Source organism: Gossypium hirsutum, chromosome D11, assembly GCF_007990345.1.
Source record: "Gossypium hirsutum isolate 1008001.06 chromosome D11, Gossypium_hirsutum_v2.1, whole genome shotgun sequence".
Taxonomy (NCBI): domain Eukaryota; kingdom Viridiplantae; phylum Streptophyta; class Magnoliopsida; order Malvales; family Malvaceae; genus Gossypium; species Gossypium hirsutum.
Genome location: NC_053447.1, coordinates 8,647,191 through 8,719,279, shown reverse-complemented (window position 1 = coordinate 8,719,279; position 72,089 = coordinate 8,647,191). Strand labels below are relative to the sequence as shown.

Sequence of the window (72,089 nt, the reverse complement as noted above, 5' to 3'; positions counted from 1 at the left end):
CTAAAGATCGTTAAGTGTTAAACACTGTTAGGATCAACGCAGCTGCCTTCACCGGATATCTTTGGGAAATCAATCTACACCTTTTATATTGGTCAGAATGATTTTACTTCAAATTTGAAAGCCATTGGTATCGAGGGAGTGAAGCAATATCTTCTTCAGGTGGTTTCCCAAATTGCTGCCACTGTCAAGGTAGGGAACTGAGAATGATAGTGATAGTTTTACAAACTCAAATTTTTTAATTTGGGATTGAATTTCGTGGCTGGATTTTCCAGGAGCTATTTGGTCTAGGGGGACGTACATTTTTTGTTCTAAATCTTGCACCAGTTGGTTGTTATCCAGCGTTATTAGTGCAGCTGCCTCACGAAACCTCGGACTTAGACAAATTTGGTTGCCTTATCTCTTACAACAAGGCTGTGGTCGATTATAATAACATGTTAAAGGAGGCACTAAGCCAAACCAGACGAGAACTTCCCAATGCTTCTTTAATATATGTGGACACTCATGCTGTACTTTTGCAGCTTTTCCAGGATCCCACATCCCATGGTAATTTACATTCTTCGAATAAAGTGAATTTCCACATTGCAAAGTTGGGTTTTATAGTATTTTAGTTCAATATATACATTGGATGAACCCCTTTTGTCTTTTTTTCCTGAAACAGGTCTTAGATATGGTACTAAAGCTTGTTGTGGATATGGTGGTGGCAACTATAATTTTCACCCAGAGGTTTATTGTGGGAATACGAAGGTGATGAATGGAACCAAGGTGACAGCATCGGCATGTAAAGACCCCAACAACTATGTTAGCTGGGACGGGATACATGCTACTGAAGCAGCCAACAAACTTACTACATTGGCCATTCTTAATGGCTCTTACTTTGATCCTCCATTTCCACTTCACAAGCTCTGTTATCTACACCCTGTAGGTTGACAGTAGTCCTCTCTGTTCATGAATAATCATCATGATCAACTTCAATTGCTTACTTGGATTATCAAAAAACCAATGAACTTCAACGACCAGTTTCGGATTCTCATTCCTGTTGAGAGCATAACTCGTGAATGTAAAAATATAGCAGCTTTCATGCTTGTTTGAAGCCTTTTTCTTCATTGAACATAATGATGATTAATGAGTATTGCAGCATTAGCCTAAGTTGATGATGACTTATCTATTGATAGTATAAGCAAGAGGAGTTGCTCTTTCAATCTTCATTAAGAGAGATTCTTTGTAAAAGAAATGTGTTAGTCAAAAAGGTCGTACCAATTAGATGTATAGAAGCAGAGGAATCAAATGAATGCAGTTCATTAAATAAAACAGACTTTTCACCAATTAGTGTTTAGTTGGATTATCAAAAAAATGCTTAGCTAAATCCTGATACTAAGACAAGTCTTTTTAACGTGGTACTAAATAAAAAAAATCTAAGCTATGGTCCAATATTAATCAAATTGCAAGATCTAAGCATTCACCTTATCTAGTGATCAATGGTAGTACAGTCAACTTCCTGGACCAACAAATTCGCCTTACACAGATCAAGTAGGTTAATTATTAGACAATTAATCCCATGCATCCAGTTTCTGCTCCTTTAAACCCTATCCATCCATTCCACATCAACAATTTAATACTATTTTTTTTATAATTACTTTTATTAAATTTTGATTTGGTGTTATTTGATAAATTATAATATTAAGAATTGAATTTAAGTTATAAAATATGTTTGATTTTTTAAAAAATTATAAAATACTTTAAGGATCATATTAAAAGAAATAAAAAATTTTAAGGTTAAGGTTAATATTTCAAGGATAATGTTAAAATTTAAGTTAAAATATGCTAAATTTATTCAGTTTACTTTTCAAAGTTTATAATTTATTTATAATTTAAGGTGAATTATTAACACTATTATTTTTTTTTGTTGATTTTGCTAACATAATATTGTGAAATTAAAAAAAATACTCACTTAATAGCCATGTAACAAAAAATGACGTCATAGTGAACCTAAAATTAAAAAAAAATAATAACAATTGTATTTTTAAATTTAAAAAGTAAATGGACAAAACTTTTTGAAATAAAAAGGGACTAAATTCTAAAAATATAAAAAGAATAGAGGGACTTGCCATGTGGAATGGTGTTACGTGTGGGATATTTATAGGTGGGGTCTCGTATGGAATGGTGTTAACGTGTTGAAATTGCCATCTGCACATCATTACGGAACGCGTGAAATGGATATCTTTAATGGGATGAGAGTATCTGTGATGGGACAAATCATGTCATTTATTCTGACTTGATGGTATATAGAAGTTGAACTCATATGGTGTTTGGTGACAAACGACATCAGATTCCTAATGACGACATCACATTCCTAATGGTGCTTGTCCAAATGATTGTGCCAGAAAGTAAGACTTGTGAATGACTTCTCAATTTGTTGCCGATTGGCTTGCTGCTTAGGTGTCCTTCCAACTTGCCACTTGTCATTATACAGAAGGGGTTATAACATGTAGCATGTTTTACTTCTTTTTTTTTTGGTGAATTAGAAGAGTAGGATAAAGCCCTGACAGCGATTAGTGCGACTCAAATCTAGACCACACCTGACGCGACGAACTTCTTAACTATCATGCCAGCACATGAGGTTCTACTTTTTTTAAATATACATAAAAATCACTAAAATTATTGAGCTTTTAGTCAAATAATATTGTTTATGTATGTATGTAGAATGATATCAGGTTAATATATATGGAAGTATTTGAACTTGACAAATTATACCTACTTGATACTTAAATTTTTTTCTTGAGCCTAACTAGTATCTAAACATGAAAACCTTAAAGCCAATTTGGTACTTCTTGCAGGTACTTGTTTAATATCGTAAATAAATGTTGATGTGGCACTATTGACTAATATAATAGTAACACGTGATAATCTCAAATGTACAGTTAACACGTTTCATTGTCAATGCCATATAAGTATCACATCAATACATTTTAAAGATGTTAATCAGTTATCTAAAAGAAATACTAAATTAACTTACAATTTTTAAGTTTAAGTATTAGGTTAAAAAGATTTAATACTAAATAGGTATATATATATACCAATAATACATGGAGATTTAAAAATATACATACGAAAAGGAAACAAGTAACAAAAGTAGAATACAATTTGGGGGCAACAGAGAAAAGCGAAATGACGAAACAAGACAGCATCAGCATGTGGGAGTTCGTTTGATTTTTGGCCTTTTTTTTTTCTTAAAAAAAAGAAAGAAAGAAAGCAGAAATGAGTGAAGAGAGAGACCTCAAGCGTAGATTTGCAGATAGAGAACCAACCACTCATAATCCTAATCTTATCCACGTGTCCTTCTCCTTAATCACTGTTTCTAAGTTAGCAAACTCCAGTCCTTTTCTTTTCCCAATTTCAAAATTAATTTGTAAAACAATAAAAAAAAAAGAAGAATCTTTGAAGAGAGCCTCAATAAATTGTAAAACAAGGCCGCTAAAGTATAGGATTTGTAGCGTTTGGAGCGGCCACATATCAGAAACTGCGAAAATTCATTGAGAAATGGCGACAGCTGCATCCTCTTCATCCTCCATGGTAGCCACCGCCGTTTTGATTCCTCGTTTTCCGGCAGCCTCCGTTAGAACTACCGGCTGCAGTGCCTTGCCGCCTCTCCCTCCTCGTGTTTCAACCGCTTCCTTGTCTTTTTCCTCTTCCGTTAAGCTAATCCCAGGTAATCTGCTATTAGGTTCCCTTTTACCACTCACTTCACTTGCATAATGTGCATTCATTTCAATACTTATGAGTTGACTTTCTCTTGTGTTCTTCTACCCATATTTGAAATGGATATGCTATCCGAATTTAACACGGTGATGCAGTGGGTGAGGCCAACTACTTTATTTGTTTTTACGTCTCCTGGCATTGAAATTGGAGTTGAGATTTCAATATATGAAATAGAGCAAAGATTGGGATAGAATTTGAGTACAAGTTTCAAAAAAATCTATTTTTCTTTTCTTTCCTTTTTCACTTTTAAACTTGGAGGGAGCCATGTAAAATGCATATTCAGTAATTGCTTATGGAGAGAACTTCAGATAAAATGTTTTAATTGTTCTTTCTTCCTAATGCATTCAGCATAAATAAGCCCAACAAATTGTTTTCGTTTGGGTTGTCGCATTCTTTCTTTCTTTTTTTTCTTTTATATGCTGAGATTCTGTGCATTTCATAAAAGTCTCTGGGATATGTATGCCTTGGCTTATTACTTTAATCCCTGTCCACTTTTTTTATTTCAAAAACAGAATCCAAGAGGTTTTCTCTGCTGCAGACAAAAGCCTCAGAAGAGACCTCTGTTGATGCTGGTGATCTTTTCGCTGACTTGAAGGAAAAGGTGAGAGAACATGTCCTTTTTACTGTACTACTAACAATTCCAGTCTTTATATCTTCTATATAATCAATTTTTGGAATCAAGTGTTTAATCCAACTGGTTCATGCAACACCCTTAAATGATTGCATCTTATACATCTAAGATTCGGATTCCAATATCTGTAACCCCTTCAATATGCTCAACCCCAGTCTATGGCCACGTTTGTTAAAGGAATAAAATGGTTTATTGCTTTAAAAGCTTCTTAGGCTGAACTGACTTGGCTTCTTTCCAATGTTTACTAGTGGGATAAAGTTGAGGACAAGACCACAGTTGTTCTTTATGGTGGTGGGGCATTAGTTGCTGTTTGGCTATCATCAATTCTTATTAGTGCCATTAACTCGGTCCCTTTGGTAAATGAACTCTTAACGCTACACTTCACTACTTAGCCATGAATTTGCTGCAACCTGTCTTCCCTTTCGATTAGGCTACTCATCCAATCTGAAACAATTTTCTGTGTTAACCAGCTTCCGAAGATAATGGAGTTGGTAGGAGTTGGATACACAGGATGGTTTATCTACAGATACCTTCTCTTCAAGGTAAGATTCGCTAATGAATCTTAGTACCTGATAACCTTGTTCTTTTTGGGTCAGCCATCCTGCGTTAATCATCATTCAAATACAGGCAAACTGTTAAATTGGCATTCTAAGCAAGAACTCTGGGGAGATTTACATGTGCATGAAGAGATAATGATGTATTTGAACCAAATATTCACGAGACCTTTAAATCTTAAAAATTGGCTTATGTTTGAGACATGTATATAATTACTAAAAACCATGTGCTAACAACATCCTAATTTCCTCAGTCAAGCAGGAAAGAACTAGCGACGGATATCGAGGCACTGAAGAATAAGATTACTGGAACTGAATAGATGCCCAACAATGTCATGTTCATTTATTTGCTATCATTATCTTTTTACTCCTTTTTTGTAACCTGTAAAAGACACATCAATATCCTGTAATTGTAGGATTGCTGTGCATGAAATATTGTTTTATTTGGCCTGTTAATGAGATGATACTTGTCAATTTGCTGTGTACGACTATAGCTTCCATCTTATACATATGTATATATATCATGTTAATGTGGAGAAAGTAACCCGTTTCTTCCATTCAAATGTATATTGAATCTGATATGTTTACTTATTCCCTTGGCACAATGCCTATGAATCAAATTCAAGCCGCACAGATAATAAGTAACAAATTCGAGCGTGCATAAGCTTTCTTGATATCTCTCCGTAAATCTGCGGGTCTGCCTAAACTTAAGTTGAACAGTTTTCTCCAAGGAAGGTGGAATCATGACTCTTTTTCCTATATATATGGAGTCCAACAGCGTGAATGTCTCTACTTTCCCTACGGCTAAAGGTACAAGTCTTGGAGAAAACAATAACACGCGTTGTTAAAGCTAAAACTTGTTAAATATTAGAATGTACCTAACCATATGAAAGGGAAAAAGAAAACTTTTTAGAGCTTATCTACATCCTCAAAATCAATATAATTATTGGCAGTGCCATCGTCTTCCCCTTCATTCTCATTCAACTTTGCTTTCTTACGGATTTCGCCCCCGAGCCCCATCAGCCTTGTCATATTGATAATCCCCGAGTCAAGGCTTACAAAGATGTTACATCGCCGGCAGCGATCCAGGCCATCTAACAAAACCTTTTGATAACAGAGACCACCGCAATACTGAGGTAGCGGCTTCCAATACAAATAAAAATCATCTTAAAGTAATTTGCTTAAATACATATAAATAAGTTAACATAGACGTTAATCCACCTCCATAGCCAAACAAACCCATCAACACGATCCTTGAAGAAACAAAAACAAAAGTTTATCCATTTACTTTTACATTGCCTTTGGCTCATTATCTGAGCAGAGCAACAACAAAAGGGGAGTTAGAAGGCAGAAATTCGATGGATCAAACAGGAGTTGGTTAGTGCCTGATGGTTAACTCAGCTCGAAGATGGAGTATACCATTTATGAAGTAAAGACTGTCTTCAGCCATGAAAGATGTCCAGGGTATAGCGAATAAATTCCGGTAGCCAACAGCCTTGCCGCCGGTGAATGTGTAGTTGCCTTTGTATTTGCTAACAAACTCCTCTGTTGGCTTTGACCTTGCTGCAAATTCATAGTCCACTGCAAAACTAACAGAACCCTTTTCCTGCATTCCTAAAAACAACCCGAAGCAATGGAAAGAGCTCTGCTGGTCCATGTTGCAATGGGCTGAGAGGAAGAAACCTTGTCCACCCAGATGGAATGCCTGAGAATAAACTCGTCCAGAAGGGAATAAATTTGCACACTCCTCCCTCTTCAAGTCCAGGTACACAACACATTGCTGACGGGGAAGTTCAAATTCCACCACCTTAACAGGCCGATACTTGTAAGCTCGCTCAATAAAGCGACGGTTCAAGCTGGCAGACTCCTCTGCAGCCAAACTTCGTTGTCTATGTGGAGCTTCAGCCTTGAAAAAAAGGGCCTCAAGCACAAGTTTCGATGAAACCTCATGATCAAAATCATTACTTGTTAACACTTTCTTAAGCTTCCGGCAGGTCATATAAGGGAAGCGAATAAAGCGAGCAAGGCGTGAACCAACCACTTCCCTACGCTCTTCCAGTTTTGGGTACTGAGCCCTTGCCCACTTTAACACGAAGTCATACACAGCATCTTCAGATGCGATTTGCAGATCATCACTGGACAATATTGCCTCAATCCCAGCTAGTGGCAAAGCCATTACCTCTTCTTGGTACCTGGTAAAATGTGCTCCAAAAGCATAAATAAGCATCTACATATGCATGATTTCTACTTTGACTATGCCCAAAACAAGAAGAGGGAGAGAAAGAAAAAGGACAACTAAATTCGCTGCTTGGTCTCTTCTACTGCCATTAACATTAGCTTTCAACTCATCCTTAAGTTTTCCAAGACTATCACAATTAAATCTTTGTAATTTTTCTTTTCGAAAAAGAACATTAAAGCTAGTTGTCCAAGTTAAGAATGCAATTTTTCAGAACATATAGATCCAAGGAGCTCAAAAGAATACTTCTAGGACATGTAAAGATGGAGACTTGAAACTTATTAAGCATCTCAGATTTTTGTCTCACTGGCAGTTCAAACTAGATAAGGTACGTAATCACATCACAAGACTAACAAAACTATCAATGTCATGTCAAAAAGAAAAGGGAGGTCTTGCAGAAGAGCTTACTTGGTAATGTCTTTGTAACGGGCAGCGAGATACTGCTTTGCAGCATCAGTCAATGGTTGGACAGCTTCGGCCATTAATACACTCGAGGGAAGATCCAAATAAAGCAAAGCTGACTCTGGTGTCATAGGCAAATTGCGCAATAGCCGGCTGCAGTATCTCATACAAGAGGCAACCTCAAATTTGTCAGCGGCCATCAGCACATCAAGCAATTCAGGAGCTGTGGTGACAGATAAGTTGTTGCTATACATAAAATTCAAAAGCTCCATGAGAGCAGCTTCCTCTGTATGTCAATACCGTAGAAGTTGTCATTTAACTTAGCCTGCTCACACTTGTTTGAATAAGTAACATAACCAAGAACCATATATTGAAGTTTATGCATACCAGAGGCATTGATTCTTAAGGTTACATGCCGTTGCTCCGACTCCCTCATCCCATTTGAGAAAAGCTACAATTTGTCAATAAACAAGTAAAAGAAACTAATTATCAATAAGAAGAGAGGCGACAAACATTCTTGCAAACTATATTTCAATTCCAGAAACATGACGTCTCTTTTAGTATTTTCTCATGAAAAACTTTTAAAGAGAAACAATCTCTTACCTTGTAGAAGAAGGGACTTTTTGCTGCTAAAATGGGAGAACTGATATGCAATGTTTTAACTCTCAGAACTGTAGAACAATCCATGCTCCAGCTTGATTCATTGCTATTCGCATCCTCATCACCTTCAAAAGATACAAGAAAGATCAGAATGTGTACCATGGAAAATGGTAGTAAATGAACCAAATTGTATGATGTCTAAACAAAATCAAAACCTGATTGTATTTCTTCAACCATTGCCACTGGCTCCTCGTCTTGATTCTCAAAGCCTCCACCATCGTCCATATCAGGCTGGATGTCATTTAACATCTGCTCCTCAGGACATAAACTAAGATCCAAAACTGGAAAAGAAAATCAAAAGCGTTAAAAACCAGGCCACATTACGCAATAGACTACGTTCCTGTACAAGACATATGTAGTCGCAAAGATTCACAGACAGCACAGGGTTAAAAAAAAGAACGTCAGTCAAACACAAAAGCTTATTAACATGTTCATATGTCCAAGTGAGAAAATCTCAACTCTTTAAAATCTACGCCCTAACAACATCGTATCAGGCTCCCATTGACCCCTTTTAAGTTCTATGCACTTAATGTCTTTGTGCATGGAGAGAGGCCGCGGAAGGGGGGGGGGGGACTTAATTTAGGACAAAAACAATTCAGCGCAATCTTTTATTTATAAAATATCAAACAAGTAAATTTAATAACTTGATTATGAATTTGTTCACTTTAACAAAAGTCCACAAAGAACCGATTTTAGAAATTGAAATTAGTAGGTTTGAAATTTAAAATTTTCTTTGATTTTTTCAGCTAACCAAACAGAAGGTATGAGAGAGTTCTAAGAAAAAAAGGAGAAATGAGAAAAAGGGTTTCATAAACAAACCGGTTTCCTTCTTGATATCCTCTCGACGCCTTTTGCGGTGGCGAGCCCAGTCGGCGATGCTGGTGCAACCCTCTCCATCGGGGCGGCACTGAGGGGGCCCACCCATAATCTCAATCCGAAGAAGTCTATCGGAGAAATTACTATCGTTGAAAGCGAAACCGAAATCACCATCGGAGCTAGACGCCCCTCGCGAAAAATCTGGGACCATCTCAGTTCTCGGGTCAAACAGATCCGAATTCAATTGATCTCTCATTGATTCCAATCCCCGCCTAAATCCAAAAAAAGCCGAGGAAATGAGATGGCAAAGAAACGAAACCCTAGAAATTATGAAGTAGAGATTCTTTTCCTAAACTAAAAGGAGGAGGGAGGAGGTGGATTTAGTTTAGGCACCACAATTGCAAACACCCATAATTAAACTGAAGAAAGCTTTGCATTTGCTGCCATTTTGTAGTAAGAATCTGTTTTGAGCTTTCTCGTTTTTCTGTTTCATTTCTTTGGTTTTTTGGTGTTTTCGCACTTTTCTGATATCCGTAAGCGGTTGTTTTACCAACACATTCAGTAAAATTAGAAGAAGGCTGAATCCATTTGGGTGAAAATATATAGATTTTATATTTAAACAACATTTTTATGTAAATCATATTTTGAGAAATAATAATGTTTTTTTCTTAATTTTTTTAAAAAATATCTAATCTAATATATATATATTTATTTATAGCTAGGTTTTTTTACAAAATAGAAAATTTTAGTTACATGGCATAATTGGTTATCCAACATTTGGCAGCATAATACAATGCCACGTGCCATTACAATCTACACAATCAAAATTCCACCCATTTTTATATTCGATAAAAAATACATTAAATGCTGAATATAATAGAAAATTTTATATGAATATTCCAAATAAAGTAAGAAATAAGCTAACATAAAAAATACAGTACAGTGTGAAAAGTCAATTTCCACTGATTTTTCATACTAAAAAAATGCAATTTTATATTACATTAAAAAAAATACATCTTAATGCTGAATATAAAGGCAATTTTTATATCAGTATTCAAAATAAGGTAAAAAAATAAGGTAACATTAAAAATGTACAGTGTGAACAGATAATTTCCACTGATATACTCAAAATAAATTATTTTTAAATATTATAAATATTGGTAATTAATAATAACATCTAAATATTATTTTGATATTAATAATGATGATGTGTCAAAAATTAGAGTATCCACTTGTCACAATCTTAGACCTCCACATAGGATTATTTCCTTAAATATTGTGTACCTTCTAATATAATATACAAATATGATATGGTATATACTAAAAATAAATTAAATTAAATTATTGTTAAATATTATAAATACTAGTAATTAATAATAATATTAATAGCGGTGATGTGTCAAAAATTAGGGCATCCACTAACATAGTTTTAGACCCCTCCATAAAATTATTTCCTTAAATATTGTGTAGATAGTAATATATAATACTAATTTTCTATCTCGTGTGAGTTGTTCATGTGTTTTATAAATTTATTATTTAAATAATAATATATTAACTAAAATTATTGATGAAACAATATTTAAAAGATATAAACAACTTAAATGTATATTAAGTTTTTCTTTTTAGTTGTTGTATGGGTTGAGGAGGGGTTATGGGTAGTTTTAGGCATTGTGTTAATATGATCAAAACCTATAATAAGATTGTTTAAGATAATTATGAGGAAGGAATTTAAAGATAAAATTGTTATAATATGTATATATAATTAGTGATTTAAAATATTAAAAATATATATTATAAGTAAGTTAAGAAATAAATTTTAAAATATTTTTTATTTTTTATTTTAGGAACAAAGTTTTAAATAATATTAAATTTTAGAAAAAAGTTTTAATGATTTTAGAAATAATATATATAATAAATTTTAATTTTAGAAATAAAGTTTTAAATAATTTATTTTTGAATAAAATAAAGTTTGAAATAATGTAAAAGTATAAATTTGATTTATGAAAAAATTAAATAAATAGCTCACTAATTTTTGTTTGTGGTATGGATAATGTTGTAGATAGAAGTGAAATATTTAAAAATTATTACAGCTAAATTGCATAAATATTTTTAAAAATATTTTAAAATCAAATTTAAAGGAAAAATAATTTGACTATCATTAAAATTATTTTCTATTAAACATAATTTAATGCAATATAGTAAATAAGATTTATGAACTTACATTTTTTTTTTGAAATTTTCGACTGGGTTAAAATTAAATTTGAAACAAAACAATCCCTCGGGCTTCAGCCCAACAATCTGAATCCTAAGAAAAAAAACCACAAGAAACAGGCTAATAAACAGTTTAGCCCAATTAAGAAAAAAAACAAGAAAAAGAAAATTCAAAAAACCCCCAGCCGAACGGTACAGTTGTCCTCATAAATTCTACTGACTTTTCTCTGCCCAAGACAACTGAAAAGTAAAAGCAAATCCCCTCAAATCTTTTGCTTTCTGAATGCTTTTACTACGGCATTAACTCTTTCATTTCAATCTTCTTTCCAAATGCCGAACCCCATCGTCTTATCCCTTTTCTTCTACTCTGAAAAACCAAGGCGATTTGGCTCTGATTCATCACAGATCAATCTTGAAGTCTCTCTCACCAGGTACTGCTCCTCTCCTTTATGTAGTGATCTTTTTGCTAATCTATGCGCCTCCACATTTTCAGATCTTGGGATGAAATAGAATCTGGCTTTCTGAAAGAACTCTTTTAAGCTTTGAATGTCACTGATTATTGCTCCAATTTATGATCTGTCTTGACTTCCACTTTGACATTTTGTTATCACTGTTCTTGAGTCTCCTATAATGTCAATAATATGATATCCCAACTGGACCCCTAACCTTGTTGCTTGAAATCCTGCATGTGCTTCCGCTGCAAACGGAGATGCAACATTGTCATGAAGGATCGACTTTGCTTCTATGATCCTACCTTTCTCATTCTTAACAATAAGACCTGATGCAGATCTGTGGTTCTGTGAGTCAAAAGCCGCGTCAAAAAAGATGGACTTATTTGCCCTTCGTACCCTCTGTCTGGGCCTTGCGCTGACTTCTAAGGTGATTATCCTTTCCTTGGTACCTTCCAATTCTGAAATGTAACTTTTAATTTGTTTTGATATATCCCAACTGGTGCTATATTTATCTTCATATATTAGCTTATTCCTACTTGTCCAGATTCCCCACAGCTCTCAACAAAATCCCAAGCACTGTTCATTCGTCCCTACGCTGAAGATCCAGGAAAGCCAACTCCATAAATCAAAATGGTTATTGTTAAGTACCCAGGGGAAATTTAACTAACTCCAAATTTCTTTCACTATAAGGCATCTTTGGAAAACGTGGAAGCTGTCTTCTACTTCCTGACCGCATCTCGGACAACGGTCTTCAGTCATAACTCTTTTCAGCTTAAGAGTAATTCCATAGTGTAATTTTAATTTTTGAAGGCATCTGTAGATTCCATAGTTTCCTGTAAAAGTTTTTAGAATCTGCCTCTAAATAATCATTAGGATCCAGTGTAGACTCCTGTAATAGTTTATAGGCGCTTCTTACTGAAAAAATCCCAGTTGCCTCTCCTCTCCATACTTGGATGTCTTCGTGAATAGTCATTGAGAGCGGGATCTGCAGTATCTTTCTTGCAATATCCGTATTAAAGGTATTGATAATCAAATCTCTGTTCCATGTTCTACTTTCTTCATTTATTCCATCAGAAATTTTTTTGTTGACCAAATACTCCAGGTAAGTGAAGCTAGTTACTTAACGAAGCATTCATGAAGTTCGTTCTCGGAAAATATTTAGCTTTTAAAACTCGGGCTAACAAAGAACTCGGATAATTAATAAGATGCCAACCTTGCTTAGCTAATAATGCTATATTGAACTTATCTAAACGTCTAAAACCTAAACCACCCGATTCTTTTGCTAAGCACATATCCTTCCATGCGCACCAATGTATTCCTTTTTCCCCTTTTTTTTCTGCCACCAAAATTTTGCAATAATACTCTCTAATTCCTTACAAAACGATTTAGGGAGTAAAAAACAAGACATAGCATATGTTGGTAATATAGAGAAAGTAATCATTTAATAATTACGATTATAAAATTATTTTATGATAAATAATATTTATTAACCGAGTTATGGTTGTATTTATTATAAAACATAAGTTGTCATTTTTTTTTCACATCTATTAATAATATATAAATAATCAAAATTATTTTAATATTTTCTCATTATATCTTGATATTAAATAAAATGATTAAAATGTCACTCACACGCTAAAAAAACAAGTGGAGATTGAGTATTGGTACGTCTGAATTTGAATGTTGGATATCACATTTTTATCTAACTACACTTTTGCTTATGGTTGTAAAATCTTGACCCTAATCTTCTCTTTATTGCATATATTATATTATTTGTAACAACAAATTATATGTTTTATTACATGAATATGTAATTTTCACACTCTGTGTTACTAGTATGAATAAAAATCAAAGTTGGAGGTGAATAAAAATCTAATTTATGGGTAACAAAATATAATATCCTGAAAATTATTATTGTAATATTTCGAAAATTACTACAGTAAGAAAGTAGGTATCCTTAATATAGTAAAATAAGGAAATAAAGTGACAAAAAGGGAAATTTTGAGTTATGGCAACATTGAGAAGTATATTACGATATATTAATTCAAGAAAGGATTAAATCGCAAAAGTGAAAAAAGTTTTGTTGATTAAGAGTAAATACTCAAAATTTGAGGGGTAAAGTGTAAATATGAAAAAGTTGAAGGACTAATGGTGAAAATATTTTAAGGGTGGAATAATTTAGAAACTAAGGAAAATGGATGAATTAGGATTAAATTGAAAAGGTGAAGAATTTTGAGGGACTAAATTATAATTTTATCAAATTAAGTGATGACTCAAGGATGAAATTTTTAAAGATTATAAAGGGCAAAATGATCAATTAAAAGAGAGAGAAATCTAGAAGGCAATGATGATGTTAGAGATATTTTAGATTAATTAAATAAATATTAGTTTATTAATATTTTAATTTGATTTTTAAATAATATTTTATTATTTTATTATTATTTTATTTAGTCTATATATAAGAAAAGGAAGATGAAAAATCACCATCCCACCATTTTTCCCATGCACCAACGTGAGAAGAAGAGAGAAAGATAACAAGGAGACTATGGGGAGCTTGAATATCAAGTTCGATTCAAGAAAGAGAAGCTGGAGCAGAGAGAAAATCAAGTTAAAGGTTTATACTAATAGGAGAAGGTAAGAACATCAAGATTTCAATATATTTTTAAGTTTGATATTATTGAAAAAGCATAGAAATGATGTTATAGTAGAGTTTTCTTATATAAGGTCTTATGTTCTTGATATATTAGTGAAGGGAAATAAGTGAAAGTGATGAGAAATATTATAGAGAAAGGGGATAAGGGAGTTATAAACTTAGTAATCAACTTATTGCACTAAAACAGTTTTAGACAGCAGCAATAGGTTAACTTTGAAAAATCACCATAAATTTTGAAGATCGAATTAGAGGATGAACAGAATGTGAAATTAAATCTTATTGAGTCTAGTTTCTCATAGAAGAAACGGCGTAAGTAATGGAATTGTAAATCATGAGATATAATAAATTTTGTGAGACAATGTCAGAATAAATTTGGGTTCCCCTGTTCTGACTTTGGAAAAATTTTCAAAAATTTGAGAAAAATAATTAAGGGCTTAAATTTATATGTTAAAATCCTTAATTAGTCTATTTTCAATAGAAATAAACGGTAACATCATCCAAATCCCGTATGAGGAGATAATTAACTTTTAGTAAAGAAGGGTCGAAACTATCAGACAGCAAAACTGGGATGACTTTAAAGAATAAACTGCACTTATTGGCTAAAACATAAATTCTGAAAATTTTATGGTAAGAATATATATGAGTCTAGTTTCATATAAATTTAGCGGATCTTAATTTGGAGTTATATATATTAAGGATGTGGAATGGAGAGGAGGAGGAGGAAAAATATATGATTATTCAACTAGCATTAGTTTTCATTAAAAATGATTAATTTGCATGTTTTAGGTTCAGGGACTAAATTGAATAAAAGTAAAAATTTAAGGGTAAATTTGTAAAAATGTCAAAAAGTGACCAAATTGTATGGAATGAATTGTTTTATTATTTAAATTAATAAATTGAATAAAATATTAATTTAGATCAAGATTGGGTGGAAATTCGAGGAAAATAGAAAATTATCAAAATGTCCCTAAATTTTGGTATTTCTGCAATTTAGCCTGGTAAGTTCGTATAAATTATGTTCTGTATAATTTTAATTAAAGTGAATGTTATTTGGTGATGAATATTATATAAATATGTGTTTTATTATTGGAATTGAATTATTATTGGTAATATGTATAATTATTAGATGCATTGAAATGATTATCGGAAGCTCGATTGGGTTGGAAGCTTATCGGAGATATATCACACTATCCATTGGTTCTATCAGTAATTTTGGATAATTTGATTCTGGTTATAATGACATGTATAAGTTAAATTGGCCAACATTAGCTCATTAATGTTTTGATTTTGATTGGTTATAAATATGAATGCTTGATGAAATAAAATGTTTGTAAATTATTTTGTAAACTCCGGTAATGCTCTATGTCGAAATCACTTTTTTGAAAACAAAAAAAAGTTTAGTTGTCGACCAAAAAAATGGAAATTGGAGTCGCCACCGATCCTTTATCGAGTTGTGACCGGTTCACCCAAAGAAATTTTAGGTCTGCGAATTTTGAGAAAATAGGTTCGGGAGTCGATTACGCACGAGGAAGGGTTAGCACCCTTGTGACGCCCAAAATTGGTACTGAATTGATTGTTTAATGTCTTAATGTCAAAATTTTGAAAAGATTTTAAAATACGATCCCATGAAATGAAAGCTTAAATAATTGAATTGGTTAAGTGGACGGACTCATTTCAAAGAAAAAGATCACCACACTCAGTGAGTTAGAGTGCAACAGTTCAATCTTCGAAGTTAGGTTCATCCCTGTTTTAAAAAAAAAAAATTTAACATGTCTTAAGAAGGATATTTGATTGTTTGAGTCAATCGAGAAACCAGAATCCAGTAAGTTAGGGTTCAATTTCTTGAAATTCTTAAACATCAAATATTGCATTTATTTTAAAATAGAGATAACAAAATGTCGTATCCAGTAAGTTAGGATCCAACATTTTGAAATCTAAAGAATTTTATTTTAAAATTGTACGGCTTAAATAAAATGGATACTTGATGATATAAATTCATCGAGAAGAATTGAAGCCCAGTAAGTTAGGGCACAATTCTCTCGAGAATTATTAAACACCAAGCTTTTTTAGGAATTTTGAAATAAAACGATTATTATGTTTTAATGAGATACAATTCTTACAAACAATATAATTGAATAGCGATATATAATGCAAAAGATAAATAGTAATCTAAATTTACATTAAAGAACAACCAAACATATAATTGATCCATATTAATAACTAAACATCCAATAAATCAATAATCAAATTCCTAAGGATACGTTGATTTAAACAATTAATATGAAGATTTAAAAATAATTTTAAAATACAATAATAAGTTAAATATTAAAATAAGGTTAAAAATGATGAATTAAAATATGAATTAATTTATCTAAAGAAAACTTTTAAAGACAACATTAGGTATGAGAAAAATAATTTTAAAATTGATAACAACGGTTATGATAATATTAGCCAATATTAAAATGATATTAAAAATATGAATTATTGTAAAATTTGATTTATTAAAAGACTTTTGAAATCAGGATTAAATATGCAAAATATTTTTTGAAGTTTAGAACAATAATCAACAAATTTTAAATCGAGACTTAAATAAAATTAGAATAATAATAAATTAAGACAAAATTAAAATACAATTGACTCCAAATATTGGTGTATAATGAATTAAAAATAAAAAAAATAATTTATTATATTTTGAACCATAATAAATTTAAATACTATATAAAATAAATGTTACAAGTAATGTTAAATATTATGATATACGAAAGTAGGATTTAATTAGTTAAAAATATTGTGGAATTTTAAAAAGAAACTGAATTTGTATTAAATCGAAACTTGTTTCAACATTGAAGGACTAAACTAGCAATTAAACACAAACATCATAACAATCCAAGTCATCACAGAAATGACATCGTTTAAATTCGTATCTAAATGAATACAGAATTACATTCAAGGTATAAATTACAAATCAAAAAACAGAAACCAAATCATAATTTCATTAAGCACAGAGGGACTTGCTAAATAAATAAACCAAACAACCCATAGTGCGCGAATCCTTCCCGGGTCGGGTCACCGCTTGGATCCGGTTACCGAAATGATGCCGTTTCAGAGCCATTGCATTGACTCCAAACGGTGGCGTTTTAATCTTGTGCTTAAAGGCTAAAATCCAAACATCTTTTTCATTTGAGAAACCCTAAAGAAAACCAATGTCTTCTGCGCCGTTCTGCGTACCAAAGGCATGCGAATAGTCTCCGATTCCAACCTGATCTCCGATGACGACGGAGAAGGCCGAAATCCTATCGCCAGGTACGTTTTCCCTCTTTTATCTTTTTATCTATTAACTAATGACTATTAAACACACAAAATAAGAGAAAGAAAAAAAAGAAAACTGATACTAGCAAAATGAAAATGTAAAAGAAACTCGGAAGTCACCTTTCAATATTTCGACTTTTTTTTGTATTCTCAATGTGTAATCCTCTTTACAGCGTTCGAATGGCTTTTTTTATAGCCCGATTTACAGAAAATAAAATGAAAAAAAAAATTCACCCCTATGTTGTTATTTTTCTATTTGCCGTTGTTTCCGTGTGTGTTTTTTGCAGGTACTCGGCCAGCCTGGAAGTACGAAGGTGGCCGTACGGAGGTGTGTGAGGAACGGCTCAGAGGTGGCGCACGCACGAGGGCAGATCCTGTGTTTGATTTCGGCGCGAGGGCAGGAAGCTGCTAGGGTTTATTGTTGTGTATTCTGGTATTGGGCCATTTGGGCTGAGTTGGCTATTGGGCTGGGGTGTATTAGGGTAATTCGGGTTAGGTTTATATTGTATTGGGTTTGTAAATGGACATTTGGGCTAAACTTTAATATTATTTATTTATTTATTTGGTTTAACAAAATGGGCCGGGCAAATTGGCCTATTACACTCTATAACCCTATTCTGGTGATGGATACGGGTTAGGGGTGTTACACAAAAAAAATCCTATGTCTCTCATATATACTATGTATTTTTTAAAAATATATATATAATTTAAATTATTGCACCACCAAGTGTTGGGTGTAGTGATAAGACACACTTTAACACTCATATCTTGTTTCTGTTGCCGAAATAAGATTCAAGATGTTATTGGTCAAGTTAGAACGGTTAATAATGATTTACATTTTTTTTATCAATTCAATTCCATAATCACAAGTAATATTCAATTTGAAAGAGGTCATTCAGTTTCGGGCCTTAAATCGAGCTTTCGATGCTCCAAAAATAATTTACAAACATTCAGGGACCAATTCAGAACAAATCAGAACATTTAGGAAGAAATTGAAAATTTTCACGTCAGGGGTCACACGGCCGTGTGACAGAGCCCAGCTCATGTGGCTCCAAACATAGCTGTGTGACTATCCTAAACGCCCGTGTGCAACCTCACACGCCCGTGTGCATGGACCGTGTAACTTTTTGATTTGGATCACACAGCTGTGTCGCAGGCTGTGTGTCTGCCCGTGTGGAAACGACACCTATATCGTCTTTAAACACACTCTGGGCACACGCCCGTGTGAGTTGCCTGTGTGCATCACACGGTCGTGTGATAGCCTGTGTCCCAGGCCATGTGAGCCCAAAAATGTCTTACTCCAAGCTCAAATTTAACCCAATTGCATAAGTACCTAAACCAGTACATAACATGTGATCACAAGGCTTCAAACACATACAAGAACATCAAAACATGCTAATTCAATCCATTTAAAACCTAACAATGGGTCAATAATGTCACATAATCTCAATTACCCAACAGTTCATTACTTTAGTTTCATCATACAAATCTCAACATACTCATATTTAACTTACCTTCTATCACTTACATCGTACCTAATTCAAGTCACACTTACATTTTCACGATTGTTCACTTATACTGTAACAAGGAATTAAACATACATACCACATTTAAACTATCATACTACAACATCAAAATGCACTATCAAACACAATACATGTACTTATGAACATTACAGAATACAACCAAATTTCCTATTACATGCCATATAAGCCAAGATAGATTCAAGGGTTACCAATAATTACCCAGATAGTGTGATTTCATCGTGTTGATCCGATCTCTCGATCCACAAAATGTATCTACAATTAAACAAGACAAGCACAAGAGTAAGCTTTTCTAAAGTTTAGTAAGTTCGTCGGTTGAATGGTAAAAGTTACTATATTATGCATATTAATTCAATTAATAAAATTTATAAACAATGTTTCCAACAATAAAGTCCTTAACAAGTTTCCTGGCGATAAGTTATTAATAAAGTCCTTATACCAATAAATTTCCATACTTCAATAACATTAACTGATCATTAGAGATAATGCCCAGTGAACGATAAATGGATACGAGTACACGGTTAACCATCCAACACACTAGATGCTCATAAGAGCCAGTACCATCCAGCACACCAAATGCTCATACGAGCTAGACCAATCGGTAACATACCTCGACACTAAGTGCCTAGCCCGCATGCAACAAATGCAAGACCTTGGTATATTCAGTGAACAGATAATATACATAAATTATCGTCACATCTCATATCAATCCGGTACCGCGCGCAAAATAACCTATTGGCATGTCAATCGTACTCAATCTACGTTCATTGGCTCAGGAGATATCAACAATAACTAGTGTTATATCAATCCAGTACTTCAATTCTCAATTTCATGGAGTCAATACCTGTAACAACCCGATTTTTAGTGGTGTCAAAAAATAATGGTTCAAGACCACCAAATCCGATGAGTAAGATCGTAAATTTTATTATTTAGTATTTACGAGTCAAATGTGATTTTAGAAAGATTTTTGAATTAGAAATTTGTGTTTTATAAGGATTTATTAGGTTAAGTGGTTTAGAAAACGAGGTATCGAGACATCAATTTTATAACCCAAGTCGTAAATATTTTTATAAATATTTACGAAGTGTCATTAAGGTAGTATTAAATTTTCGTTAGAAAATTTTAACGTTTTGATAGTTAATTAATTAAAAAGGACTACATTGAAAAAGGTGTAAAACTTACTAATTAATGAAATTGTGATTAAATGGTCTAAATGGTAAATAGCGAGGACTTAAAGAGTATATTAGCCTAAGTGAAGTGGCTGAGGTGGCATAAGCATAAAAAAAACAATGAAATTAGGTGATTTAAGGGCAAAATTGGAAATATAATAAAATTAAATAGCCAAAATTTGATTTTAAGGACTTCAAGACATTTATTCTCCAAAATTTCAGCCAAATCAGCCATAGGGGAGCTCCTTAAACTGGTTTTTCATATTTTTACTTGAAGTGAGTTTATTTCTTGCCCTTTTCTTGTCATTTTTATGTTTTTAAGACTTTTACAATTAGGTCCAACTAGCTATTTAATTAGTTTTTGATTTTATTAGAAATTTTGAAAGTTACCATTGATGAATAATGGATATTTTTTATGAAATAACATGGATTTAGAGCTTTAATTTTGTTGTATGATGATTTTATAAAGTGATTTTGTTAGATATTGATTTTAGGACTAAATTGTGAAGAATTAAAGAATTAGGGTTTGGTATTAAATTTATATGTATCAAGGGCTGTAAGATAGCCTAGAATACTTAGATAAATTATCAATTGAGAAAAAATAGTTTATTTGATAGACTACTTAGTTAAGGGACTAAATTGTAAAAGTTATAAAAATTAGGGTAATTGTGTAAATTCAAAAAATCAAGGGGTATTAATTGTGAGGTGAATTGGAACTGAAATATATGCTAATGAATGAGCAATTTTATATTTTAGATCAAGAGCCTGTAGATACACGTGAAAAAAATTAAATTAGCAGAATAATCCCCGAACTTCTACAAATCTTACAATTAACCCAGGTAAGTTCGTATGGTTAAACTTTATTAATTATATTGAATTGGTGAATGATATTATGTATTTTAGTATGTTGTTGAAAAATGAAGTAATGTTAAATTATAAATTTGAAGTGAATATTTGGTTTAAATAGCGGGATTGAGTATAATCATTGCTTGGCAAAAGACAACAAAGGAAGAATTGATGGTGTAACACTCTTAGCCCGTAACTATCGTCGGAATAGGGTTACGAGGTGTTACTGAACCAAATTCAAATTCAAATAATCCTAGATGTACACATGTTCAACCTACTAAACCAACCAAGTCTTAAATCAAAAAGGTAATATCAACTTATTACGAGTCATTTCATATCATGTATCGAACATATTCGTAAACACATAACTCATAATTAAAAATTATGCAGAATATTTCAAACACCACTTTTGGTCATACCTCATTTTGCCTACTCGACTAACAAATCAATTATAAACAACAACAACAAAATTTTGTATATAAAACTCACATTTAAAGTTTACTTATTTTAACATATGTACCTATACCAAACCTTATAAATACTAGCATTTATAAACATTGGGTCTAATATAACATGAGCATTTATATAATTTCATAGTATATTCACATATTATTATTTAAATACACAAAACTGTTGATCAAATTGCATAAAAATATTTGTTCATCAAATAAATAAAGTTACTATTCATATGGTAAACTTTTCAAGCTTTAGTCGAATATAATTGTATTTTAACCAATGTCAAATTCAACAATATCTAACATTTTCATGCAAACATACCAACACCTATCCTATATATATATTAGTAATAATTATTCTCCCAATGAATCAAAGGTCATTTATAAGACCAATTTCATAAACAATGTTCATTATGAAAATAACCAATTTCAATTACCTTATAATCACAGTAAATCAATATACAACTTTCACATAGTAAAAGATAATCCAATTTCAATTTCAATTACCGAATATAAATATATTAAATTAGCATCTCATTCTCATATATATAATAAATCAAGTCAAAGCCTTTCATATTAATTTCAACCATTTACGAAACATAGCCAAATCATCAACCATAATATTTAATCAAAACATAAAACCATTCATAACGAAATAAACAAGCCATTTTCGCATGGCTTGTTATATATATACACTTCATTCAAAATATATTTTCAAAAGGGTAGTATAGCCTATACATGCCATAGATTTTATATTTAACTTTTATAAATACCGATGAACGGACGATAGTGTGATTTACTACGCTGACGATCCCCGAGCCCATAACTAGCTTCCAAAATCTACAAAACCGAAGGAAACACATATACAGAACAAGCTATCACAGCTTAGTAAGTCATAAGCAATTTAACAATTTAATGACGTTAATAATTCAATAACAAAATCGAATAATGCAATCATATTCATATATATATATTCGAGCTTGCAAAACTTAAATATCAAATGTGTAACTATGAACCAATTTCAGCTTGGCTGAATATGCCTTTAAATAATAACATAGTTATTTTCATCTTCAAATCATATACCCACTCTTTACCGAATGTAGTCATTCATATATAAATGCATATAAAACATAATTGCAATATCACATATAGTTACCATTTGGCCGAATATAAACTTTCATATACTCATGTAAAATTTTCTCATCACAATTGAAATAACCAACTTACCTTGATATCAAGTATTTTTCATCCATTGTATACTTGTACTATCACGATTAGTGCTCTTTTTCATCTAACAAAGTTGCTCTTAGTATCGCACACTTAGTGCCCGTTATTCAACATCATCATTTTAATTTGACACACTTAGTGCCTATTATCCAACATCATTATTTTAACTTCGCACACTTAGTGCTAAATATCGATAAATCGCATTCACGTCTATTTCTACTTTCTGAACTAGAACACATTCAGTTAAATATATTTGCATATTTCATTTCGGCATATATATATCTAACATTTATTCAGAAGTTTTAACTTCTAATTGCTTATAAACTTACCTCGAACAGCGATAAACCGGAACGGAACGATTAATCGACGACTTTATTTTTCCCCCGATCCAAGTCCGATTTCTTTAATTCTTGATCTATACACATTCAAATTTAACTCATTCAAACATAATTTCATTCAATTCCGTCCAAAAACACATAAATGAGCAATTTACCATTTTGCCCTTGATATTTAACATTTTTACAATTTAGTCCAAATTGCACAAAACACAAAATATTCCAAATTAATCATAATGTAGTTTGGCCGAATATTCCCTAGACTCAAATAGGTCCTTGTATGTCATTTATTTCACATTCTAGTCCCTCAATTTAATATTTTATTACAAATTAACCCAAAATAAAAATTCATCAAAAATTCAAAAACAAACATTATAATCCATCACATATCTTTCATATTTCATCATTAACTATCACAAACCTCAAGTATTCATTAATGGCATGTCTCAAAATCACCTTCAAACTCTAAAATTAAAGAATGGGCTAGATAGAACACGAAGCAACGATTACAAAAACGTAAAAATCATCAAAAATTGAAATCAAAACATATCTTAACCAAGCTAAAGAAGTGCCGAAACTTAAAAAGCCATGTATGGTTCCTTCCTTTTCAATATTCGCTAACAAAGATGAACATATTCATCTTTTCATAACTTATTTTTATTATAAAGTTAATATTTACCTTATTATTATATTAACCTTTTACTAATAATTATGTCTAACATATATATTAAGGTTACTATTGTCAAATGCCACCCACTATCTAACTTTTGGTCTTGTTGCATCATAAATCCTCCAATTTAAAAAGACAATAACATTTAGGCGTTTAAACCCTTTTATTAAATCGGACACTTAAACGATGAAATTAAAACATGAAAAGTTCACACAATCAAATTCACACATAATAAACACAGAAAATAATATAAAAATATTTTTTTTGGACTCAGATTTGTGGTTCCGAAACCAATATGTCAGATTAGGGTTTAGACCGGGCTGTTACAGATGGCAAATTACCCAAGGAAACCGAGGTTCAACATTTGTGCGAACTTTCGTGTTTACTTTCCGTTTAGCTCTTATAAGCTTCTGTTTAACTCATATGAGTTTCCGTTCAACCCTAATGGGTTTCCGTTCAACTCTTTTGAGCTTCTGTTTAACCCTTATGAGTTTTCGTTCAGCTCTTATGAGCTTCCGTTCAACCCTTATGGGTTTCTGTTTAATTCTCATGAGCTTCTATTTAGCCTTCAGGTTTCTGAACACTATGTACTCATATTCGTAAGCCGTTATCCGATTCGATAAGATTTGGTAAGTGACATATGAAATTGATTTTGGTAGACTTATTGTTATGTTTGGTATTGATCTAAAATAAGTGTATTCATCGATTTAAGTTGTGATTGATAGGGAAATTACGTTGAATAAATTTATTTAAATTGACGTGTTATAGTAGGTTCGGTAAGATTTATGTTTAAGCCATCGAACTTACTAAGTTTCATTAAGCTAACTTGTGTTGTTTAATGTCCTTGTAGATAAATGTGAGGTCAAGAGATCGGATCAACACATCAAGACACACTATTCAGCTTATCTCGGTAGTCTTTGAAACATATTCTATGGTTTATATGGCATGTATAGGGTTGGAATGGTTTTGAGTAAAGATGGTTTATGTAAATGTTATGAATCACATTTTGTTTATATTTTCACTAGACTTATTTATGTATGAGTGGTTTTATCATGCTAGATATATGTTTAAGTGTGGTTAATGATGGATAACCTATAGGCATATTGGTGAATGAGTTGGTATAGTAGGTTAGTGTGGAAAATTAGAATGTTAGGATATATATATATGATAATAGGACATTATTAGAGCTTGAAATGGTTGTATTGAGGGCCTTGTTATGGCATATGAATATGAAATTTGAAGTGTTTAGGTTGGAATCAAATATGGGTGAGAAATGTGGCCATAAAATAGCCTATTTTTGTCCACAAGGGCAGAGACACGGGCGTGTATCTCACACACGACCAAGCACATGGGCATGTGGTCTGGTCGTGTGTCCCCTGCATCTTTAAATTTGAGAAACAGAATGCCCAGGTATTTTCACACGTCCTAGCACACGGGCGTGTGACTTGGCTTTGAGACCTCTGCACATTAATTTCATAATGCACGGCCTAGCACACAGGCGTGTGGCTTGGCCGTGTGACTCAAGTCAGAGAGTTACACTGGAATGGGTACCGGCTGGGACACGGTCGTGTGCAGGGCAACCACACGGGCGTGTGTCCCCTGCACCTAAGAAGAATTTTGAAATATTGGGAAAAAATCTCTGAGTTTCCGGTTTAGTCTTGACTTACTTCTAATGCGTATTTTAGGACTCGAAGGCTCTTACAAGGGATAATATAAGTGATTTATGATTGGTTTTTATATGTATATTAAATATTATGAATTGTTTGCATATGTTCTGAAAAGTCTGGTAATGCTCCGTAACCCTATTCCGGCAATGGATAAAGGTTAAGGGTGTTACAATACATCATCTAACAATCAACAATATAGTTCATACAATAAACATTTAAGAAAATAAATTAAGATTAAACCGAATGAACTTACAGGACTGATTTGCAGTAAGGGCCCAAAATAACTCAATCAATAATCGATGTCGTGTCAATTCATTATTTTCATTTTCAATTACACACATCAATATAATACATTATAGATGGCAAGACCAAAACCGCCAAATGAATTTCGAATTGATCTACTTTGATTGGAGCGGATTATAAATAAAAAAAATTGAATGCGAGGTGAAACTAATGGATTTTTTTATAGTGAATAGAAAGCAGTTATGGTAAATGCTTACCCCATTTCGCCCATCAACTATATAAAATTATCATTTTACCTTTGTATATATAACTATTACAATGGTAAAATTATAATAATGTATTATAGAAAAATACATATGTTTTATGTTTATTTTTTAAAGAATTATGTTAAAATTTTTATTTGACTTAAAAAATATTGAAAATATTAGAAAAAGTAGCAAAAACTAGATTGGAGTGGAATGGACTGGAGTGGAGTGAGATGGGAGATGGGAGATGGATACATCCAACATTCACAAAAGGTGGTAATAATTTTTAAAATTATACATCCATAGTGGAGATGGATAGGTGGTAGAGTAAAGTATGCCAACTAGAGGTGATCATGGGTCGAGTCGGGCCTTAACAAAATCCTAGGCCCATTTTCTAAGCCTAGGCTTGACCCAACTTGCTCGTATTAATTTTTTATAATATTATTTTTATATAAAAATAAATTTAAAATATATAATACATCAAATACACTAAAAACATTCAAATAAATGTTTCCCAACAAATTGAAAATAAATTTTTAAAAAATGTATATTTAAATAACACTAAAATAGGTATAACTTAACAAGCAAAAGAGCAACAAAATACAACAGCAAAACAGTAGTGTCGTAACCATTTTTTGTAAAAGGGGGTCGACTTTTATTTTGAAAATGAAAACGAACACGGGAGTACCACCAATCCTTTTTTTGATGAGGTGTGATCGGGTCACCTCAAAAAGTGGTTGTTTTTGAATAAACGACATGCTTTATTAAAACAACGATTTTGGTCCACGAGATTCAAAAAGACGGGTTTGGGAATCGGTTACGTACGAGGAAGGATTAGCACCCTCGTAACGCCCAAAATTGGTACCTAGTTGATTAATTAGTGTCTTAGTGTCGAAAATTGAAAACTTTGAAGAGATTTAAAATATGATCCTTTGTTAAAATATTGAGAATTTTCGAGAAAGGGGCATATTTCACGATAAAAGAGAATTACATCTCGTAAATTAGGACACAATGTCTTAAATCTTGATACGAGAATAAATGCCAAAAAAGTTTACTTATTTGAAAGATATTCAATTATCTCGATTTTAGAAAAGATCATATTCCGTAAGTTAGAACACGATCTTTTATTAATTCCCGAGATTATTAAAAAAAACTTATGTTTAAAAAGGTTTCGTGTATTCAGATTTATCGAGAAAATTTAAACCCTGTAAGTTAAGGAACGACCCTTCGAATCTCAAAATACGACATATCGCTTATTTAAAAAATTTATGTATTGAATAATGATTAATGTAACACGATTTTATAGTAAAATGTAAAAATAAATCACGGTGCTAATATGCATGACAAAATAATAACGAATGCGATAATATAAATGACAATAATAAGAGCAAAAAAAAATAATGAAATAAATAAAAATAAAACAAAATGAAAGAAATAAAAATAAAACAAACCAATTATAAAAAAACAAGTAAATAAACAAATAAAAACTAAAAAAATTGAAAATAAGCATATAAATAAAAGAATAAAGAAATATTAAATATAATAACAGTAATAATGATAATAATAACAATAAAGGGACAAAATAAAAAAAATTAATAGGATTTAGGGGATAGATTTTAAAATGAAAAATAAAAAAAGGATGATAAAGGACTAAAGTAAAACGCGTGCCAAGAAGGAGGGACTAAATGTGAAATTATTCCCTGTCCTAAAACGACACCGTTTTAGGTGTTTTCCCTTTTAAAACGGTCTAAGGACCAAATTGAGAGAAAAATGAAAGTTTGTGGCAAAATTGAAAATAAAGAAAATAGGATAGGAGCTAATCGTAACCAGCCTTAAAAGCGAAATGACTAAGGACTAAAATAACCCCTTTGTCCAAAAAACACATGGATCCCAGGCAGTTCGGGTCGGGTCGGGTCGGTCCGGTCCAAGTCAAAACGACGCTGTTTTAACGTCTATGTACACTGACTCAAAACGACGTCATTTCATGCGCCTATATAAGTCAAAATTTTTTACAAAAAATCATTTTCAACCTTTATCTTAAAAAAAACCAAAGAAAATCCTCTCAAATCTTCTCTCCTTCTCCGGGCACCGGTCGTCGCGCCGGTCACCGATCACCGACAACGGCGCCGCCGTACGCGGTGTTCAAAAAATAACAAAGAACCCCATTTCACTCTTTCGACCCTCCTAAAACCGAATCTAGGCCCGAAATTCCCGAAATCCTCACGAAAATGTCTCAAAAGTAAAGTAAACCTTTCGACTTTCAACCACTTTTTATTGGAAGTGACCACCTCAGCCGTTCTCAGCGACGGAGCGCGAAGGTTTGCCTTCTAAACCTCTCTTTTGTTGTTTTTTTATTTTCTATTTCAAAAATAAATCTATTCGAAAAAAAACAAAAAAAACACCTTTAAAAAATGCTATTCTGTTTTTGATTGAGACTTGAATGTTCGATTCTTTGTGTTTTTTTTTTGTATTCCAAAAATCCCCCTCATTACAATCGGTTTTCATAGGCTTTTATAGCTGATTTTACAATATTATTTTTTTCTATTTTTCTACTACTCTTTGCGTGTTGCTTCTTCTTTGTAGGTGGTGACAGATGCTGATGGCGACGGTGGCAAAGACGTGCAGAGAGGGGCGCCGACGTGGCATGCGGCTAGGGTTAGATTAGGGTTTCAGTTTTATTGAAATTGAGTTTAAGTTGTAGGTGACTAGGGACATTAGGGTTTTTTTTAAAAAAAATTATGCTTTGTAATTGTAATGGACTTGGACTTTTTTATTTGTTTTGGCTTTATTTTTTTGGTTTTAGGCCCGGAGAAATTGGGCCTACTACAGCTGCCCCTCTTTTTTTATTATCGTGTAACGAGAATGGGGTACAGACTTTTAAGAAGGACTAATTTTTCCCAGTCTCACCGAATATTAACTTTTTAGTGCTCATCTTCTTCAAGTAGCCTCGTTCTAATCCACTGCGTCTTGTTGCTTAAATCTGCTCTAATGCAACTTCAAGGAGATATGATTCGTAGCTTCAACCTGCTCCACTGTAACTTCAGGGAGATAAAGCTTGTAGCTTCAACCTTCTCTACTGCAACTTCAGAGAGATAAATTTTGTGGCTTTAATCTGCTCCACTGTAACTTCAGGGAGATAAGATTTGTAGCTTATCTTCAATCTGTTCCACTGCAACTTTAGGGAGATAAGATTTGATATGATCTGCTCTACTGTAACTTCAGAGAGATAAGATCTGTAATTTATAGCTTCAATCTATTCCACTGTAACTTTAGGGAAATAAGATTTGTTACCTTCAGTCTGCTCGACTGCAACTTCAAGGAGATAAGACTTGTGGCTTCAAACTGCTCCACTGCAACTTCAAAGAGATAAGATCCGCCATAATTTGTAGCTTTAATCTATTCCACTGCAACGCTAGGGAAATAAGATTCGCTGTCTTTAGTCAGCTCCGCTTCAACTTCAGGGAGATAAGGCTGGTGGCTTTAATCTGTTCCACTGAAACTTCAGGAAGATAAGATCCGCTATAATTTGTAGCTTTAATCTGTTCTACTGCAACGCAGGGAAATAAGATTCGCTGTCTTCAGTTTGGTCCGCCGCAATTTTAGGGAGATAAGGCTGGTGGCTTTAATTTGCTCTACTACAACTTTAGGAAGATAAGATCTGTTATAATTTGTTGTTTTAATCTATTCCACTGCAACGCCAGGGAAATAAGATTCGCTGTATTCAGTCTACTCCGCTGTAACTTCAGGGAGATATGACTAATGGCTTCAATCTACTCAACTGCAACTTCAGGAAGATAAGATCCTCCATAATTTGTTACTTTAATCTGTTCTACTGCAACACCAGGGAAATAAGATTCACTATCTTCAGTCTACTCCGTTGCAACTTCAGGGAGATAAGGCTAGTGGCTTCAATCTGCTCCACTGCAACTTCAGGAAGATAATATCAGCCATAATTTGTAGTTTTAATCTATTCCACTGCAATGCTAGGGAAATAAGATTCACTGTCTTCAGTCTGCTCCGCTGTAACTTCAAGGAGATAAGATTTGTGGCTTCAAACTGCTGCACTACAATTTCAAGGAGATAAGATTTGCCATAATTTGTAGCTTTAATCTGTTCCACTATAACGCCAGGGAAATAAGATTCGCTATCTTCAGTCTGCTCTGCTGCAACTTCAGAGAGATAAGGCTGGTGGCTTCAATTTGTTCCTCTACAACTTCAGGAATATAAGATCCGCCATAATGACTTCAATCCATCCCATTACAACTTCAAGGATATAGGATTTGTAGTTTCACTGATCTGTTCTCTAGGGAACATAACCTATAGAATCCAGTTTATGGACCTATTTATACCTAGTGATTAGAATGTCATGATCAAAATGAATCAAATGCTCCTAACTAGATGCGTATGAATAATATTTGCATGAATACAGAATGTTATTTTTCAAGAATGATCCCTCTTTAATGTTTAGGTTGTCATTGCTCGTTGTTCACCAATGTTCTATCACTGATGTGTTACCATGCCTTCTTATTCAGCTGGTATCTTCAATAGAAAACCCAAAGAAATAGTCACAATTTAGACTATTCTTTCTCAAATATTTCCAACCTTTCAGTTTGGTTTGTTCTAAACAATTGTCCTGTTTCAAGTCCTCGTACTATTTAAAAGCTTTCAGAGTAATATGCAGAACTCATTTTGCTTGAATATTATCAGTCCATTAATCGTTATTTCAATGAAAAATGCTCGAAAAAGTTTATCACAATGGACAAGATGAAATTTTATTGAGAGCAAAGCTCGAAATGAATAAATTAATCAAGATAGCAAATTTTGCTAAGATACGAAATGAATAAGATGAAAATAGGTGCCCCAGATATCGTAGCATGAGCTTCTCTGCACAAAACTTCTCGAGGACCCTTTGAACTTGATATGTCTTTAGAAGTCCTAGAAGACTTTGTTGATGTCCCAAGATGTAGCATCCCTCCTTCTTGTTAATTCGGAGAGGACAAAACTACCACATGCCCCATTTTTTATCAAAATTTTGAATTGCCCATTCTTGGGTTTTCAATTCAAAACCCCTTTGGTCTAAAGGCGTACTTTGCGGGTTTTCACCTTGGCCCCTCCTTTTTTTTTCTTTTTCTTTTCTTTTTTTTGATTTTTCTTTATTCTTTTTTCTTTTTTTTAAAGTGAAGTATTTCTTACTTGAATCATAATTTACAGGATTAGGCAAGTTCTTGCCATCCATCTTGGTCAATATCGACGCTTTTCCAGATAGGGCCTTCCACATAAGGCCCTTTCCAATTTGACATCCACTTTCTTCTAAAGTCCTTTTGTATGGGAAAGATCTTCTTCGATACTAGGTCCCCCTAATGGAATTCTCTAGGGCGAACATTTTTTTGTGAGCTAGCATTATTTGTTTTTGGTACATTTGACCATGACGGATAACTTTGAACCTTTCTCTTCAATCGAGATTGGATAAAAAAAAACTCAGAGAGAAGAAATCTTGACTTTAATGGGAAAAACTGTGATAAACGAAAAAGAAAGGCGTTGCCCCGATAGAGGTTATTATTATTATTATTATTATTTGTTTCTATTTTTTTGCCTCCACTGTACCGTTCATTTTGGGGCGACATGGTGTTAATTTTGAACAGACTGCAAACTTCTGATATTGTGCTGTTGTTCAAATTTAGTGTATTGTCAGATATGATCCTCTTTGGCATTCCATACCGATATATGATTTTTTTAAGAATTTACTGACTGTTAGCCTGGTGACATTGGCATATGAAGCAGCTTCCACCCACTTAGTGAAGTAATCGACGACCACAAAGATGATTCGATGACTGCTAAACTTTTGGTGAGATCGGTCCAATGACATCCGTGCCCTACATAGAGAAAGGCCACGGCTTCTATTGATTCTTTGTAAGGTAGGGTATGTTTCTCATATTGTTCTCCCATCCTTGACAAATCAAGAGATAAACTACAGTCTCGGCCGCCTTCAAAGTCCTGAGGTTCCTCTGGATACATATTTTGCTCAAAAGGAGGTTCTAAGTCAATAGCAGTGTCGCTCATATCATTGAAATCTAGAGACCTGTTATAAGGACGAAGGTAAATCCAAAGAATGAAAGAATCTAAGAATATTTATTTGTACAGTATGATTATGAATGAAATGGAAACAATACAAGAATATTTGCTCAAAGTGAGAAACAAAGATGCATTTTATTCAAATAAAGATGTTGGATATAAGCCTATCTCACAAAAGGATTCTTACTGCTCGTAGGCTGGAGCAATAAGCATGTTTTGGACATTACTTCGGATTAGGTCTAAAAAATACATGGATCTCTTCCACAGTTCCATCGTACAAAATACTCCCTAATAAATTCTCTTCCCCGGCTCCCTCTTCGGATACGATATTAACATTTAAATTTCCCAATATTCCTTCCAGGCCTTTGACTTCTTTAAGAATTTCAACTCTTTATTATCCACTAGGCTCTGCACCAAAGCTTTCAATTCAGCGCACTCTTGGATTTCATGACCTTTTTCAGCGTGGAACTCACAGTAGCTCATCAACCCTTTTGGTCTCTTTTTCGAATTCTGAATGATTAATCTCATGCCTATCATTTGTTTCAAAACCCATTTCAGTGGGGTTTTTACTTCTGCAATATTGGTTTTAGTTATTTTTCCTCCATTCTCAGTTATCGCGTTTACCCCTGGGTCTAGATGACTGGGTAACGGATTTCCTGCCACATTAGATCCTGATGGATCGTCAAACTTCACGATGCCCATCTTGATAAACCTTTTAACTAACTTTTTAAATGTAGTGCAGTTTTCAATTAAGTGTCTTGTTATCCCCGCATGGTATTCGCATTGGGTATTCGCATCATACCATTTCGGGAACGGAGGTTGCACGGGTTCTGAGTAGAACAGAAATATCACATGCACATCAAACAGATTCTGATACAGCTGTCTATATGTCATCGAGATCGGTGCGAACTGGATTCTTTCTGTGCTTGGCCTCGAGTTGGATTCTTGCCTTGAAGTGTCATGATAATTAGTAATCACGGCCCTCAATTGGCCTACATTGACTGATTTAGAATACCCTTTGCTCATATTATTCACTTCATTTTCATTTTTCTTCGGGGTTGATCTTTTGGCGCTTTCTCCCGCGCCTATCTTCCCACTCATTACCGCATTTTCAATCATCTCACCGGACATTACCATATCTGAGAAGCTCATGGTAGCGCTTCCCAATATGTGGTTAATGGACAGGTCTTTTAGAGTGTTGATGAAAAGTATTATGGTTTCTTTCTCCAAAAGAGATGGTTGGACTTGTGTTGCTACCTCTCTCCATCTTTGGGCATATTGCCTGAAGCTCTCACTTTGTTTTTTTTTCCATATTCTGTAGTGTAATTCTGTCAGGTTTCATGTCTGTTACATGGCTATATTGCTTCATGAGAGCCTGTGCCAAGTCTTTCCATGAGAAAATTTTGGCACGGCTCAGTTGGTTGTACCATTTGGTAGTCGACCCAATCAGACTATCTTGGAAGCAATGAATTAAAAGTTGATCATTATTAACTTATCCTGTCATTCTTCGGCAAAACATCGTGATGTGAGCTTCAGAACAACTAGTCACATTATACTTTTCAAATTCTGGAGTCTTGAATTTCAGCGAGAGTACTAGATCTGGGACTAAACTCAGATCTTTAACGTCAACCCCACAATGGTAATCAGCATTTTCCAATTCTCTTAGTTTTTCCTCCAGCCACCTGTACCAATCTTCGAGTTGTTTTGGCAGTTCCACCCTTACTTTTTCTATTTCTGCCATTTCGTCTAGATTAGAAACTATAGGATTGGTTGGATTGTCCCCCAGATTGGAACCTGAGCCTGTCGGGTAATTCATTGGTGTCGAGGTACCGGTCTGATATTGTTGGGGTCTGGTAGTAACGGGTGCCCCTTGTAGATGCACGTCTCGTTGGGCCTAGACTCTTATTGGGGTAAAACCTGAGGGATAGATGGGGGCTTCATTATCATCCCCACTATTGATCACTGGGCCTTTCCTTTTTTCAAGCCTTCTGGCTAGTAACTGCGTTAATCGGCTCATCATACTTCTTTGGGATTCTAGCATCTGATCCCTCATGTCTTGTTCAATTTTGGTCAGTTGTTCTTGCATCTGCGCTTGCAGCTGGTCTTGCATGTCCTTTTTCATTTGCTCTAATCTCTATAATCTTTGGTCCATGGTTTTAGTTTTTTCGCGTGTACCGTAACGATATTCCAGGGTAACTGCCATAATTCTAATTAATTAGGACCCTTTTGTAAAATTTAACGCATTTGATGAAATGCAATGCAGATGCATGAATGTAAAAAGAGGCGTTGATTCTTGTTCAATTATATTAAAATAACTTTACTAGAAAATAAAGATTTTTACATAAAACGAATATTTATACGGCATTGCCCTCATACTCTAGGCGAAGACATCGATCCCTTTCTTCATATCCGAATGTTAAGATCAAATCTCGCGAACTTTCCAATGGATGCCTCTACTAGCTTCTTTTTGCTCGATCTAGGCTGCGACCCATTGCTCACTCATCCTTGTAATACTCGTTAGCTTCTTTAACAAAGCTGGGACGTTGACGGCTCTCAAATAAGCTTTGTCGGCTTGAATCCTCGGGCAACAAAGCAAAGTCGTGTACTCATTCATCAGACTATCACCTTTCTCTCGTTACGTTTTCTCAGACCATATTCGGACAACCGCATTGTCTTCTACTTTATCAAGAAATCCATTTTCCATGACCAGCTCTCTATTTAGTAACTGAACATGAATCAGCACCTCTTTTCTATGATGAAAATGCAATGCAATCATAACCAAAACAAAAGAAAACACGTCAGTATATAAAATATAAAAAGAGCACTTATTTGGATGACCACTAAGGGTTTGGTGTGGTTCTACCTAGGGTAGAAACAACAACAAAACACAACAGTTTTTTTTTTTGCAAATTCAAATTGAGTTGGGTTGGGGTCAGGCAAAAAAAAAACTTACCCAAGGCCTACCTGTTTAGAAAACAAGCCTCATTTTTTCCGAAGCTCATTTTTCAGGCTTATATTTTTATCAAAACCCTCCACTTTTTGATGGGCCTTTAGGCCAGGCCATTAGGTCTAATCCCACTTACGGAGTGGTGGTAGATTTGACAACATCTATTCTACTACCATCCCTAAAATGGAGTGGGCAATTATTTTTAAAAATATAGTAAATTTTTTAGAAGGTAGATTTTTTCTTAAAAAATATTTAAGTTTTTCAATGACATTATGTAAAATATAATATTTTTAATTTAAAAATGTGTATTAACTTTTTTTCTATTTGAATTGATGTTTAATTAATTCAATAGTAGAAACTAAAAAAAAAGGTTTTAGACAAGTACAGATATAAAAATTTAAAAATATTATATAAACAATATTAAAAGACATGAAGTCTTTTATAATAATATTTTTATTTAAATATTTCGATTTTTTCTTAACGGATGAGTTGATATTTAGGGCACGTTTGGTTCGCTGTATTGGATTAGAGGTGTAATGGAATAGAGGTGTAATGGAATAGAGGTGTAATAGCAAATCAACTGTTTGGTTGAATGTAATGGAATAGAGGCGTAATAGTAATCCTGTGTTTGGTTGAATATAATAGAGGTGTAATAGCATAATGGAAAAACTAAAATGACTAGAATACCCTTAGCAGAAATTTGTTTAGGTAAATGATTATTGTTATTGTTATTAAATTTTAATAAGATTATTAATATCAATAATAAATAATTTAATCATATTTTAACATAATTATTATTAAATATATTTTAATTAAAATATATAATTTAATAAAATTCTTTATAATTAGCAGAAATTTGTTTTGGTAAATTATTTTATTTAAATTTTAATAAGATTATTAATATCAATAATAAATAATTTAATCATATTTAAACATAATTATTATTAAATATATTATAATTAAAATATATAATTTAATAAAATTCTTAATAATTAATATTCTTATATTAATTTACTCAAATCATAATATATGATACTATAAAATAAAATTTGAAATAATTAATTTTAAATATATTTTAATTAAAATATATGATTTAATAAAATTTAAAATAATTATAACTAATAAATTATATTTTATGAATTTGTATAATTTAAAATAATAATTATTACATATAATTTAATAATAATATATAATTTCATAAAATTCTTGATAATAAATTTTCTTATATGAATTTATACAATTTAAAATAATTGATATTAAATATAATTTAATAGTGATATATAATTTCATAAAATTCTTAATAATAAAATGGTATTATATGAATTTACTAAAATCAATATATAACTTGAACATAATTAACTTATATTAAGAAAGGTTAGATGAAAATGAAATTGTACATTATAATCCATATGTTATATAGTTTTACAACATCAAAAAGTTTGAACATTGATATTTAATGGTAAGAAAGAAATCTTCTGATCCATTCCAATCGGGCAACAGAAGGTAAACTAAAGAAAACGATCATTTGAGTTGGATGATCGGGAATTTTACTCAAAGCATCATACCGCTGATCGTCGGTTAAACCTTCAATTGACCATAAGGCTGAATATAAATTTGAAGCTCTCTCTTCCATATTTTGATGTTCTTCTGACTTCTGCTAAACTACCACATCGGAGGCAATACTCCTACTGATTTGCTCGCCAACGGCCTGGATTTTGTCCCCCAACAAAGTGGCAGCCTCATTAAATGAAGAAAACATATTATCACGAGCATCAGATTTCTTCTTTCTCTTGTTTGAAAATGAGGAACCCCCTTGGTCTCTATCTCATCGCGGATTCGTACCAGAAACATCCATGTCGTCTAAAGAGACGTCAGCTTCGCAATCATAGAATGTGTTTCTCTCTTCATTCATATCTGTAGTACGTACATCATCAGCATGTATTTCTTCAAGAACATCAGCAGCTGTTTGAGCATCTTTCCCAGTTGCTCGATCTCTTGCGTATATGGTAGTAAGCTGGTCATAGTAAGGGAAAGTACGAAATCTGAATTGAGCGGCTTCTTTGTGACTCTAAAAAAATGAGGAAATTATATTAGTTATAAGTTTGGTAAAAATAATATAATAAAGACTTGAAATAATCTTACCTTTAAATAGGACTCCCAAACCGCATCTTCAGCAACAACGAGTTGTCTATGCTCGTCCCAACCAAAACCGCTATTGTTTTGGCCATTAAGCATGTCGTAGACGATTGACCACTCCCTTTTAAGTAACCTAATCCTTGATTCATTATTAGGTTTCGCCTTCAACATTGCATTTGGTAAAACCGTTTGTAGCATTCTTTCTAACTCGTTTAAATAACCGGCTTTGAACCCGGTATCAACATTAAATGTTCTAACATTGTGCAGGTCCACCATGCAGGAAACTAATGCTGCATCTTCCTCGGGAACCCATTTTCTTTTGGCTCCTCGAGAAGCTTGAGAAGAAGCATTTGATTCTGGAACACCTGACATAATGATCTTAAGAACAAAAAAAAACAAATTATATTAATTACTATTTTAATATCATGATTCAAAAGGTCAACACTTTATAAAATCTAAGGAATTAAGTTGAATATCATGAATCAAAAGCTCCATACCACAAAAAATTTAAAATTATAACACATGCTGAATTAGAAAAAATTATATTATAATTCAACAAGTTTAGTACAATACAAAAATCAATACAAAAGTTTCACAAAAGTTTCACAAACTAATTTCTAGATGCTTGCCATTCATTGAACATTTGGTTGGCTAGTTCCATCCTCCAAGTAGCCCAAGCATCCGATGGATGAATATTTGTGATATTCGGTTCATCGTCATCCACCACATTAATCGTAGGTAATCCTTCTCCCACCTCCGCTTCAATGGGATCAATACTCATATGGGTTCGAATAAAATTATGGAGCAAACAACATGCAATAATAATTCTATTGTGCACCCTTACAGGATAGAACGATGGACTCCTAAGTATTCCCCATCTAAGTTTTAATAAGCCAAAACATCTTTCAATAACATTACGTGCTGAGGCATGTTTCATATTAAAAAACTCTTGCGGAGAACTTGGCTGATAACCCTGACGCCACTCGTTCAAATGATATCGCTGGCCTCTAAATGGTGCAAGAAATCCCTCACAATTTGTGTATCCAGCATCAACTAGATAATAACAACCTATAAAATAATTTTTTTAACAAAAATGATTAATTCAGTCTAGAGGTGCTCATGGGCCGGGCCGGGTTCGGACCGAGCCCGGAAAAAATTTCGGCCCGGGCCCGGCCCGAAATATGGGCCTAGAATTTTGCTCGGGCCCGGCCCGGGAAAAAATCATAAGCCCGGGCCCAGCCCGGCCCGGCTTGTTTTTTAAATAAATACCAAAAATTTATTTTAAAAATTAAAACAAAAATAAAAAAAATTTATTTTAAAAATATTTTAAAATTAAAAAAAATAAAAGTATTTTTAAAATATTTTTAAAATATTTTTAAAATTAAAAAAAATTAAAAAAAGTATTTTAAAAGTATTTTAAAATTTAAAAAATAAAAAAAAAATAAAAAATTATTGTATTCGGGCCGGGCCGGGCCGGGCCCGGGCCAAAAAAGTGGTGCCCGAGGCTCGGCCCGTTTTTTAATCGGGCCTCGTTTTTTTACCCAAGCCCATATTTCGGGCCTATATTTTTACCCAAACCCTCCCATATTTCAGGCGGGCTGTCGGGCCGAGCCGGGCTGCCCGGCCCATGAGCACCTCTAATTCATTCCAATAAGTTTGATCTTAATGCCACGAATTCAAAGTCTTCTAACTATACACTTTACCATGAGGAACTTTTAATCCATGTCTTCTACTAATGGCATCTCGAAGAACCCGTCCATCGGTAACTGAACCTTCCCAACCAGGAAGAACATAAACAAATTGCATCTCAGGTGTACAAACACCTAGCATATTTGTTGCTATGTCACCTTTTCGCATTTGATATCTAGGTTTATCAACTGTTGGAACCCTAATCTTGATGTGGGTTCCATCAAGAGCACCTAAGCAATTCTATATCACATGATATAAAACCTTGAGTTAGAATACTAATTTAAATCTAAATCAAGTAAATGTTGTTGAAGCTATATATAAAACTTAGTCCAATACCTTAAACCATTTCCACCTTGTGTCAGAAGAATCAGCTGTAATTGGCTCCGGCTTTTTAAATAACACATCTTGCAAGCGTATGACAGCATTTAAAACACTATGAAATGCTCTGCTAACAGTTTCCCCGGACCTTCTAAAGTGATGCTTGATAACCCGATTTTTCAGGTGATGGGAGATGATATGTAAAAACATTGCTACTTGCTCGTCAACAAGCATGAACCTTGTCGACTTCAATCCCCCTATCGATTCTAACATCTCACATAGTTTAAAAAAGGCAGCTCTATTCATCCTAACTTGTTCAATACAGGTCTCGTCACTAGCATATACAAGCCTCTTCACATAATCCCGTTTTGCATAAAAATCTACGGTATAGGACCTAATCCTTGGTCTATGTAAGCTAAGGATGGCACCCATTCTAAATAAGAACCAAATCGTGATTCTACAGATTTCCAACCATATTGTCACAGCAATACTAATTCTTTTACGCCTCACACTTTATGCAATTAAAGGCAGACGAGCCATTACTGCAACATTTTAAATTTAGAACACACTATCAAAGAATTGAAGTTGAAATTACACATTATCAAATAAAAATAAACAGCACAAATTTAGAACACACGAAGCAAAAAAATATCTATTAAATGATATCGTTGCAACTTTAATTTCTTTTCTTTATCAATCACCCAAATAATAATGAAAGAGTATATTTAATTACTGATGATTAGTTTAATTAAGGTCTTCTAATTTCAAAATAAATAAAATGAAGAATGAGGATTTGGTTTAATAATGAAATTGAAGTTTTAAAACTTTCAATAACATTTTAAATGGTAATTTCATTTTGTAAAAATATATGTAACTTTGAAGATGACTTATTATTTACAAGAATTGTTACTTATCTTTCTAGTTTCAAGTTTAAAATACATGTTTAGCATTTTTTCATCAAAAAATTATTATTATTAAAATTTCAGAATTCTATAGAATTTATTAATTTAACAGCCAATTTTGACTTTTTAAGTAAAATTATTAAAAAATTTATTTATCAAATTATATATACGTTAATTTTAAAAACTTCCTTACACTTTCACAATTATAATTTATGTATTATAGGGAAATCATATTATGAATGAGGAATATTTTATGTATAATGTAATTAACTTAAAATCTGAGATAGAATTAGACAATAAAAATTTCAGTCCATTTTGATTTCTATAATTAAGATAACATTATTTCCATTATAGGGGAAAAATAATGTTTTGAACCAATTAACATTTGTTTTAAATAACATGTATTGCGTGCATAAAAGGTTAATTATAACTATTTAAATTTTATTTCTTCAAAAACTTATATTAAAATTTAATATATTATGTATAATTGACGTAAAATTAATTGACCTAAAATTTGAAGGTTGGTATTTGTTAGATTATAACTAAACTCATTATAATTTGGACATTTAAATATATTGATTAGTTAATTAAAATCACCCAATTTAATTGACCTAAAATGATATCGTATAAATATATTGATTAGTTACTTAAAGCATGTTTAATGTTTGAACATTACAGTTTGGACATTTAAATTTAAATTTAAATATAATTTCGTATAATGAAATTTAAGATCTAATAAAGCATGTTCAAAGTTTGATCATTGATTTATTTTTTTATTGATGATTAGTTTAGTTAAGGTTTTCTAATTTCAAAATAAATAAAATGAAGAATGAAGATTTAGTTTAATAATGAAATTGAAGTTTTAAAACTTTTATAACAATTTAAATGGTAATTTCATTTTGTAAAAAAATATATAACTTTTGTCTCATTTACATGTACAAAGTTATTATTAACAGTATTGTATTTACATGTACAAATAATTGTGATTTGAAGCCCATTATTTGTAGGCATAATGCTCTTTAAAAAAAATGTTACCTATTAGTAAAAACATATAACCTATTTTAAATTCAAAAAGAACAATAATTATGCAGCAATAACCATAACCATACAAACAAAAGCTTAAGATAGCATTACAAACATACAAACAAAACCATATTCATTTGGGAAACAACAGAAGCTGCTACAGCAATACAAACATGGAATTAGGGAAAACATACAAACAAAACCATGAATACCAATGGAAAACTAACCTGTAATGATAAAATCGGGGACGACTGCGATGTGGAAGTGTTGGAACAAAGAACCTGTAATGAGAAAAGTGCTCGGATCAACCTTTTTTTTTTGGAAAAATATTTATGCTATAGCTAAATATAGTATATCAAAGCACAGCACAACCATACACCAATCATCATCCATGAGCCATATCAAACCTCTCACTATTCCCTCAAAAACATAAACACGTAAGATGTCACAGTTGGATGATTGGAAACATGCTTCTAATAATAACTTTCAAATTTAATTGTAGCAGTATAATTTAAAAGCAAAGCAGCAATTAAGAACGCAAAAAGAGGGAACTATGAAACTATTAAATCCCATTGCCAAGCTTTCAAAGGATTCATGACTTTTCTTTGTTCTGTATGATACCAGGCGACAAATCGTTAGACCCAATTCCAAGTTCAATAACCTACACTGAACTGCCTCCTCATTTCCCTCATTATCTGAAATTAGTTCTCACCTCAATAATTCTTCCTAATAAAATACCCCCAACCAGCAAGTGTCCTCTTTTCATTACAATATGAGAAGCTTAAACCCTTTGCATTTTGTTTTTCAAGAATGCTGGAAGCAGTCATGGCACAACCATAAAACCAACCATATTAAGTAAATTCAGTGCCTAACATCATACATGTAGTAAGTTGCACTCAGTTAATACATAACAAACCACTGGCCTCTAATTCCCCCATATTCATCCCCATTAGCAAACAACACAATGCAGTCATATGTATCATCAGAAAATCATAGGCATGCACTCAATTTCTTAATTTTATGAAGCAAAGAATGCAAAGGCAAAGACCGTTCCAACAAAGAGCTTTTTGGACAAATGAAGAAACTTGAGATCATAAATAACAAAAATGGAATAAATAAAAAAAACCAAGCCCCCATACTGTACAGAAAAAGAAAAGCAAAATCTGCAAACAGTTTCCTGTTTATTCTTTCTCCAACTCATAGCAAAGAATAACAAAAAATGGAAAGGGAGTGTCTTTTGTAAGTTTTCTTAATTTAAATGAAGTCCACAAGGCAAAAAATATATATTATTCATATTTATATGAATTTTTGAAAATTTTATACATGGTGTTGATTTGGTTGACTTTGATTACCTATTGACAGAATATTTCCAGCACTGAAATTGATTGAGATTAAGAATGCTTCACACTTTAATGTGAGCACATAAATCCTCACATAAACCGCACTAAATTTATATGAAATCACCATCAGAAAGAAAAGGATATTAAACCCAGAAAAACTTTCGTTAACTAAAACTACTGAAGAATAAAAGATTCATAACCATGAAATCAGCATTAAACTACTGAAGAGTAAAAAGCCACAAGCGCAATTATACAATAATTCCAATGAAATCAGCTTTAAAAGCAGTGCATCCATATACACAATAATCTCGATGGAATAAGCAACAATGAATAAAATAAAATAGCAATTTCAACAGAAATTAATCGGTCACAACTCCGTACCAACAATCTAACCGTCAATAGTTCCAAGCAAAATCAATCATTAAGAGCTCTAAATTGAACTATCCCAAGCATAATTTTCAACACGGCGACTAGAACATGGGCGCTCAATGCCTTGCTAACACAACCAAGGTCTCATTGGCTTCTAAAACAAAAACTACTACTACCAAAAAGGCTTAAAAACAACAACACAACCAGCTTCACATGATGTAGTCTAATAGAGTTCCCAATACTACCCTAGAGTCCACTTTGAAATTTACACAAGATTTCCCTTGCATAACATCATCAAATTAATGCCAAAGCCAGAGAAGATTCATGATTTGATATTATATACATAGAAAGCATAACCAATACACAGTGTAACTTGTAGGAACTAAAACAGGTAACAGTTAAAGGTGACGATTACGCTTAAAAAAGTAAAGAGAAAAGCATGCAGAGGGGTTATTTACAATTGGGAAAAACATTGAGATACATGTACTGCAATTGGCAGATTAATTTAGGTCAGAATTAAAACTCACCCGATATTGGATCCTACGTGATGACCCGAAAAATGCTTCACTCTTTTTTCAATGGATTAAGCTATCAGGAATTTCCAATTTTGTGAATATATTGAAGAGAAAAAGAGAGAGTTTTGGTGTGCGACGCAGATAGGGTTGGGAGGAAATGGGGAAGGGAAATTAGACGCCGAGACTAGAGGAAACGATGACGACAGAATAATCAACAGAAGCAGTGGGAAATGGGAGGAGAAACTGATTAGGACGGAAGAGGAGAGGGTCGGGTAGGGAGGGAGTGTAAAACAGAGAGATGGGGAGGGAGGCTGGACGTAATAGCTAATACAGCGATTTGGGAAGGGATTGGAAAACACGGGAATTTGGGGATTAGGGGTGTAATGTAATACGCGCGTAATACCTATTACAGCGAACCAAACGCCGGAATAGGGGCGTAATGTAATACGCGCGTAATCGTGGCGTAATGGATTGGGTAATACGGCGAACCAAACACAGTGTTAATATTCAATTAATTTGAGATACTAACTTAATCACAAGTATTATATAAGTTACAGTAACTTGGTACATATGATCACAAATTTGGCATCTAAAACGTGCAAATTACTAAAAGTTAAATAAAAATTAATTTTTATTATTTTGTTCGAGTTTTTATATGATAAACAATTTTCTTTTGATATAATGGTAATTTGAATTCAAACTATTTTTGAAATAGACCAATACTCAACCCATAGGCCACAACTTGATTACAACAAACTTATCTTTTTGCATTAACATTTTAGATTCCAAAAGAATTTGATATAGGCTTCCAAAATAATCTTTCACAATTAGTTTATAATAATTCATATTATAGTTTCGTAATATCAATAAGTGATTGAAAAGAATAAAAATGGATTTGTTTTTTTAAGCATTTGGATTAAAAATTAATTTTAAAATTATGCTTAAATACCATCTCTACCCGTGAACAAAATTAATTTCAAACCATAAAACCACCTACTTATTTTTCAAGTCTGTTCTTCGTGCCTTTAAAACGCCATGCAAATGAGAAAAGTTAGGCGGTACACGTTTACGCGCAAAGTTTAACCAATCATATGAAAGAGTAGACGAACAAGAGTTGACTGAGGCTCCCTTTGGATGCAACTGCATCTCAGTGCGTTGGCTGTTTTAGGCTAAAAAAAATTTGCAACTGAAACGTTAGTAAACGCAAGGCTGTTTGGAAAGCATTCTTCAGTGCGTTGAGAATGCATTTCACCTCACCGGAGGCTTAATTTCAGACTGGAGCCTTTTGTTCCAGTGAAAATTGGGTAACTTCAATTGCTTTTTTTCCTCTTTTACCCATATATTCTTCCGTTGCATTCTTCTTCAGGCTTTTCTGATGTTTGGTTACCCTTCTTCTCCCCTTTCCCCTTCCCCTTGGGTTGCAAATCAGTGTTCTTGGATTTTCTGTGTTTCTCCTTTTTTCTAATTGAAATTTTCATTTTTTTCCTTATTTGGTTTTGCATTTTTTTAAAATTCTGTGTTCTTGGATTGACAGGAGCAAAAGTTCTTGATCGGAAGTTCAATAATAAAACTGTCTTGCTTCATTTCCATTATTTATTGCTTGGTTAACATTCTGTAAGGCCTTTGTAATTATGCTTCAATATTGTGTTTCAACTTTTTTTTTGTTGATTATTTTCTAATCTTGAGTTTCCCCTGTTCTGCATCAGATATGCATGTACTATGAGTCCATAATCCATATTATTTCAGTGATAACATGGGGGGTGTACTGAGGACATTGTTATTTGATCCCTCTTTTTTCTTTTTCTCTTATTTAAGGGACTTACATTTGTTATGCTCAGGTGTAAACCTTGATGGAATCTGTTTTCACTTTTCTTTCTCAGAGAGTTTTTACATAGCTTTATGGCTCTGTAATGATGGTCATTGGAGTATATCCGTCCTGTGGATTTCTGATCTAGCATTCTCGTCTCCCAAAAATATTTTAAGTTTTACATTTTTCCTTTTATTTTCACTGGGCTTTGGGAGAGGTTGTTAAAACTTTTGCAAAACCAGTGAACTTTTGTGGTATCTACCAAATTGGTTCAATGCCATTTGCTTATTTTCTTGGCATATGGTGGAAGTCGTGACTCGTGAAAAGCATTAAAAATAGCTCGTTTTAGTATGTATAACCTAAGTTGTCGGATTTTGGATCAATTAATATCCAGAATCAAAGAATCACTGCAAACGTGATATATTGTTCTTATGGTTCCTTGCTATTCTGTAGAATCAGTGAGTTTATTTGCTATTCTATAGAATCGGAGTTGTTCTTATGATCAATGTTGCAAACTTTTGCTTCTAAAGATGCTTGCAGTGGGAATTTTTATTGTTAGACTCCTGTGACTTCTTTTATGACTCTTCAATAGTCTGATCAATAAAGTATTTGTTTTGAATGGTTTTCTTTTGTTGCAAAGGATGGTGCGCAGGATGAATTCAGTTTTATGCTGTATTTTAAAATGCTATGCTGTCTGTATGCTGATCTGCATTTTATTCTCTTGTGTTCTTTGTCTGGTGATGTTCAAATTGTTAGGGAGCTTGTTACAAATTTGTTAACGGTTTTGTTTATTAATGTTTTCTCTGTTCATTATCTTGGCTTTTCTAATCTATTCATCCTTATTCTGCAGCATATTGAAGACTTGACTTAGGAAAAGTTTTCACTGCAACGAGCTCTTGAGGCCTCACGTACATTAGCAGAATCTTTGGCTGCTGAAAATTCATCTTTGACTGATAGTTATAACCAACAGGTTTGTTTCCAAATATTAGATTAGCAGCATTACCGGCTGTCATGGTCATGATATGTTTTTTTTATCAGTTCATCGTGCTTCTCCATTGCAGCACTTTCTGTCATTTCATTATCCTAATTTGTATTCTCAATCCTTCTTAAAAATCTCTTAATTATCTTACATTTACTTTTCTCCCCAGAGAAGCATTGTCAACCGGCTAAAATCTGACATGGAGAGCTTACAAGAAGAAATCAAGGCCCAACTGGTTAGTATTTACTATATTTAGGTACTGGTAGTCACTTCAAATTGTTAGAAATAATTGAATCTCATATAACTACATACCACTTTATGTCATATGGTTAATGCAATGGTGTTTGTATGGCATGTGTCATGTGTGCACATATGCACATTGGTTTAGACTTGTTTGTGCTTAGATAAAGTTCTATCTAAAAATTGAGATACCTACTGCTGTCTATTGCATCTCTGGTGGTACCCATTAACCAAAAAATGTAGTACAAGGAACCCTCTTGAGGTTGTCCATGTCTATACCCTTTGATCTACACTTGAAGGGGCCTTAAGTAGTGCTATCCCAAAGTTATTAAATATTGGGTTTGTTTCGGTTTTATATTCAGGTTGGGCCTCTCAACCTATTGCCTATTGGTTTTAGGTTAGATGCTTAATAACTTTTTATCTATAAAAATGATCCTAAGGCTGGAGCTTGTCCATTTTTCCTGGATTCAATCAATAAGTCTTTGTTTTGAATGGTTTTCTTTTGTTGCAAAGGATGGTGCACAGGATGTTCTTGAACTTTGGCCTGCAATGCAATAGGAAACCAGCAGCAAACCAGCGTGCAGATCGGCATCCAAGCTGAACCAGATAAGCAGCAGCATTTTGTTTATTTTGTTCATTTGTAACTTGATTTAGTTGCAATGTAATTTATACTTAAAGTTAGTAGGAGTAGTTGTTGATTTATGTTTGATGTTATAGCTGGTATGTCAGCTACATTTTGTTTGTAATTCTATCTAGGCTTTAGTCATGTATCTTATACTTGACTCGTTCAAGCTTTTGATGGTTTTTGAACCATGAACAATAAGAAATGAATCAGATATGTTGATGAAGAATTGAACATGTGGTTTCTATTGGATTTCTTCTGAAATTAAGAAATGAATCATTTTTCATTCATCATTGCATTGCTTCATCTTTAGCTCAAATGTGAATCATTTTGCATTTTCTCTTCTGATGAATATTCCAATCTATTGTACAAATACACTAGTGTGATGTTGGAAACAACATGGATCTAGATTTGAATTGTATGCCTTGGGTTTCAATATAAATGAAGCAGAAATTATATATTTAAATTTGATTTATTATATAAATAGTAAGAATGAAATGAAAAGTATAAAAATATTTTGAAAATATGAATGTTACATTTTTAAAAATATTTTATCCAATTTCTGTTGAAATAATGTTTTGATTGATTGTAGGCTAAACAGGGATTTAACAATGCTAATGTTATAAAGTCATATTTTGACGTCTTTAATCTTATATTATAACTCCAATGTTAAACTAAATCAAACTTAAAGTTTAAGTTAATTTTTATCACCCCCAATGTCTTATAATATTGTATTAGTAAAACATTTTAAAGGATTTGGTATGTAGGCAAAATTTCATACAAACATAGATAACGAAATTAGTTCAATTGAGTAACACTGTTAAACCTTCTTGTTAAACTGAGCTGTTCAGTAACTTATGTGCTAGGAATTAGTAAAAACCAGCAGTAGCATATTTATGTAATTGTAATAATTCATTTTTAATTATTTATTATTGAAAATAAATATAATTGTAATAATTTTTAATCATTTATTAATTTTATAATTGTTAAATAATTTTAAAAATTTCTATTATATATCATTTTTAATCTAATGTCCTTAAAAGTCATTTTCTATTTTCACCTCACCGCTACAGCTGCGTTTGAATCCAAACACACACTCCACTGCTGTTTCTAATCTCACTGCTACAATACCCAATCTCACCGCTACAGTAACTAATCTCACCACCACCGCTATTTTTAACCTCACCGGAGCTAAACACACCGCCTATCCAAACTAAGCCTGAGTCGACAAATGAATGCGGTCCGGTTGAGGCGTTCAATTTCAACTAAACCCTTTATTGACCGCCTTCTCTTCTTAGCTTATGTCAAATTCTTAAGGTATTATATATTTTAATATATTAACATTTTACGTCATATAAATCATTTTCAATTTATTTTGATGTGTCATGTTGTATTTCTATGGTGCAATTATATTATCCTCATATAAATTTATCTTGTTTTCTTAACAATTTCATTATAAACTCTAATCATATTTATTTTTCTGACGTAATACTTAGAATTACCTATAACCCTTTCTTAACTCATAAATAGGAGAATAATACGTTTCAAACACATTTGAACCTACATCTCTTACATTAACAATAATACTCATACCAATTTATTTAAGATTCAATCAATAAATTTACCCATATTTCGATGCAAGTGCACAATGTAGAAAAGCAATATACCAAACACCGCTTCTAAAATTGAAATTGCGGTTTAAATACTTTTGAATTTTACGTTTTAAATGGTAAATTATCAAAATATTTTTATTTCTATTCATTATTTGAAATGTATTGAATTTATATTTTACATATCATTATATTAAATTATTTAAATATTATTTATTACTATGTTTAAATTTTTAAAAAAATTATGTGTTATTAACTTTACAAATAATTTATTAATTATTAAAAAGCATTTAAAAGTATATTTTATGAATATTAATTATATTAAAATGTTATTTAAATTAAATTATTTTTATTTTCTAATATTATGTCTAAAATATTTTAACTTTTTCATCGTAATTTTTTACAACAATGTCAAACATTTAAAATCAACAGACCACTTTTTTTATAGTAATTTCTAAAACACTTTTTTTTTTCGAATGGAAGTTTTCAAAATCACTTCTTAATCGCAACAACAATACTAAATTAACCCTTTATGTATACATAATGTGGGTAAGAAAATACGGGATATGAGACTTTGAATGTTAAACATTCATCAAAATTCTCTTGATCATAATATTTTAACATTTTTTTATTGGGATAAAGTCCAAAAATATATGTGAATTTTGGTCCAATATGTAATATTATGCATGAACTTTAATTTTTTACAATTTTATACATGAAATGTTGATTTGTTTCCATTTCACAACCAGCCAACATCATTGTCAATATACATCATTTTTTTTTGTACTACTGATGATTTAAGCCTAGGCTATTCACGAGGAAGGTAAACACCTTGTCAATAAGCTGCAACTTAGCGTTTAATATACTGCTATTTTACATTTACATATTCCATACACAAATTATCATACTTATCTAACATAAAAATACATTAATATATTCATTTCTTTAAATGTATACGATTAAATTAAAATCAAAATTTTATATATACATTTGAACCACCGTCAAAGCTATAAGTGTATAATTGTATTAAATCAAAGTTCATTATCAAATTGTACATTAGCTTAAAGTCCATGGATAATTTTGATATTTATCTCTTTTTATTTTTGTAATTTCTTTTTGGCATGTAATCTATAAGTTAACATTTGATGTGTTAATAGTGTCATCTATACTATATATAAAACATTTGACTGAGTTGGTATTACAAGTCAACCAGGCATCAACTCAATTGAGTAATAACAAAAATACCCTTACTTTACATCATAAATTAAACCATTTTGAGGGTAATATTGTCGGTTTATATCTTTTATATATGAAAATAAAAAAATATACAAATACAATGAAAATTGAACTCAAGTCTCTATAATTTTTAATACTTAAACTTTATCAACCAAAGCTTAATTTATTATTTATATTATTTTTTTATAAACATTATGTTATATAATTCTATTTTTTTAACTAAATGTATCATAATTTAATATAACTTTATGTTTATTAGTAAGGGTTATTATTCTATCAACTACTAGTGGAGTTTTTTAACTCCACACGACACGACGTGTTTGTTTTAATTTATTTTAATTTTTAAATATTCCTTAAAGATACGATTGTGAAAATTTTAACTTAGCTAATTGTGCACCAAATAATTTTATTATGAAGAAATTAAATAATGGTACATTATTATTGAATTTAAACTATAACTTGTCATTTTCTAATTTATTGATATTATAAAACAAATAAAATTGGCGTAATATTGTAATGCAAAAAAGGAAAAGATAAAATAAATGGTGGAGCTTAAAAAGTTTTTAGGGGTCAAAATTAAATTGTATATTATTACAATAATAAAAAATTTATATTCTTAAAATGTTTAAATAATTAAATTAAATTTTATTATTTTTTAGGGATTAAAATATGATTTTATCATTTTAGGAGACATGATTCCCTACAACGCTATCCACCAGATAAAACAAACTAGGCTTGAGTGTCATTAAAAAATTAAAAATAGGATGACCCGAAGACTGGGCTAACGTAGGCTGTAGCCTTTAACTAACCCATCCACCCAAAATAAACGAGCTAATAAGTAAACTCGGTCGAGGCCGCCCAAATTAAGATTAGCGGTATCTATAATTGTTTGATTGGGTGTAATAGGTCATGCGGTTCATAATAAAACAAATATTTGGTTCAAGTGCATAACTCATTACAGGACGGGCCGTGTAAATCTTTATTACAATTGAGATGTTGGTTAATTGCTATTCGATGTAATAATGAACAGAGAAAAAAAATCCCCTCAATGCAAAGCTGATTTGAAGAAATCTACTTTTCAAAAAGCAAAGCCGTAATGATGTTTTTCGTTTTAGTATAAAACTTTGTCCCAGGCTCTGTCTCACTCTCTGTTCGAATTACATTTTATTTGACTTGGTATTCTTGCTTTTGTAATACTACCTTTGAACTATTGTGAATCATGTGATGCATGAATGCATAATTATATATAATTACTTGAAATTTGGTGAAAATATCAATTAACTTTTTTCAATAAAAACACATTCAATCAAGCTCTTGAATTCTCAAATTATATCAATTAAGCCTTTTTTATCAACGTTTTTTTGTCTTTGACCCTTACAGTGTTGATAAGGTCGTTAATAATGTTGATGTGGCACTCTATATTAGTGACTACTGCTGATGTGGTATTGTCGCGTGTATGTCATGCCAGCAAAGTTAATAAGCGTTAACTTTTTCATTCATTTGAAAATAATTTGATAAATAATGTAAGTTCAAGAGTTAAAAGAGACGAAAAAAAATTTAAGGTTAAAATATTTTTTTATCAAATAAAAAGACCAAAAAAATCATTTTACCTTACACCGCCAAAAAAGAAAACAAGGAAGAAGAAAAGGTGAAAGCAATATTAATGAAACAAAGAGTCAAGCCATAAAAACCACAAATTTAGTGACAATTGACATAAAAAAATAATATGGGTGATCCTGCAACTACGTCATTTTATCTTTGCAAAGAATCAAATAACTAATCAACCAAGAACTGATATGGAGAGTTGGATGGGTAAAAAGTGTCACGAGATAGATCTGGAAGAAAAAAAATAACAAAGAAAGGAGAAGAGAAGAGATAGAATTTGAGAGAGAAAATGAAGAAGAAGATACTGAGAATTTGGTTTTCAAATTTCATAACGGTTTTTTCCTCTGTCTATTGGTACTTAAGGAAACCAAATAATGAACTTGGACAACTGGCACTAACACACGCTCAAACCACATCGTTTCATTAAACGGTGTTTCCATCAAAACGAATCATTTAAACGAGTACTAATTCCCTTAACGAAAACGTACCGTACACAGACAAAAGAAATAACAACAACAGTAACAGAATTATCATTAAATCAAAACCCTTTGTTCATAACTCAACTGATAATAAATAATAAGAGGAAACAAAAAGGTTTTGGATTGGGTTTAAAAGTAGTAATTAATAAAATATTTTATATTTGATGATAAAACATTTTCAAACGAGATTTAAAACGTTCAATTTTATTTTTAATGACGCGGCATCATCCGATTTATTAATAATATTAATTCATAAATAAAAGAAATTAATATACATATGAATACGTTTTAGCATCTTATTACCATCAAATTGATGAATTTTACTTCTTTCGTTTGTTTTTAAGTTGAACACTGATATTTTGAAAGGGGCGGTTAAACTTAGAACGGCCTCTATAGCCCAAAAAAGATGCCTGCAAACATGGGTCTCCAATCCATGAAGTGATAGCTCTACAAACTTAGAATGCGTTGAGCGTGAGATGTTCAAACGGTTAATCGAATCGAATTAGAATTAATCGAATTTTTTAATTCTTTAATCATTAATTGGATTAAATTTTTTTCAATAAAAATTAATCGAATTAAAATATTTCAATTAATTCGATCATTTAACCGAAATAATCAAAATTGATATGCTTTTTTTGTTAAAACAAATATAAAACATATAAAAAAATTGATAATGTTCATTTGAATGAATTAATCGAATTAAAACTATATATAGCTTGTATTATTAATTATTAAGTTCGATTAATTCGATTAATTATCTAATTCCGAACCAAATTAATCGATAATCAAATTTTTAAAAAAAATCATTAACCAACCTTCTATTGAATTAAACCGATTAATCAACTAATTAATCGAATCATATCGCAAACCCAATCCTTCCCATTTATAGGTACATCACATGGGCTAAACCCCTACAGTATCCGGATTATTAAGTTTCAAAGCTGTAGAAAATTTATTACTCGGATTTTTTGTTCCTCAGTTTCAAATTAAACAGGTACAATACAAAATAGGATCAAAGGTATTAGCCAAAAGATCTAGAAATTAGCTATTGAAAACTGTTTTTTAAACAAATGATTTTATCCGCACATTGATTTCCTTTCTTATAAATATATTTGAGTGAGTCAATAGATGAAATTAGATATAAGTAATCTTTTAATGAGGCTATTTGTCTAGGCTCGAAGAGGATTTGGACAAAAATATAGGTTCGAAAAATAGGTTTGGACAAAAAAAAATTTGTTTTCTAAACGGGTTAAGTCTTAGATAAGATTTTTTTGTCCGGACCCGACCCAAATTAATTTCAACTTTCTTTCTTGCTGCCATTGCGCTCTTATATTACTACTATTTTGTTGTTATTATTTGAATATTATATAACTCTTGTTTTATTGTTAATTTTGTTGCTATTTAGAGGGATTTACTTGCTAAGTTACAACTATCTTAGTGTTATTTAAATATAAAGAGTTTTTTTTAAATGTATTTTCAATTTGTTGGGAAATATTTATTTTAACATTTTTAGTACATTTGATGTATTGTATTTTTTAAATTTATTTTTATACAAAAATAATCTTAAAAAATTAATACGAACAGATAAGATCAGATTCAAATTTAACATTTTTAATTTGGACTGATTAATTTTTTAAACAGATTTAAAATTTTGCATCAAGAGCAACCTACCATCATTACAATAGGTTAGTGCTAATCTCCAAAAGGCTATCTCATTCTACTTCTTTATTTCATAATATGTAACCTCCCAAACCCGACCTAGACGTTATGGTTAGATTGAGAATGCTACATTAGCCACCGAAATGGCTAAGCTAACTTACGTTATTTTTTAAGACTTTAAATAAACTCAATTTAGATAAAACCGTAATTGTACTTTGAGTTAGCTTAAAAGCATTCATTTATTAGGTTGTGTATGCTTAGAATTCGTTTTATTGTTGACAGTGTTGTTTTAGAAAAACTGTTTGCTTGTCGCTCTTCTTTAAAAAAAAACTCGAAGTTAAACTAATACAGCGAAAAAAAATATTTTTCAAGTCATTTTGGAAAATTAGTTGCCTTATCAATTTGTTTTTCAAAAACAGTTCCTTTGCAAGGTAGTGGAAACTAGGGAACAATATCAAATTTTACTTAAGCCCAATATTATGCATTATCCGATTATTATGCTTGAGTAATCCATACATGCAAAAATCCTCAAAAGAAAAGTTATCAAGTCACAGACTAGAAATAATTAAAAATTACTAGCCAAAACCAATAAAGACTTAATAATACTTGTTCTCCTTTTCTACATTAAAATCATAAATTCTTAATTTCATAGTTAATTAAATACAAATAATCAATGATTGATGGATTTGGATTTGAATAAGATTCTTGTATGATATTACCATTTATAGTTGCTTAACTCCACACCATTCTAAATATAAATATTAAAATTTTCTTAAATATGTTTTATTTTTTAGTTTTTTAAAAAATATTATTTTTATTTAATATTTAATAAAATATCTATTTCTTTTACTTTCATTATATATTTTATTAAAATTTTATTATATTTTTAATATTTACATTATAACATAATAATATATTTAATTTTATATATAATTCAAATTACATATATATAAATAAAAATATTATAAAATTAAAAACAAATTAAATAGAGGTTCAAGCTTTGATTAATACAACATGTGACAACTCATATTTTAAACAAAGTTAATATTTTAATCATTTTTTTATCTTGTTATGGTATTCATCTCTACCCGATTCTCAAACAGATTCAGTTCCCATACCAACCTATAATTCGGTCAGCATGTCCAGCTTACTAATATATAGTTCGCTACCATGCAGTTCGCTTACAGGAGTTCGCATCACCATGCAGGTGAACCCCTACTCAGGAAACACGTGTTCACTTTATAGTAGGATATGTGTTTACCTACATGCGGACCTATCTAATCCTAGTACATCAAATCATGAAACCGTGCCATATAAATAGGAAAATGACTTCCGTGAAGAGGACATACACAAAAGCACTCAACAGAACTCAACATTTTCTCTCATATATCTAGTATTGAAGTTAGGAGCAATGTATCTCAACTTTATTTCGACAAATAACCAACTTTAGAAAATTGGAAAGGAAATTTGATAAAAATATTGATGAATATTTTTGTACGGTAAAGTAGAAAGAAAATTGAAAAGATGAAAATTTGATAGAGTAGAAAAATAGTATAATAGAAGATATAATTTTTCTTTCTAAATTTGCTTGGTAGGAAAGATGACAAATCAACTTTTTCTTCTTGATTTGAATTTTTTTAGGAATAAAATGCTGAAAATCAAGAGGAAAAAATTGATTTGTTAGGATAGGAATGGCGTGGAATCATAGTTTCATACGGTCTTTTTTCCTTTTCAACTAATACACATCAATCTCTCGGTTTCTCTTCTCTTCTCGTTATAATTTAGAATGATTTGATTTTATGAATTAGGATAGCAAATGATAGTTTCTTATTTTCTTTCTTCTCAATTTTATTTCTTACTATTACCAAGTGCACTTAAAATTTATTTATTTTCGTAATCTGTGTTTTTTATTTTTTTTAATTTTCCCATCACCCAAGCATATCTATCCTATTAATACCAATTAATTAAATAACTATATATAATTTAAAACAAACAAGACTATTGAAACAAAAATAATAATATACAATACTAAAGTAATGAATAGAATAATTAGAAAGGTCATCCCTGGGAATTATTTAGTGTAAACCCCTCATAGATGTAGTTGTGGATGTATCATTGTATCTCTTTATTTAAAATCTTGATCAAGATATCAATTTGAAATATAAAGCTAGTTTTTTTATAGGCAAAATTGAAGGGGGAAAACAATAGAATATTCCAATGGCTTCTGATAGGTTAGTTATGTGGGTAGGTAAGTGCAGTTCCCCGGTAAACAAATGATGAATATCGATGCCTGCAAGCAAAGAAAAACATATATCATGCATCCATGTATATTATTTGGGATGAAAACAAACGAAGCAGTAGAAAACAGAGAGGAAAGCAAGGGGAGAAAAGAGAAACGGAGCTCCCTTCACCCCAATACCTAAAAAATCAAGGTAATGACGTCTCCTAGTTCATGCAAACCCTTAGCTTGCGCATCCTCGGCCTGGCTGTCGATGTTTAATGCTGGCTAAACTACGCATCCAGGGGCATCCATGAACTAGCAGCCGTATTTTACCACCCCTTCCTTTTAGGTTCGGAGTTCAGAGAGCCCCGTAATTGGTTCCCACTTTCCAACCCTTCAAACTCAAACCATATATGTTTTATGTTGTAGAGAACTTGTGAAGTTACATGGAAAATGGAATGTCCTTTTATAGGCCAAAACATGAGGATAAATGGAGGAAAGAGAGGAAATTTGGGTAGACGAGTTAGTGATTTTAAGAGAATCAACGAATAAGAATATTTTGTCTGCAAAATTGATTAAGCCAAGATTAGTGGTGATGAAAAAGCATATTTTTTTACCATGAGTTATCATTATTCGCTGAATAACATCTATTATTGTTTCTCCATGATTAACAAATTAAAAGTGGGATATCTTTTAATTTCTTAACAATTGTTTAGGCCAACATATTTCTCAGTTTGTGCAGTGATGAAGTAGCTAATGAGGATTTGGTTTCTCTAATTGGGGCCGGGTACCTCCATTGTTGCTGCTTAAACTGTCCTTTTCATTAATACGAAGTGATTAAGATTTGAAAAAGATTGAAGCTTTAATGTGGGTCAATATTATATATTAGCTTGGCCTTCTCCAATGTTGTTCTCTTACATGCACTATTGATTAATTGAATGGCAGTTTAAACTTTTGAAATAACCTATATGTTGAAAGAAGTACAGCTTATTCTTTAATAGCTGCTTGCTTTCCAGAGTGGTCCACTACATAAAAGCATACAAATATGTTTAAAATTCATAGCTTCCCCCCCCCCTGCTTTTGTTTATTAGTGCCTATAAATTCAATGTTTAATGCCGTTTACGATTGCAACTTTTGGTCGGATTCTGAACTGCTTTTGCTTTGTTTAATGCCTAAAAAAAAGTACAATCTTATTCTCTCATGGTCAAAAGCAACAAAGAAAGAACTATCAAATTTTAAAGTTCTGTTTTTTTTTTAATTGATACCACTCACGATATATATCTTATACAGGCACAGATTATCAAATAAATTTTGAACTCTGCGTTAGAGGATTCTTTTGCTTCGGTGGCAGGCATTATAAATTAAAAAATGGAGCATCGTAGAGGTTGTAGAGGTGACCGAGAGAAAGATTAGAGTAGACCTTTAAGAACTAGTGTTGTGGTAGGTGATAGTGATAAAACTAAAAGCAATATGGGAATGAAGTCTATTAAGGGACCAGCAATCTACTTGATCAATGCTATCGTGGGATAACATTTAATTTCTCATTACAAGTCTAATTCCAAGATTACAGGCCCAAAAAAAGAAGGTTAGTGTACAATCTTTTTTATAAACTAGCACGAAAACCCTCGATCCTGAGTGTCTCAACCAACCACATCTAAAATCAAGCCTGGCTTCAGCTCTTTGCAGCTTTTGCACGAGATTGCTGCCCTTCTAGTCTTGCTTCTAGTAGTTTTGCTTTTAAGGTATTCTCCTTAAAGCCCGGGGGCAATTTCAGACAAGAATCTGACTTTTCGAAATCAGGAGATGTCAACTTCGAGACCCACTGTCGAACTGGACTAGCGCGACTTTTGGATACACATTGGAATGATTCTTCCCTCAAGCTACACTCAGGATGAACTTTGTCACCTTCCGAGGATAAGGAATGATTTCTCATTAGCCTATCAAGCACATGACTTGAGCTCATTCCGTGGGATCCATTCCGTTTGACTTTATTATCATGTACAGGTGCTCCGGTAGCCATTTGTCCTTCAAACTGCCCTCGGAAACCATGGAATCTACTGCTCTTGATGGCATCTCGAGACCATGCCTTTTTCCTAGATGAAATTCGGTTTCCTAATTCTTCACGATGACTTACCAAAGCATTGTCCCCATGAAGTTTACAGTTCCCCTTGCTTTGGACTCTGTTGGCAGTTTTGTGCAGTTCATAACACTGTGAGCCGCTGCCACTGGAATATGCTTCATCAGCTGCACCTTGAGGGGCACTAACAGCTTCATTTAATGGAAAGGATTCTAAAGAATGTTGATGTGAGCAATTCCCTTTAAGATCACTTTTCCTTGACCCAGTGGAGCGTTTGGCTTCAAGAAAAGTTTCTATATCGAGGCTTAACTTGTCAACAATCGAATTCTTTTCTGCAAGATCAGTTCGACCTTCAGCAAGCTTCATTTGCATCCGCTCATCGAGCCATGCCTCTGAAATATGGAGAATTAGCCGCTCAGGGTTTTCCCCGTCAATGTGATCAATCTCGTACTTGTGCTTAAGGAACCGCAACTCCTGTTCGTATTCCCTTATTCCTCTAGCAAACTCATCGCACAAGTTCTCCAACAGAATTCGTGCTTTTCTCTCCCTCTCAAGTTCTTTGAAAGCATTAGCAAAAGAAGATCTTACCTCAGAGAGTTCTCGAGCTAGCTTTCGGTGCATGCTTTCAGAGCGCTTCCTTAACCTCCTCTCGTTTTCCAGCTCATCTCTCACTGGCTGAACAGCAGCTTTGATTCTATCTTGCTCTTTGTTCTTCCTAACAAGTTTATCCTCCGTGACTTGCTTCATGAAATTGTCCATCTCTTGCCTTTCTGTTTGCTTTTCTTGCAACAACTCTTTGATCTGACCCCGAGAATGATCCAGTTCCATTTTCAGGGCATTTACCAATGACATGTTTGATACATGCTGTTCTTCAAGAGCCCAGATTCGGTTGAGTACCTTGAGCAACTCCGTCGATGTCTTAAGGCTATAACCTGATCTTTCAGTCCTTCCCTGAAAATCCAAAGAACTCGAAGGTGCGATTGCAGAGTTATAAGGTGCTATCTGCAAAGAACACAGTTATGAATCCATTAAGTAATAGAGTTGCAGTAAAATGGCTTTATATGCCAATCCGTTACATGAGGAAGCATAACCAAAACAAAGAACTGTAAGGTTGATTGTAAACATCAACTTAATATGATTTTTCATTTTCCACTCTCTGTTGAAAAGGTTATCTCTTGATGGAAGATTTGGTCTATTAGTTGCATCTTGATATGGCACTATTAACACGGTAGAAGTTTTTCACACCCCATGGGGGTCTATGGAGGTTTTGGTCATGTACTGGGAAGCTCAAGGAATATTGTCTGTTTCTACTGAAAAGAAAAGGTAGTGTCCTTTACGACTGAGGTTAAGGAGATAGCTAACAAGAGACACTGACATTGCAAATGGTTGTTTTGTTAGTTTGAAGCAAAGAAACCAATCTACAGATTATTGTGGATAGATGTTAACCTCCAGTGAGCTTCCACAACTTGCAGGAGATACATACTGTGGAGCGTGGCCATTTTGTTCAACTGATCGACGGTGTTGCATCAGTGATGCTGCAATGTGCCTCCTCGAGCTACTTGCACTTGCTGGCTGACATTAGATTCAGGGAAAATATTAATTATATATAGAACTAGACAAAGGTGGGCATCTATTTGATTAAACAAGAGATATTTGGGAAACACATACTGTATGGAATAAGATCAACAAGCCAAATTGTAGAGAAGGCAAACCAATTTTTAGTTTGCAACTAAAAGGCAAATGAATCTCAAACATATATACCAAACAATAAAACCAGTAAAAGAACCAGTCAAGCAGCAAAGAAAGCAATTTTCACTGACACAACATTAAACTGTTTAATGATGTTTAAAGCTACACTAGACAGACTTTAACTATTACACAACCTGATACATGAAGAGACAGCATTAATCAAAATACATGGCTTTTCAGTTCACACAGGCCATAGATGAGCAGCAATAGAAATGGTGATTAAAGCAACTTGAAGTGAAATTTAAAGAGGAAAAAGAAGAAAAAGCAGGCATGTTTTACCCTTAGAGCATATGTGTGCGCCCCACGGAAGCAACAGGAAAACCAGACATGAGACAGCTAAGAATCTCAACCATTAGTGTCAACAAGAGGCAAAAATGTTCAGAATTCACAGCAAAGAACAAGCAGAGTAAAGCAAAAGAAGGGTTATGACGGACAGAGAGCAACGAGAAACATAAGACAAGGGACAGCAAAGCAAGCAAACAATTAGAATCTAAAAAAGGCAAAACCTTTTTCTTTCTTTTAACAAAGAACATACATAAACAAATAAAAAATTGAACCCCACTTAAACTACCCAAAGAACCGCCAAAGCATTACACGAAAATTCAAACAAAAGCTCAAAACTTTAAAATTAAAAACATTTCCTTTTTTTTTTCAATCTTTACAGTTACTTGAAAGAAATCAAGGGAGTACCTGAGGAAGGGGAGTGGCAGGAGGATCAACAGCAGTATCAGAAGCCTTGTCATGGTGTATGCGATGCTTAGAAGCTCCTTTGCGCGTACTGGGAAGTGGGTAGTGAGGATGAAGTTCCCAAAGGTTGGCACATAGTTTTCTAGCTGAAACAAAAGGTCCAGTGGGAAGTTGAAGGAACTCAGGGTTAGTAGCATTTTGAGAAGGGAACTCGAGTCTCCAAATAGGTGAAGGAGTTGAGGGGCCAGCCCTTTTCCCTACCAGGATCCCGCCTTTCAACTTTTTCACCATGAAATCTTGATTTTCTCCTTCACCCTCCACACCTTTTTCTTTTCTTTCCATCACTGTGTGCGTTCTTCTCACTCTCTCTCTCTCTCTTTTCAAAATTTCAAACAATGGGTTCTTTCTTCACTCATTCTCCTCGGTTTGTCACTCTTTTTAGTAATGGGTTCTAGGGTCATGGTTCTTCTCTTCTTTGCTTTGTCTCTCCTCGCAGTTTTGGTCAGCCTCCCAAGACTCGAATTTTCATCGCTACTTGTGGTTGTGGTCATGTGCGGTTCTCCCTTGCTTTGTTTCTCTCTCTCTCTCTTTTCTATTATTTTCCCCTTAATTGAATTTGCCCCTAATTGAGGACTTTTTTATTTTTGGCCTGACCTTAATTCAGGACTGACACTTGTAAGTATCATTCATTGCCTTTGGATTCCCTTAATTCTAGGACATTCACCCATCTATATCCATGTGTGTTTTCATGGCTGTTTATTCATCTATGTTATACACTAGCAAAGAGTGGATAATAAAATTAATGTAACTTTTTTAGTTGATATTTAATTTTTGAAAATAATTTTTACCCTTTTTTAATAAAAAAAACGTTATCTAAAGAAACCAATTATTGAACTCTTTTTGTTAACATACTATATATAGATACGACACAGTCGACAGAATAAAAGGAAACAGCATAACTTGACGTCTAAGTTTTACTTTTATACATTTAAAAGAAAAAAGGAAACGCCCACAGTTGAGTTAGAATGCCATTTTCAAAGTCAAAACATAAAAGTGTCTCCTCTTTATTAATTCATTATTTAAACACACACAGAAAAGGAAATGGTGTAGATAAGAGAAATACACCGTCGTTTAATTAAAATGTAATATGGATTCAAGTCACCGTTATTGTTATGTTTGTTATTCAACCAAAAAATATCTATAAATAAATAGCGAAAATAAGAAGAAACGTAACCATGCCATTTGAGTGAAATGAAGGTAAAATGTGGAGGTGCAATGCAATGATGGCCAAAATACTCATAGGGAAGAATAAAAAGATGGTGAAAAGCCATGCGGCTCACGCACAGACAAAACACAAACATAGCATCATCTACCTAAAGCTATAAGCAAATATTATAGGGATAGATAGGGTCCAATAAACCCTGTGCTTCCTCTTCCTATACTCTGCTGCACACTCAACTGTACTAGATTCCTCTTCCAAACAAAGGGTTTTTTTTATTAAAAAAAACAGCTTATCTGAAGCCAGAAACTTTGTTGTACGACCTATAATTGTCTTGCAAGCAATGCATATCTAATACCTGATCCTCCCAAATCCACCAAAATTTGTGGTCCCATATCTTCCTCTCTAACAAAAACTGTGGTTTTTTAACCTTGTACTCATTCATTTTTAATAAAGGGTTCTAATTGTAATTAAAAAATATTATAATTGTCGAGTTTCGACTGTCAAAATCTAATTTCATTAGTTAGGAGACTGAGAGTTTCTGATTTTGCCACCAACAAAATAAATCATATGTCCAACCCTTAGTCTATTCATTGAAGCATATAAAGTACTGTTAGGCGAATATCGAAATAAACGTGACATTACGGAAAACCTGCAAATGCTTGAACCAAGATAAATGATGATTATGATCAGTCTAGTAAATTAAACAACGTCTTTATTTGTACTGCATATTAAATTCCATATGGTTTAGAAACCTACATGCCAGAATTCGTTTTTTACCAGTCAATTAACAAATCGAAGACTATAGTTTAATTTGTGGAATTACAAGACGACAACACATGGATTGATATACCAGAGATGGACCACTTTAAAAAAAAAAAGTTATTTCTATCTTTTATCTTAATTGAATGTGGTCCTGATTATAAAGCTCATGCAGTTTTACATTATAATATAAGTTCACCACATTCCAGAATACAATTAATGTCATTCAAATATATATACCATTAATGCCCGACATGTAAATGATAAAACATCCCTCACCCTACTAAGTTGATGCCATCATTTATCACATACATAGCCAACCACATATGATGCCATCACATGAACCAATGAATGTTCATCTAGTGAGTTAGGGTTTTCTGTTTTCATAGAGTGCATGATTTTTTGTCCTTACATTTATCAGAAGCTAACCCTAATATGATGCCATAAGGCACCATTGTTTCTTTTGTCCCTTACATGGTTAGGGTTGAGCGCAAGACATGCTGAACAAATTTTCATTATTCCCTTGCATGATCTCCATTTGCAACCTAAAACGTGCACATTCAGTTAGGTGCAGCAAAATTTACTAAGATTATGGTCCAAGAAACTTGACAGGAGCCCCTCAACTCAAGCTTGCATTTTTGTGTCAGAGGAACCCAATGCAACCCCACAACCACGATCTTTATGATAGAATGCTTGTGCTTTCGGCTGGAGCTGGACCATTAGTAGTGGGAGAAGGAAAATTTCGTGTCCATTGGCGTCCGGTTGGCTCAGTTGGACTCAGTGTTACAGTTAAGTTGGTTTGGGTTATTGTTAGTTGATCCAAATTTATTTCCATTTGGACCGCTTTCCCTTTCCTTGGGCCTTAAATTGTGCCACCTAACTCAACTCACTCAAGGCAAAGCAAAAGCAGTCAAATTAAGATGCGTTTGATTGCTTTAATTGGCAAAGGCATGCCTGGGGCACGTTTAACAGTGTTGTGTCGAGTTGTTAAACCCTTGTATTATTTTATCTGACAGTCACACAACCTAAAGCAAAAACCATGACTCTTGCCAAATTTAACCTTTCTAGGTTTCTAAGACCAAATTTTAATTGGAAGACAAAATATGAAACGGTGGGAATTATGGAACACGCTAGACGACAAAGTTGGAAGAAAATTCTCTTTTGTATGTTTTAAGGAAAGAGTACAAAACATCCGTTTGCAATAATAATAATAGTAATCCACGACAGAAGAATCAGAATATATGCAAATGCAAATAGCCAGCTCTGCTTCTGCACAAATCCACAAATCTCTATAATAAAATAATAACGATACTCAATTACGATATGCAGTGGGGTTCCACACAAAAACCACAAGAAGAAAAATGCCTGGCAGGGTAACCGATAGATTTCACCTCTTTTCCCTGTGGTTCGATTACCACTTCTTTAATGCAAAGTAAATGAAGGTTCGATGTTCAAATTTAATGGCATTCCCAGCTTAACATAAACTGTAGGTGATGGGAGGGTAATAAAAGAGGCAGCAGGCAAACAGTAAATTCTCTACTCATCAATACTCCAAAAATGACTGAAAAATCCTTGTATCAGAGACAAAGTTATTAATCTGCAGGTAAAAGATTTGGCAATGCAAAACAATTACTAATATCTTCAATTTTCATAAATGACCACCTTTACCCGCTGTGTGATTTTCTTTTGGACAGTGATATAATTCATAATAACTCAAAATAAAAGCCAAAGGGAAAGAGCCGAAAAAGGAAAAAGGAATGGTGGGAATTTGGGATGAATTACCCTCAAACCAATCAGAAATCAATTAAGGAGCAAATTCGAGTCTAGGTTCAAAGCAAAAACCAGTGAAAAGCTGAAGAGGGAACTTCTTTGATACCGGACACTTCTGCGCCCATTTCCATAGTTTCTGATTCATGTCGAAAACAAGAAGAGCCGGAGCACCATAGCTCTGGATATATATGAGATCATCTGCACCGCTGCTAGCAAAAACATCATCCAATTCACCAAATCCTTGGAAATACTTATGGGGCATACGAGCAACCTCATTCCAATTCCTCCCCTCAAGAACCCAGATTCCAATCCCCTTGATTATATCAGGCCGGTCTTGCTTCCCCATACCTCCAACCACGACCAGCTTTTCCTTTAGGTTCATCAGACGACCGCAAGAAAGAGGGCCAGGCACTGGAATAAAACTCCTCAACAACGGAGATGATCGACCAGAGAGACTATATGTAACTAGACCATGCCGGTTTTCTGGTGTGCCACCCCCAGTTGAGTATATCAGAAAGTATAAAATCCCATCACAGATCACACTTTCATCTCCACCCCTCCATCCTGTCAAAACCTCAGTCAAGGAGGTTGCCCACATCCTAGTTTCCGAATCATAAATATGAATTGAAAGGTCCCATTGGAAAAAATTCCCAGGAACTTGTTTAGACTTCACAACAGATACAGTATAATTGTGTGACGTCCTGTTCACTGAGATCGACAGCGCACTATAATCAGGGAATTTCGGACCAGGGGGATCCTCGAGCTTCTTGCAATGTTTGGTGACTGGATTGCAGACATGCAACTCGCTTCTACTGTCATTGTCCATGAAACAAACCAAGCCACATGATGAAGCAATAAACCAGTTAGGAGTCTGAATGCAAGGCAGTTCAATGCCGTACCACTTTCGAAGGATCGGGTCATAGGCATAACCAACCGGTTCATCAGAGCTAGTAAACATAAAATACCAAGGCTTTTGCGATAAAACATTCGAAAAGTTCCATAGGAACCTTTTGGAACTGACAATCTCATGCCACCTTCTACAAACAGAACCAGCTCGAAAAATGCTAGCAACGGGGAGAAAAGCCAAGATCCGTTCTAACAAGTCGTCAGGTAGGATTAAGTCCACAGAAACCGCAGTTGTTTCTTTGTTACCTTCATCAATAAGTTCCGAAAACGAATCTAAGCCACCAACTTCTTTTGACATGTCATCAAAGCAATGGCTGATCCATGAAGTCTCTCCCTTCATGATGAAGAACAGCTAAAGAAAATTCCTGAGAATTCAACAAAAACAACAACAAATTTCTTCACAAAATCAAACCAAGCAGGTAAAGAGAAAGTAAATGGGAATCTATCACCACATAAAGCAAGAAATCATAAAGAACTAATTAAAAATCTTAGGCCATGTCCAAACACAAGGGACCTGAACATATATAACAGATTGATATAAGAAAGGCATGACAAAAAATTTATTCATGCCTTATTATGAAGCATACTACAAAATCGACGAGAAAGCAAAAAGTACTGGAAGCACATTGGGCTAATTTTAAAGAGGAAAGGACGAAAAGGACGATTAAAATGTGACATATTGTATGGAAACATGACTGTATAACTGTATTAAGCTGCCTAGCATAAGAACATGAAAGAACAAAAAAACAAAACCCATGACTTGAAGCTTGAGGAAGGAAAACAATTCAATAAAAAAAAAAGGGTTTTAGAACTAGGGGATTACATGCATGCCAATAAAAGGATTTGGCACCAAGTTCACACAGCCAAAAAAACCTCAGATGAAGGGAGAAAAAAAGAAACATAAAAATTTAAGGCATCTAATCATCTGTATCATAGCTAAGACACATACTTAGAAGGAGATACAAACGATTAAGGGAACAAATCAACCAACATATTAAATTAATGTTACCTCAAAAGGAGGACAATGCCAGAATTCTGATCTCTAAGAGGGAGATAATATCAAACACAGGAAAATCAATCTAACTGCATCAATAAATTAAAAAAAAAAGACCTTATCATTGGATATATACAGAAGCAAAAACAGAAAAATGTGAATCATTTGTTACTTAAAAAAAGGAGAAAAGCATTTACAGAGAGTAACATCAAAGTTATATAAAAAGGAAACACTTTTTTTAACCAGATTTCTCGCTAGAGTAAGAGAATTTAATCCAAAACAAATTATGTTCTTTTCAGCTAAATAAACAACCTTTCGTGAATTTAGCAAACCCCCCCCCCCAAAAAAAAAGAAAGAAAAGAACAAAAACGTTTTAAGAATAAATAAATAATGTTAGGTAAAAAGAAAGAAGGATTAGGCCATCCTTACCTATCAATCAAACATCAAAGGTGAAAACCCCACATAACTAAAAGAATCAACAAGCATCACCAACTAAACCAAAACACCATTACATTGAAGACAGGGAAACGGATCAATAAAAAAAAAGTGAAAATTTTTCTCCCAGAAAACATGCTCACGAGCCTGTAGTGGAGCTGATTCCGGGATAACTGAAGAAATGGGTGTTGGTAGATTCAGATAAAGTTTCAAGATTTAACAAAAAGACAAAGAAAAATCATGCTCACATGAAAAAAGAAAAAAAACTGATCATTGGCAGTGAAATATAACTTCAAAAATGAAATATTTAAAGAAGATTAATGGAGACAATATGTAATTTCTTTTTTATTTCCCCTTAAAACAACAGGGAACAATGAAGGGGTTACTCCTGATTCGGCTCATAATAAACTCCTGAGCAAAACCCATTGAAGAGAAAAGAGATTTTGGTTTCGGTTTTTCTTAGCAGTGTTTTTTAACAAACAATAGAAAAAAAAAACGATAGGCAAAGGAATGAAAGAGAGAAACCGGTTTATGTAAAGGATGCTATGTTCATGAATATTTTGAGTACTGACAGAGAAAGTAACAAATAAACGGAGAGTGGTAAGGGAGCGCGTGTGGCGCGTGGAATCTCTTTTTTTTTCTTCTCTCTCTTTTTTGAATTTTCTCCTTTTCCTTTTAGTCTAAAAAAATGACAACAACGAAATAAGTGTGGGTGGGGTGGGAAGGTATGAAAGTTTGAGGTGTCTTCAAGCAAGATGTTGATTTTATTGATAGGATAGGAATAAATTATTATATCATTTTAGAAAAAGTAAATAAAATATTATATTATTTTTTATTCCTAAAATGACTTTATATAATTGTTTTAATTAAATATTTAAATAGTATTATTGAATTAATGTCGCATTAATATACTTATATAAAATTTTGTTCATATTTCTTCAAAAAAAATTTCACTTAAAAATTAATATAAATTAGTTATTATCGCAGATATTGGAGGGGGAGGTTAACAATGTGTTTGAATCGTATTCAAAACCACCCTATCTTAATCCAATATAAGTTTTTTTTTAATGAAGATACTATTTTTAGAATAATTTTTTTCTTAATAAGTATTATTACAATATTTCATTTTTAAAATCGGTGTTCATTTACATTATATGCAAGTCCGTTTTTGGGAGCTGCTTGAGAGTGCAGCCGCCTAGAGCTCAAGCTTGGGAGGGGCCTAAAAAATATTTTTCCAGCTTTTAATATGAAAAAAATAATAATAATTTAATTAATTGTTTAGAACTTTCAAATTTTCACCATAAATATTTTATCTCTTAAGGTTAAAAAATTTTTCAGTTTTTATTATATTAGATTTTATATATATTTTTTAAATGGCTCAATTTATTGTATGTCAAAAAACAGCCTGATTATATATTTATTTATTTATTTATTTATTTATTTAAAGTAAGAATAAGATCATTTAATAATGAATTATTACACAGATGGATTAACGAACGGATAAAGAAAACAAAAGTAAAATCTCCCTTCTAAAAAGTAAAAACTAAAAATTAATGCTTGCAAAAAAAAAAAAGTGAGCAGTGGTTTATACACAGGGATAGTTTTCAGCAATATAATATATATTAAAAATCTTATCATTGAAGTTAAGCGGGTTGGCAGGTGTCTCGGCTAGGGGTATACAAATTTCGAGTAAAATCGAATTAATTGAGTTGGGGTCGGTTAATAATTTTTTGAAAGTTTAGTTAAGGTTAATTCGGTTCGAAATTGATCGGTTAACCGAATTAACCGAATTTAATAAATAAAATTATAATATATAAATATTCGTTCAGTTCGGTTAATGTTTTGGAAATATAAATTAATCGGTCGGTTAATTTTTATATGTGGTTAACCAAATTAACCGAAAAAGTTCGGTTCGGTTAATTTAAAAAAAAATAGTTCGGTTAATGATTAAAGGTTTAAGAGGGTAGGTTAATTCGGTTAATGCTAGTTTGGGCTGGTTAACCGGTCGGTTAACCAATTGAACACCCCTAGTCTCAGCTCTCCCTAACATTCTCATTAGGTTTATTTATAATTTATAAAATTTTAAATTAATAATGGTAATTTGATTTAATTATTTAAAAATTATAAATATATAGGCTATTAAAATTGTGAAATTATATTTTTATTATCGTAAAAATATGCAATTTAATTTCGACCCCTCCAAAAAAAATTTTTGACTTCTCCCCTGATGTATGTGTGTATTAGAAATCTTATCACATGCGTATATACAATATCAAAATGAAAAAAATAGATTAAATTGTGAGTAAAACTAAATTTAAATACAAAAAACACATTGGATTAATAATACTAATTTAATACAATTGTTTTTCATTGATCCTGAGTTGGTGTCGTGTTCATTTGCAACACTAACTCAATCAACATTATTCATATACAAAAATATATAAAAATTTAGAACACAAATATATTTCTTAAAGTTTCAAATAAAAACTAATAATTGCTTTAGTTCTTATGGTAAATAAAAAAAATTATATACATGGTGTACTTGATTCAAATCCCATTATGGATAAATTTTTATTGGTTATAAAATTATAAGAAAAAAGAGGAAAATACACACAAAATCATATAATTTACTTTGCAAATAAAAGGTTTCTTTGGTAATTCCTTAACTAAGCTGAGATTTGGTTGATGAGCGACACTAATAAATACTAAGTATAGAAATGCAACCGTTGTAAATAACAAATTTCACATATTAAAATAAAATTGTATAAAGCATTAAAATAGAGTTTTGGTTGAGTGGTAAATTTAAAATTTTACTAATTCAACAGCGTAGATTTAAACCCCACAATATACATTTTTATTGGTTTTTATTAAAATGGTAAGACAAAAATATCCTCAAATAATATGGCTTATTCTAATTACGGAATGACATTTCTATAATTTCTCTAACCGAGTTGGTGCCCGGTTGCCTCATGACATCAACTTAGTCAGGAACATAAATAATAAGTATATATATACAACTGATGAATATAATAAATTATGTATATTAAAATAAATATATAAAAAATACATTAAAATGAAGTTTTGTTTAAGTGGTAAATTCAAAGTTTTATGAATTTAGTTGACGTAAGTTTAAATCTCATCATATGCATATATATATATATTTGTAAAAATAAAAAGACTAAAGTACCTTAAAATAATATGGCTTGTTTAAATTACAGAAGAGCATTTTTGTAATATTCCTAATTGAGTTTGTGGCGATTGACTCATGACACAAACACAATTAGGAGCTTAAATATTAATATAGGTATTTATATACCAATGAGTAAATAAAATGTGAAACCACATCAATACTTTTACTATTTTACTAAAAATTTAACCACTCACATATACACGTGAATATTACGTTCTTAGAATATAATGTTGTATTTAAAATAATATACAATAAATAATGAAACATATAATTTGAAACTAATTATTAATCAGACATGCAATATGTACGGTATTAAAATAAAAAATAGATAAAATTGTGAATAAAATCAAATTTAAACACATAAATACATTAGATTAAGAATATTAAATGCACTACAGTTATTTATCATGTTATTGTCATAAATCTCGAGTTAATTTTATGTTAACTTGTGACATGCACTCAATCAATGACATTATAATTTAACTAAATGAGGTAATAAAATATGCATAATAAAATTAGAATGTACAAAATATTTTAAGATAAAATATTGGTTGGATGGTAAAATTAAAGTTTTATCAATACAAATGTCACGGACTCAAATTCCATACATAATATTATATTTGGTTTTGGTTGAGTTGATTTCTGTTTGATTCGTGACACCAACTCAATCAAGGTTAAATAATAGTATAGATATACAATTGATAGAGATAATAAAGTATGCATGATAAAATTAAATTTAAATGTCATGGGTTCAAATCCCATATATAAAATTTTAATTAGTTTAGGTTGAGTTGGTGTCCGGTTGACTTGACACCAACTCAACCAAGGTTAAATAATAGTATTGATATATAATTGACGGAGGTAACAAAGAATGCATAATAAAACTATAATATAAATATCATGTTAAAACCAAGCTTTGATTCAATGGTAAAATTAATATTTTATTGATGTAAATAGCATGGGTTTAAATCCAAGTATTTGAACATTTTTATTGATTTTTTATGATCAAAAGTGAAATTACATTCGAATAATTATTTTAATCACAAAATAACATTTTCATATTTTCCTTAATCAAATTGGTGTCATATTAACGCGTGACACCAACTCAATTAGGGCTTAAATAATAATATACATAATTTTTTTATATTTTCTTTAATTTAATCAATATAATTTAAACTCTCCACACCAACTTGATCATATTATAAAATTGGGATTTGCCCACCCCCAAATATTGCTTTCCTGCTCATCAAGACCTTATTTTTATTTTAGTTGTGATTTAATGGTGAAATACTTTTAAACTTTTTTTATCAAATCTTCATCAATAGTCTAATTCTAGAGACTATCCTTTAAATTGTTCCAACAATACAAAATAAAACTCAGATTTTCACTCTTAAATTATTGATTGAAATAATAACTATCTTGTAAGAGAAAAAAACACATACTCAAAATTCAAGAAACACACTTATTAAAAAAACTATTTTTTCAATAAAAAAAAAGAAGAAGAAGAAGCTGAAATTCCTTTTTTGTGGGTGTGCGTGTGTTTGGCCACAAATTTCCTTTTGGTTGATTTGTGCGGGTTGGTGGCACCATGCAGTGCAATGCATGTACAATAAAACCCAGAATTGGTCGCTAATAAATCGAGTAGCCGACGGATAGTGAACATTAACACTACTGAGTTGACTTTTAATGATATTTAGTGACATATTTATGTTTGTTTTTGCTTTGTATTAATGGGAAACTGAAAAAAGAAAAAAAAGTTGATAGTGGCATCACCACTAGTGGACCTCTTTCCAGCCAAGCATTTCTGTGCACATCAACTCATTTCTCACTTACAATATTATTAAAATGAAGGGTTCCTTTTTCTTCTTTTTTATTTTATTTTTTAATATGTTGCTCAACTTTTATAAACATATTTACATACTATTTCTTTTCGATATGGGTTTAATCATAAAACATTGTTACAATACCCACTCATTGTATCCGAATAAATATATAGAATATAAAACATATTGCCTTATTTGTATGTACTTGAAATGTAAAAGTCAAAGACAGGACACTGAATGGGGTATTAACCCGAACATTGAAAACGATATTTTTAGCAGCAAGGGCCAGAGGGCACGCTCAGCAGCAGTCGGTCTAATTATTAACAATATGTAGTGTTCGTATCTATGTAAATAATTACGACTACTTGAGATTTTATGGATTATTTGTTTCGATGTTGTTGTTACGGTAAGTAAAGTAGCTGTATTCAAACCGATTTGCTTTCATTTTTCTTATAAAAGTGTGCTGTTATCTTTTCCTTCTTTTTTTCTTATACACTTAACACTCTTTTAATATTTTGGGTAAATTTTATAGTTAGTCACTAAATTGTAGATAAATTTTTATTTTAGTTAATTAAAAAAGTTACAATTTAGTCACTGAGCATTCGAAAGTTTTCATTTAAGTCGTTA

At 32.4% G+C, this 72,089-nt stretch overlaps 5 protein-coding genes and 2 long non-coding RNA genes across 12 annotated transcripts in view; 4 read left to right on the top strand and 3 right to left on the bottom strand.

The window, feature by feature from the left end:
* Window positions 1-1,126, top strand: part of LOC107923128 (GDSL esterase/lipase At4g01130) — a 2,109-nt gene extending 983 nt beyond the window's left edge. Inside the window, exons 3-5 of the mRNA XM_016853341.2 lie at window positions 32-189; window positions 273-543; window positions 659-1,126. Coding sequence (XP_016708830.1) covers window positions 32-189; window positions 273-543; window positions 659-927 — 698 coding nt within the window. The 3' untranslated portion in view covers window positions 928-1,126. The remainder of the gene's footprint in view (window positions 1-31; window positions 190-272; window positions 544-658) is intronic.
* A 1,972-nt stretch (window positions 1,127-3,098) lies between these two features.
* Window positions 3,099-5,415, top strand: LOC107924157 (protein CURVATURE THYLAKOID 1A, chloroplastic). Its single transcript, XM_016854465.2, has 5 exons — window positions 3,099-3,706; window positions 4,269-4,357; window positions 4,636-4,743; window positions 4,858-4,929; window positions 5,196-5,415. Exons 1-5 carry the CDS (start codon window positions 3,538-3,540, stop codon window positions 5,259-5,261), a joined length of 504 nt encoding a protein of 167 aa, XP_016709954.1. The 5' UTR covers window positions 3,099-3,537; the 3' UTR covers window positions 5,262-5,415.
* Window positions 5,416-6,103: 688 nt separating this feature from the next.
* On the bottom strand, window positions 6,104-9,731 carry LOC107924156 (BTB/POZ domain-containing protein POB1). Its single transcript, XM_016854464.2, has 6 exons — window positions 9,059-9,731; window positions 8,395-8,520; window positions 8,183-8,304; window positions 7,967-8,030; window positions 7,586-7,865; window positions 6,104-7,133 (listed from the first exon to the last, which is right to left on the bottom strand). The coding sequence occupies exons 1-6, from the start codon at window positions 9,309-9,311 to the stop codon at window positions 6,320-6,322; spliced, it is 1,659 nt and encodes a 552-aa protein (XP_016709953.2). The 5' UTR covers window positions 9,312-9,731; the 3' UTR covers window positions 6,104-6,319.
* A 1,521-nt stretch (window positions 9,732-11,252) lies between these two features.
* On the top strand, window positions 11,253-12,779 carry LOC107924675 (uncharacterized). Its single transcript, XR_001691827.2, has 2 exons — window positions 11,253-12,145; window positions 12,263-12,779. It is a non-coding gene; the product is annotated as an uncharacterized lncRNA (long non-coding RNA).
* Window positions 12,780-44,542: 31,763 nt separating this feature from the next.
* Window positions 44,543-47,330, top strand: LOC107923093 (uncharacterized). 2 transcript variants are annotated; one of them, XR_001691519.2, is made up of 5 exons: window positions 44,551-44,696; window positions 44,927-45,006; window positions 46,050-46,169; window positions 46,348-46,413; window positions 46,932-47,330. It is a non-coding gene; the product is annotated as an uncharacterized lncRNA (long non-coding RNA). The 2 variants fall into 2 exon arrangements; XR_001691517.2 differs by lacking the exon at window positions 44,927-45,006 and having other exon boundaries at window positions 44,543-44,696.
* A 10,023-nt stretch (window positions 47,331-57,353) lies between these two features.
* Window positions 57,354-61,098, bottom strand: LOC107924532 (uncharacterized protein At5g41620). Of its 2 annotated transcripts, XM_016855025.2 has the most exons (4): window positions 60,367-60,997; window positions 59,956-60,012; window positions 59,374-59,499; window positions 57,354-58,929 (listed from the first exon to the last, which is right to left on the bottom strand). In XM_016855025.2, the coding sequence occupies exons 1-4, from the start codon at window positions 60,703-60,705 to the stop codon at window positions 57,523-57,525; spliced, it is 1,929 nt and encodes a 642-aa protein (XP_016710514.2). In that variant the 5' UTR covers window positions 60,706-60,997; the 3' UTR covers window positions 57,354-57,522. The 2 variants fall into 2 exon arrangements, with proteins under 2 accessions (XP_016710514.2, XP_016710515.2); XM_016855026.2 differs by lacking the exon at window positions 59,956-60,012 and having other exon boundaries at window positions 60,367-61,098.
* A 2,769-nt stretch (window positions 61,099-63,867) lies between these two features.
* Window positions 63,868-67,181, bottom strand: LOC107924190 (F-box/kelch-repeat protein At3g61590). 4 transcript variants are annotated; one of them, XM_016854518.2, is made up of 3 exons: window positions 66,444-67,143; window positions 66,030-66,103; window positions 63,868-65,385 (listed from the first exon to the last, which is right to left on the bottom strand). In XM_016854518.2, the coding sequence occupies exon 3, from the start codon at window positions 65,358-65,360 to the stop codon at window positions 64,149-64,151; it is 1,212 nt and encodes a 403-aa protein (XP_016710007.2). In that variant the 5' UTR covers window positions 65,361-65,385; window positions 66,030-66,103; window positions 66,444-67,143; the 3' UTR covers window positions 63,868-64,148. The 4 variants fall into 4 exon arrangements, with proteins under 4 accessions (XP_016710007.2, XP_040961846.1, XP_016710008.2 ...); XM_041105912.1 differs by lacking the exon at window positions 66,444-67,143 and adding an exon at window positions 66,327-66,347; XM_016854519.2 differs by having other exon boundaries at window positions 66,030-67,181.
* Between the last annotated feature and the right edge of the window lie 4,908 nt (window positions 67,182-72,089).

What these genes read in the sequence shown, in the direction of transcription:
- LOC107924190 (XM_016854519.2), bottom strand. Translation starts at nt 65,360, where the DNA reads ATGAAGGGAGAGACTTCATGGATCAGCCATTGCTTTGATGACATGTCA.
- LOC107924532 (XM_016855025.2), bottom strand. Translation starts at nt 60,705, where the DNA reads ATGGAAAGAAAAGAAAAAGGTGTGGAGGGTGAAGGAGAAAATCAAGAT. An exon ending in CTGCCACTCCCCTTCCTCAG is followed by an intron (nt 60,013 to 60,366) that starts GTACTCCCTTGA and finishes TGAGATTCTTAG; the next exon opens with CTGTCTCATGTCTGGTTTTC. An exon ending in CGCACACATATGCTCTAAGG is followed by an intron (nt 59,500 to 59,955) that starts GTAAAACATGCC and finishes ATCTAATGTCAG; the next exon opens with CCAGCAAGTGCAAGTAGCTC.
- LOC107924157 (XM_016854465.2), top strand. Translation starts at nt 3,538, where the DNA reads ATGGCGACAGCTGCATCCTCTTCATCCTCCATGGTAGCCACCGCCGTT. An exon ending in TCGCTGACTTGAAGGAAAAG is followed by an intron (nt 4,358 to 4,635) that starts GTGAGAGAACAT and finishes AATGTTTACTAG; the next exon opens with TGGGATAAAGTTGAGGACAA. An exon ending in CCATTAACTCGGTCCCTTTG is followed by an intron (nt 4,744 to 4,857) that starts GTAAATGAACTC and finishes TGTGTTAACCAG; the next exon opens with CTTCCGAAGATAATGGAGTT.
- LOC107924156 (XM_016854464.2), bottom strand. Translation starts at nt 9,311, where the DNA reads ATGAGAGATCAATTGAATTCGGATCTGTTTGACCCGAGAACTGAGATG. An exon ending in GGTTGAAGAAATACAATCAG is followed by an intron (nt 8,305 to 8,394) that starts GTTTTGATTTTG and finishes TATCTTTTGAAG; the next exon opens with GTGATGAGGATGCGAATAGC. An exon ending in CTTAAGAATCAATGCCTCTG is followed by an intron (nt 7,866 to 7,966) that starts GTATGCATAAAC and finishes ATTGACATACAG; the next exon opens with AGGAAGCTGCTCTCATGGAG.